Here is a 72,089-nt window from a genome sequence, read left to right on the forward strand (position 1 = left end):
TTCCTTTCATTCCTTGTTGTTATTCTATGCAGTCAGATTGCGTACTAATACTAGTCAGGGCCAACCGTTTACGAGACTTTGTAGTCGGACATACAGCGACTAAAATTAAAATTATTTGCATTCTACTTAATTAAGCCCCCATGCAATCATTCAGAAAGGCACATGATACACATCCTGACCATGGGAGTATGCATGCATGTAGTCACCAGCTGCAGAAACGAAAGCTGAGTATCCGAAAGGGGTTCCATCAACCTCAGACAAAGAATACGACGTGCACATATGATGCATGCCAAAGTATCTCTTCAAAGCTAGTCAACCATCAATTTCACAAGGATGTATGGAGCAGGACAGGCTTCTGAAGTGCATAGAGATTGGGTACCATTTGTGTCAGTGTATATAGATGTAAGAATACCCTCCTACAAATATGTCTGTCATTCCCATTGCTAAATAAATACCAAGCTGTGTGCTCCAACCAACACTCCAGAAGCTGCAACCTTTACGACATCCATGACGTCACCACACTGTCTAGTGAAGCGCCCAAGAACTGCTGTCGCACTCTATAATTAATTTCTCCCCCACCTAAAAAGTCAGTGACCTCAACCTGCCGCATAGTTCTGAGTGCTTATGGGCAGTGCATTACATGAGATTTTTGGGTGATGTTTTGGAGTTTTGTGAAAACATATGTTCATACAGTTTGGAAGCAAATAATTAAAAACTACAGGCAGACAGCTTGTAGTTTATAATCTTTTCCTCTATACTGTATAACTCTGTTGGTGCACAGAAGGGGTTGGTTGTACATAAAACTAGTATGTGTTTATTATGCTAGCTGTGGTTGTGATGCTGCTTTCAGAATACCACATCCTCTGTGGTAACTACTGCAACATAAGCGTATGAAAATATGCGAAGTAGACTACTTTTCGTGTTGAAGTGTCACTTATTTCAGATACTCTTCTAATGGTAAATAAAGGAGCATTTAGTTTCTGAACAAGATCCTGGACATGGGCTTTCCACAACAGCTTACTATCTATCCGAATGCCTAGGAACTTGAACTGTTCCGTCTCGCTTATAATATGCCTATTCTGTCTGATCAAAATATCGGTTCTTGTTGAATTGTGAGTTAGAAACTGTAAAAACTGAGTCTTACTGTGATTTAGCATCAAATTATTTTCCACAAGCCATGAACTTTTTTCATGAACTACGTTATTTGTTACTGTTTCAATATTACACACAAGATCCTTCACTATCAAGCTGGTGTCATCAGCAAACAGAAATATTTTTGAATCACCTGTAATACTAGAAGGCATATCATTTGTATGAATAAGAAACAGCAGTGGCCCCAGCACTGACCCTTGGGGAATGCCCCACTTAACAGTGCCCCATTGGGACTGAACATCACTACCACTCTCAATAATGCAGAGAATTACCCTCTGCTTTCTGTTCTTAAAGTAAGAGGCGAACCAATTGTAAGTTACTCCCCTTACTCCATAATGGTCCAACTTCTGCAGTAATATTTTGTGGTCAACACAGTCAAAAGCCTTCGTTAAATCAAAGAAAACACCTAGCGTTCGCAACCTTTTATTTAATCCGTCCAAAACCTCACAGAGAAAAGAGAATATAGCATTTTCAGTTGTTAAACCATTTCTGAAACCAAACTGAACATTTGACAGCAAATTATGTGAATTTAAATGCTCCAGCAACCTTGTATATACAACCTTCTCGATAACTTTAGCAAACGCCGATGGCATAGAAATAGGTCTAAAATTGTCAACATTATCAATGTCTCCCTTTTTATAAAGTGGCTTCACTACCGAGTACTTTAATCGGTCAGGAAACCGACCACTCCTAAAGGAAAAGTTACAGATATGGCTGAGGACTGGGCTAACATACATAGACCAATACTTCAGTATTCTGCTAGATACCCCGTCATATCCATGAGGGTTCTTGGTCTTTAGTGATTTAATTATTAACTTAATCTCCCTCTTGTCAGTATTATGGAGTAGCATTTCAGGTAACAGTCTCAGAACACTTTCTTCTAAGAGTGCTATGTGATTCCCTGTTGGGACTAGGTTTCTATTTAGTTCAAAAATGGTTCAAATGGCTCTGAGCACTATGTGACTCAACATCTTGGGTCATAAGTCCCCTAGAACTTAGAACTACTTAAACCTAACTAACCTAAGGACATCACATACACCCATGCCCAAGGCAGGATTCGAACCTGCGACCGTAGCAGTCCCGCGGTTCCGGACTGCAGCGCCAGAACCGCACGGCCACCGCGGTCGGCTCTATTTAGTTCACCTGCTATATTCAGAAAGTGATTATTAAATACTGTACATATATGCGACTTGTCAGTAACACGGACATTCCCACTACGCACTGATTCTATATCCTCGACCTGTCTCTGCAGACCAGCAACTTCCTTTATGACTGACCATATGGTTTTAATTTTATTTTATCCTGAGACTTAGCTATTCTATCTGCATACTACATACTTTTTGCCTTCCTAATAACATTTTTAAGCACCTTACAATACTGTTTGTAATGGGCTGCTGCATTTAGATTTTGACTGTTTCTAACGTTTTGATATAATTGCCGCTTTGTTCTACAAGATATTCTTATCCCTCTAGTCAGCCAGCCAGGCTGCCTGTTTGTGCTAGTACCCTGTTTTAATCGTTCTAACGGAAAGCAACTTTCAAAGAGCATGAGAAAAGTCTTGAGAAAAGCATTATATTTATCGTCTACTGTAGCAGCGCTACAAGCATCTTGCCACTCTTGTTCCTTTATAAGGTTTACAAAGGTCTCTACAGCAACTGGATCAGCTTTCCTGAACAGCTGATGACTATATTTAACACGTGTTGCGGCACAAAAATCTTTTAAAGTTAAAATTTGTGCATCATGATCTGACAGGGCCATTCACCTTTTTGCTAACAGAATGCCCTTCTAGTAATGAGGAATCAACAAAAATGTTGTCTATGGTTGTTCTACTGTTCCCTTGCACTCTTGTTGGAAAGAATACGATTTGCATAAGATTATACGAATTAAAGAGGTCTACCAGCATCCTCTTCCTTGCACAATCACTTATACAATTAATATTGAAGTCACCACATATAACTAACTTTTTGTATTTCCTATAAAGTGAACCAAGAACCTCCTCTAGCTTTAGCAAAAATGTTGTGAAATCGGAGTCTGGGGATCTATAAATAACAACAGTTAGAAGTTTAGCTCCGTTAAATTTAACCACACCTGCACAACATTCAAACACCCTTTCAATGCAGTACTTTGAAACATCAATTGACTCAAATGGGATGCCGTTTTTCACATACATGGCTACTCCCCCACACCGCAAAGAGCTCCTCGAAAAGCTGCCAGCCAACCTGTATCCTGGTAAAGGAAGCCTCTGAATTATCTCCTTATTTAAGAAGTGTTCAGATATACCAATAATTTCAGTCAACATCTATAAGCAGTTCACTAACTTTATCTCTAATACCTTGTATATTTTGATGAAATATACTAATTCCCTCATTACTCGGATACACAAGCTTTGTCAAAAGTGATTCCCTTGTTAGAGAGACTTCCCTTAGGCAGGAATACCTATCAGCTGACTTCAATCTAAAAAAGGTGCAGCTCTAACACCCACTACTGCAGCAATTTTTCCATGAGTGATCCCACCAACCCCACCTACGCTGTCACCTATAAGCTTTGCCAACCTCCCCTTCCCATACCTGTTGAGGTGCAGGCCATGTCTAGTGAAACCCGTCCTGCTGATAGACTCCACCGACACCACTGAAATGTGACCCATGCTTTCTGTCATCAGCGCACCCCCAAGTCTCATGTTATTATGCCTGACGGCTGTATTAAGATGAGGCCGATCGTGACGCTGAAACAGTTCCATGAAATGCACATTCGTGTTGCCAGTCTGAGTGGCTATCTTTTCCAGGTCACCATCTATGTTATACTCCCCATCCCTATAAATACTATTACCAGCCCCACCCACAATCACTACCTGATCCTCTTTAGTAAAATCCCTACATAACCCCCCTATGTTAACAGTCGCCTGAGCCAACCCTGCATTAGGCTTCACAATGCTGGTGACCTGGTACTCACTCCCCAGCACTTCCTGCAACTGCTGGCCTACACCTCTGCCATGAGAACTACCTAACAGCAGAACCTTCTACTTCCTCTTCGACTTTGCAACTGTTCTAGGAACAGTAACTACTGAGGTCTGCTGCATACTTCCTACATCTACAGCTACTAGAGATTCCTCTCCACTAGACTCTGACAGTTTGTCATACCTATTGTAAACACCAATAGTAAAACTATCTGAAAATCTTCTTCTCCTAGCAGATCTCTTGCCAACAGCCAGCTCCCATTCCCCAACCCCGTTCTCCCTCCTCATCCTATCTAGCTCCTCCTGTGAATGCAAGTATTCTCACGAAAAAATATAATAAAATAAGTGATGGGAAAATTAGACACATATTGTAACTTTCAAAACAATAGCATAATTTATTAAATTATTTCATGTAACCAGAGTTTTAATACATGCTCATTTTTCTCTCCTCTTTCATCAAAACTGTTTGGCATACGAAAATATTCGTGAAATACCTGTTTTTTGTATATCGTACTTTAAATTCTGTATGTGCATAATCTTGCCCAATGCCAACGAATACATTCTGCACACTTACTTGATGTACCTGATCAACACCAAAACACATGATATCATGTAATTTCCAGATGTTTCCCATGCACTTTTTAAGGGGACAATGTATATTCTATGCCGCCAATGTTAAATTATCGAATTTTGTGATTCATTATCTTGGAAACTTTTGAAGTCACCAACTTACAATTTTACATAATTACTTAATGCACCTTTCTAGATGCACTAAACTAGAATTATTTCTAAAATTGTATTGAGGGGCATGTTATTTTTTTTTGTCAAACACTCAATTTTGTGACAGAATTTTGTAAATAAATGAACATAAAAAGAAAGCAATTCAGGATATTTTAATTATTCTAGTTCCATATGTGTTGAAGCTCACACTTGGCATACTATGAAAATTTCATGCCTCTACCATCATCACTTTTTTAGAAAATGGGTCATTTATTTAAAAAAAATGTAGTTCAGAGATACTGAGGTTGAAAACCTTTTCTTTTTTTTGCAAAATCTTATACAGTCTTACATTTCTGTGTCTTTTATGCTCTAGAATTGCTCTGGCCCATAGTCTGTGTCTTCTTCAGTGTCATAACACGCCAATTCTTCTTTTGTCGTTTGCTGAGCAGCTAACTCTGCTTCATGTACACGAAGCTCATCCAGTTCCTGCAGCTCTTTAGCTGTGCTTTGTCCAAATCTTACCCATAACTTCTCCAGAACCTTAAGTCTTTCATAGTTATCACCATTAACAGTTATTACAGGATCAGACACTGCTAGCTTTAGAGTCACAAGACCAACAACTACATTTTTAGGCACATGGCACCACACAACATTGTTGAAGGACTCATTCACATTCTGGGTCTTCCCATGTAAACACTTCTTTAATAGCTCAGGATTTTCCAAATCCCTGTAAATAGGTTTGATTGTCTCCATTACTGCCAAAGGAAGAGAATGTTTATGTGTAAATTCATGCAGGGTGCCAGAAAATTCAGCTTGCCTACATTTACACCAAGTGTTTGGTGGCGGTGGACAGAAAGCAAGACATGACTTTTCGTCGGTTGATATTTGATGAAAGAAAGTGCTCCACACAGCTCTTTTCATCTTGCATTTCTTGAAGTTACTTTTACGCTTAGTCATTTTGTTTTCATATAAAAAGCAATAGAATTTAGCTTATTAAAAAATAGCTGATAATCACAGTACTTTCAAGAAAAACAAGTATCAGAAACAAAAGACTGATTTGTTAATTCGTAATGCCAACTTCTGAGACGTAGCAGTAGGCACAAAAGAAAGCAGTTCGCAGTCTTCTAGACTGTATAGTTCCCAAGATATGACTGCTCAACTCTGGCAGTATATGCGTGGCCGCGAAATTTGACAGTCACATATCATCATTAAAAATAATATTTGAAGGTCTCACAATTGTCTGATTTTAGTGTATTACATACCAAAATGTTCAGGAAAGTCCAAAGCATATTATGGAATAGAAAACAGAAAATGTCAAATTTCAACGAATTTCACGTGCAGTGTCCCCTTCTGTACTATGAACTGTCTCCTGATCTGATAGTTTACGTGCTGTGCCACCGAAAATGCTTACTATTGAGGCGCTAAAACGATTGCTACTGGTGTTATCGTTGCACTTACTGGAAGAAACACTGGTGTTGATTTGGCCCAAAATGAACTCAATGATCAGTTGGTGCTTGATGTACGATAGTCTATCGCTCAAGTGATACCATTGTACGTGCAAGAGCTGAAAATTTCTAGGATGCACTTCACTACATCCTCTATCTCAACTACCACCTCAAATTTAAAGTTTGATGAAATACCAGCATTGACACATTATGAGCCACAAATAAAACATACATGTGGACAGAAATATGGCACTGACAACTTGATGAACTGTCAACACCCAAGTTGCTACCAACAAGTTATGATAGGCTGGATTGATGGGGAGGGTCATCGAATTGCAAATCACACATTACGGGAACTTGAATATTTATTCTTTAGTCATGTCTTCCACTACGGCTTGTGTTTGTGTAGAGATGGGTGTCTTCTGTCTCCTATATCTAGCAGTTACGTAAAACATGCTACAACTTCTGATTATGCCTTCAGTACAATGCTTTCCTACGGCATCAACTTACCCAACTTCCCTAACACAGCATAGGAGTGGTGGAGAAATGCGTACATCTGTGGTAGGTTGAAGCCGACAGACATCTGGGGCCATGAGGGACGTATTATCGTGCTGATGGTGGCATTGTTTAAAGAATACTGTTAACTCATTGTTGTCTTATTCTGCCACATATGGGGGGGGGGGCACGCAGTTTTATATCTCTCGCCATGTCACTGTCTTACCCTGCCATGTGCATGGGTGGTGCATCAGAAGATCTGTCACTGTAGGTGGCTGCATAAGACTCTCCACTATCATGTGTGAGCCAAAACAGCATGTGCTGGCAGGGCCTACGAGAAGGGTTGCGCACACCAGCAATAATAAGGACTGTCACACAAAGCTGTATCTGTCTAAGCTCAATTCACCACTCATAATAAAAAAAATGCTGGGCCCTCAACATAGGTGCTGATGGAGTCTATCAGTTTGACCCCACATATAAACAACAGTAAGCATACCATAAAGAAGCTTATTTCTCTTTGCTCCATCGTCAGTTCCTACAAAAAGTGCGGGCTTCTGAACAAGCATTCAACAAGTTTTTATATAATAGATACTTCCTACACCTTGACAGTAACCACTGCCCACTACCAGGTGTCGAACCTTGGTTGCATTTCACTCTGTCTTCAGCGACACTTGAGAGATGGCGTCTATTTGTGGAGGTGAGTAATACAGCATTATGCTCAGCCCTGTATCGTAAATACGGTTTGTTGGATGACTCTTCATTAATACATAGAGTAACTGTAGATACCATGGTTCCTCTATTTGTTTCTAGACGACAGTAGTTCCCCTTTTCCTTTTTGCTGCGTAGCAGTGATGAAATAAATGTCACTTCTTAAATGCTATTTGTTGACTTCCATTCCTTTAGTATAAAGAGTAATTTTAAATGCCCTATATCCTCATTTTTGCTCCGAAAACTATTTTCAATGCAACCATTTTTATTGTTATTTTACAGCACGAGACAATGAGATAGGAATCGCTCCTTCTCCAACGCCAGAGTTTCCTGGAGGTAAGTAAATTGATTCTACTAGTAATTGTAGGCTAGACTGATACTTATATATACGATGGCTATTCATAAACTAACTTCTCTTTTCATATAGTGTGCGAAATAGTAGGGGTAGTTGCTGTGAGTGCCATCAAACGTACTGCCAGTAGTGAAGTACGTCTTTAACAAGGTTTTCTGTGGCAAAGAAAATTGTAACGGTAGTAGCAGAAATCACAGTAGTGTGAAAAGTAGCATCAAAATTGTTGATCACGTAGTAGATGAAGTTAAGGAATTCTGCTTCCTTGGAAGTAAAATAACCCATGATTGACGAAGCAAGGAGGACTTAATACACAGACTAACACAAGCAAAAATGTCATTCCACGCCAAGAGAAATGTGTAGGTATCAAACAAAGGCTTTAATTTGAGGAAGGTGTTTCTGAGGATATACGTTTGCACATTTGGAAGACAGCTTTCTAAGGTTGTGAAGAGTGGACAATGGGAAAAATAGAACAGAAAAGAATCGAAGCTTTTGAGATGTGGTGTTGCAGAAGAATGTTGAAAATTAGGTTGACGGATAAAATAAGGGATGAAGAGTTTCTCTGCAGAATTGGCGATGAAGTAAATATATGGAATTAACAAGAAGAAGGTAATTGAGGGTGTATGGTGCAAGAGCTATTTCTGAGATGAGGGCTGATGACTACAAAAAAAAGGGGGGGGGGGGGAATAGTGCAGTGCAATTCATTGCGATATTGTGAAGTTCATAAGTCAAACACAATCAATGAAGTAGGAGCCAATGATCCTGTACTATAAAAAAAAGAACGGAACGAATGTCCATTACGAAGCACTCCAGTACTTTGATTCGGCATCTCAGAGCTTCGTGTTCATTTTCCACCGATTAGACGTACACCTCAGTACAAAATGGTTACCGAAGATTTGGCCTATACCAAATGCGTGCCTGAACTTCTTTCTGAGGAACAAACCGCTCAGCACCGTCGTTTCTTGTTTTTTAGAGAAGGTAATGCTTTTCTCGACCAGAATATAACAGGAGATGAGATGTGTGTGAGGTGTCTGAACGCAGAAACAAATCTCAAAGTCAATGGAGTCATATTGGGTCACTAGAAAAACGCACAAAATGTCGTCAAACACCTTCCAGAATGAAAATCATGTCTCCTCTCTTCTGGGGCAGAAGGGGAATTTTGCTAGAGGAGTTCTTGGAGATAAGTACCATAATTGACTCTGAAAGTTAATGTACTAGATTCACAAAATGAGGAAGGGCCATTCGAAGTAAACGTCGTGACATGTTGAGCTCTGTTGTGATTTTCCCGCATGACAACGCCCGCTCGCATGCCCAGCGACCAACAGATAGAGTTCAAATAGGAAGTATTCCATCACCCTCCCGACACCACTGTTTTAGAGACTAACGATTATCATCACTTCATGCACATTAGCATTAGTGGCTAGAAGTGCTTTGGCTGTGACGAAGAGCTGAAAGCCAATGTCGTAAGTTAGCTTTACTGCCAGGCACCAGAATTCTATCACTGCGGAATTTCAAAGCTCGTCAAACACTACGATAGTTATCTCAATGTGGCTGGAAACTATGTGGAGAAATAAACTAGTGTGTGTACTTTCATAGCATTGCAAAACGCGTTGTGTAACTTCGATCACATTAAACAAAAAAGTGAACCTAGGTTACTTTATGTATATCCCTTGTATATTTAATATCTTAACATACAACTTGCAATAGCAGCCGGCCGGAGTGGCTGAGCGGTTGTAAGCGCTACAGTCTGGAGCCGCGCGACCGCTACGGTCGCAGGTTCTAATCCTGCCTCGGGCATGGTTGTGTGTGATGTCCTTAGGTTAGTTAGGTTTAAGTATTTCTAAGTTCTAGGGGACTGATGACCTTAGAAGTTCAGTCCCATAGTGCTCAGAGCTATTTTTTTGCAATAGCTATATGTCATAATTATAGCTACAACATGACATGCAAATGATGTAAATACTGGTGTAATGTTGATAGCTGGTCAGTACACCATTCTCAGTCACCACACTCACCAACAGAAATATCTGCACTTGTACCAATTACAATATACACTGATGAGCCAAAGAAACTGGTACACCTGCCTAAGATCGTGTAGACCCCCGCGAGCACCTAGCTGCCACGACGTAGCATCGACTTGACTGATGTCTGTAGTAGTGCTGGAGGGAACTGACACCATGAATCCCACAGGGCTGTCTACAAACCCATAAGAGTACGAGGGGGTAGAGACCCCTTTTGAACAGCAAGTAGCAAGGCATCCCAGACATGCTCCATAATGTTCATATCTGGGGAGTCTGGTGGCCAGCGGAAGTATTTGAACCCTGAAGAGTGTTTGTGGAGTCACTCTGTAGCAATTCTGGATGTGTGGAGTCACATTGTCCTCTTGGAATTGCCAAAGTCCATCGCAATGTACAATGGACATGAATGGATACATGTGAACAGACAGGATACTTACATGTCACCTGTCAGAGACGCATTTAGACTATCAGGGGTCCCATATCTCTCCAACTGCACCAGCCCCACACTATTACAGAGCCTCCACCAGCTTGAACAGTTCCCTGCTGACAGCAGGGTCCATGGATTCAAGAGGTTGTCTCCATAACCTTACACATACATCCACTCTATATAATTTGAAACGAGACTCGTCCGGCCAGCCAACACCTTTCCAGTCATCAACACTCCAATATCAGTTTTGACGGGCCCAGGCGATGCCTAAGGTTTGTGCCGTGCAGACATCAAGGGAGCACGAGTGGACCTCCGGCTCCGAAAGCCTATATCGATCATGTTTCGCTGAATGGTTCGCACGCTGACATTTGTTGATGACCCATCATTGAAATCCGCAGCAATTCGCGAAAGGATTGCACTTGTGTCACACTGCAAATTCTCTTCAGTCGTCGTTGGTCCCTTTCTTTGCAGGCTCTTGGCAATAAGTAAAACGCATCTAGTAGCCGAAATTTTTCCACTCTGCAGCGGAGTGTGTGGTGATATGAAACTTACTGCCAGACGAAAACTGTGTGCCGGACGGAGAATATAACTAGTGAAGCGTCCCGTTATTGAAGAATTATACAAGACTGTGCTTTAACTGACACACAATATTTTTTAGCGCAACGCAATCTGACTTTCAATAATCCCTACAAAAGAATGGCCCTGTCTAATATTAACGTACACGTTTCACAAATCACTTACCTCACAAAAATCTTCGTTATTCGAACTACTGCAATACAGCGAGCGCCACTACTGCCAGCTAAATAAAAGATTCAAACTAAGGAAGGCACTAACTACTGATAGGCATAGTTAGCAAATGAAAGATTTTAATAGAGAACAAACACTGTATTTACCTTAATAGTCATATTATATATAGCAGTTCATGACAGTCTTACAAATTTCAAAACTCCGCCATCTCTCTCCCCACATCCATCACTGCTGGCGGCTCACCTCCAACTTCGCAACGCTACGCGGTGTTAACATCCAGCTGCCGCTGCCCAACACTACAATGGCAGACAACAATGCAAACTAGCCACAGACTGCACACAGCACAGCCAGTGATTTTCATACAGAGCGCTACGTAACGTTGCCAATAAGAAAACATAAACAGCCTACTTACATAGCCCCCATGCTCCCCACAAAAAATTTTACAAATTGTTTTGGGCAGTGGCCAATAATGATTTGATAAAATTTTTCATAATTACAATAACAAACACATCAAATGCACACACTTATTGATACACTGTTGGTCAAAAGCTAAAATTTTCTCACAGTCCATAAAGACAGTCCTGATCGTTCATCACAGTAAAATAGCAGTGTTTTTCTCAAAGTCTGAGCAGTAAAAGAAAATAAGAAAACATAAACAGCCTATTTACACTAGTAACCTCTGGTTTTCGCCAGCAAGTGCGCTACTGACTGAGCTACCCAAACACGACTCACGACTTATCCTAACAGCTTTACTTCCGCCAGTTCCACGTCTCCTACCTTCCTAAATTCACAGCTCTCATGTGAAACGTGCACTTGCACTTGCACTTTCACCCAGTCGGTAGAACACTTGCTCACGAAAGGCAAAGGTCCTGAATTCGTGTCTCGGTCCGGCACAGAGTTCCAATCTGCCAGGCAGTTTCATCTAGTAGCATGTTTACGTCACATTCTACCATATATACAAAAACTGTAACAGTAAACATGTGTGTGAGTTTGTGTGTGTGTATGTGTGTATGTGCGAGAGTGTATGTGTGCTCACTCGCTCGCGAATGGTGTGTCATCAATAGCAACTTTTTTTATACTACAAGACCTAGATGTGATATGATGCTCAATAGAGATAGTAATGATGATCCCAGGTGGTGGTGTGCATGGCAGTGAGTAATGTTAATGACACTCTCGTAGAATTAATTTCACAACACTATTGATAAAATATGGTGCTCCAAAGACCTTTTTTACTTATGATGTTCTTTAATATCAGAAAGATGTGTTAGCACATGTTTCTATAAGTTACTTGCTTTCATCATCTAATGGCGCTGTCTCGCAGAACATAGCGTCCTGCCAACAACGAGATTAAGCTCAGGGAAGAAAATCGCCAGTGCGATTTACAAGGGCCGCGAAAATCCTATATCTGAATGACTCGACGGACACCTGAAACTTATTCTTGTCGAATGTGATTCCCAGTGATCGCTTGAGACCTTACCTTATAATCTCTTAAAGATGGTGAATGCATCGATATCATTAATGGTTCTCTTTTAATTAGTATAAAAGAAGAAAGAATTCGGGCTTCAGGGACACTACATTCTGACCATGATGTTATTGAGAGAGTAATGTATTACTGAGAATATTGCAGCACAATGCGTTTTTAATGTTTACATTTTGTGGAACTGAGCATGTTGTCACAGTTTGTACAGTCATATTATAAATTGAGAGGACAACAGTCACAGAATTGCGATAAACACATCTACGGATGATGGTAGTATCGCATACACAAGGGCGGTGCATTTGTAGAGCTGTCATTTGTACTGAGCTGATTCAAGTGAATACGTGCCCGACATGATGATGGCCCCAAGACAGGAATTAACAGACTTCGAACAGAGAATGTTAGTTGGAGCTGGACGCATCGACAGGGAATGCAGTATTTCCAGATCCACAGTGCCAAGAGCGCGCCGAGAATACGAACTCCAGGCATTACCACTCACCGCGGACAACGCAGTGGCCGACGGTCTTCGCTTAACGACAGACAGTAGCGGCGTTTGCTTAGTGTTTCCAGTGCTAACAGATAAGCAACACTGCGTGAAATAACCGCAGAAATCAATGTGGGACGTACGACATACGTATGCGTTAAGACAGTGCTGTGAAATGTGGCGTTAATGACGTTTGGTAGCCTTTGCTAACAGCACGACATCGCATGCACCGCCTGTCCTGGGCTCGTGACCATATCGGTCGGACCTTAGACTACTGCAAAATCGTGGACTGGTCAGATGAGCCCAGATTTCAGTTGGTAAGAGCTTCCAAATGTCGTGAACTTCTCCTTTTTTATAGTACTGAACTGTGCAGTGTGTATTAAACGTTTCGAGTATATACCGTGTATAATAAAGCCAAGGTTACGAATGGAAAGCGTGTAGCAAGTAAAGTTGATTACAATCACTTTCCGGCAGATTTGTCCGCCAATATTTAACATACCAACGACAGAGTTAAAGATGGAGCGAAAATATAGAAACATTAAGATGGAGTTGATCTTGGACATACGTTTTGGAGAAATATCACTTGGTAATCATAACATGATTACCAAGATACTACTGAAAGTTATCTTACCATATTCTGCGAGGTGATAGTGAGAACCATAACAAGGAAAAACAGTTGTGTAGTAAACAAGGGCTCTAAAACGCATACTTTAAGAGTTATGAACTCTAGTTCAGTAGAACAGATGTGTTTCACAGTACCGAAGTTCAACAAGTGCTCATATCCATTAAGGTAAGCTGTTTAGAGCCCTTATTTACGCGACCTATTTTCCTTGGTGCTACCACCTCTAAAAATATCGAAACGAAAACAAAACATTTGTTTCAAAAATGAAGAAATGCTCGTGGCTCTGGCGTTATGCGCTTAGAAACTATTTTTCCTGAGTTTACTGGACATTGTTGCTTCAAATGATCGCTCCTGTCATATCCCCGAATATTGAAAATTCCGCCTGGGACATATATACATATGCAGGGAGTGCATATAAGTCCTAAGTCGTGCTTGGGCAACGCAGTCAATAGAGCACTTGCCGGCGAAAAATATACACTGAAGCGCCAAAGAAACTGGCATAGGCATTCATATTCAAATACAGAGATATTTAAACAGGTAGAATACGGCGAACTATCAGTTTAATAAGTCACAGTTGCAAAGTATTAACGCGAATTCTTTACAGACGAATAGAAAAACTGATAGAAGCCGACCTCGGGGAAGATCAGTTTGGATTCCGTAGAAATGTTGGAACACGTGAGGCAATACTGACCCTATGACTTATCTTAGAAGAAAGATTAAGGAAAGGCAAACCTACATTTCTAGCATTTGTAGACTTAGAGAAAGCTTTTGACAATGTTGATTGGAATACTCTCTTTCAAATTCTGAAGGTGGCAGCGGCAAAATACAGAGAGCGAAAGGCTATTTACAATTTGTACAGAAAGCAGATTGTAGTTATAAGAGTCGAGGGGTATGAAAGGGAAGCAGTGGTTGGGAAGAGAGTGAGACAGGATTGTAGCCTATCCCCGATGTTATTCAATCTGTATATTGAGAAAGCAGTAAAGGAAACAAAAGAAAAATTTGGAGTAGGAATTAAAATCCATGGAGAACAAATAAAAACTTTGCGGTTCGCCGATGACATTGTAATTCTGTCAGAGACAGCAAAGGTCCTGGTAGAGCAGTTGAACGGAATTAGATTAGGAAATGAGACACTTAAAGTAGTAATGGAGTTTTGCTATTTGGGGAGCAAAATAACTGATGATGGTCGAAGTAGAGAGGATATAAAATGTAGACTGGCAATGGCAAGGAAAGCGTTTATGAAGAAGAGAAATTTGTTAACATCGAGTATAGATTTAAATGTCAGGAAGTCGTTTCGGAAAGTATTTTTATGGAGTGTAGCCATGTATGGAAGTGAAACGTGGACGATAAATAGTTCAGACAAGAAGAGAATAGAAGCTTTCGAAATTTGGTGCTACAGAAGAATGCTGAAGATTAGATAGGTAGATCACATAACTAATGAGGAGGTATTGAATAGAACTGGGGAGAAGAGGAGCTTGGGGCACAACTTGATGAGAAGAAGGTATCGGTTGGTAGGACATGTTCTGAGACATCGAGGGATCACCAATTTAGTATTGGAGGGCAGCGTGGAGGGTAATAATCGTAGAGGGAGACCAAGAGATGAATACACTAAGCAGATTCAGAAGGATGTAGGCTGCAGTAGGTACTGGGAGATGAAGAAGCTTCCACAGGATAGAGTAGCATGGAGAGCTGCATCAAACCAGTCGCAGGACTGAAGGCCACAACAACAACAATCACGTTATGCAACGAATCATTAGATTGCAGCTAAAAACTGGTAAATTAAAACTGTCCTTATTTCTTTCAGCAGAAGTACTTGTAAGTAATGAGAAAATAGTCTTACGCTTGTATGTACAAGCACCAGCATGACGAAATTGATGTGAGCCTACGTCTGCAATAGTATCTATACAAAATACAGACAATCCATGAAGAGTCTGAACTTAATGGACACTGCCGGTCGTATGCTGATTATTTTGTTATTCTGTCCATTAACTAACCAATACACGTTATGTATCTCTAAGAATTCAGTCTGTGAACAACGCAGAGTTCTCAAATACTTTCTATTTGTACATTATGAACTTGATTTAAGTCATATCATATCAAAGCTAGCAACACGATTACCCCCATAAAAAGTCGACGCTAATAGAAAACTTGAACTTGACATATTCTCAAAGTATTGAACAATTTGCGAAGGTCTTACAGCAATATGTATATTACCGATTCACATTTCTCCTTTCAGCGCGTTAAGATTCTTGTTCTTGGCCTTCCGAAGTGGTGGTACTAGCGGTTCTGTGACTTTATAGTCTACAGAAAACCGATTTACATAATTTACAATTTGTCTGCTATTAAATATCTTTCGACTGTTAACAGTGAATTTTTGATGGCGGGTAATCCGTTTCCCAAATGTTGCTCGAAGTGGAAAACAAGACGTACATGTTCCACATTTCTAATACAGGATCCGGTGTCTCAAACTGCAGCAAAATGCTCGTCTTGGACAAAGTGAGTAAAACAAAGGTTAGTCACTTCTCCCACCACATCACCTAGCGTGCGGAAAACGCCGCAACGAAACAGGTTCGTTACGTACCCTTCTTTTTATGTCCACGGCTTATACGGTAACGCAAAATTTGCGCCACAGCTCCTGGGGTTTACCCAACTAAAGTGATGCGTCTCGCCTCGGGTCTCCACATGTTTTGAACTTATACTTCAAGTATAAAAGGAAAAAGAAACACGCCCATCATTCGTTGATGCGTTTCTACGGTTGCTGAAGTTTCTGCTTGAAGGTCAACCTCTATATCACTTTCCGGTGTATATATACGGCGAAAGGTTGGACTGGAAACAGAGAACAGGCATCAGCGACGCAGGATCTGCCCCGACATGTTTAAGTTACTGGTAAGCGACTTCACCTCAACCTCATTGCTTGAGAATTTTTGTTTATTGTATTACATACTTTCTAAATGTCTTACACGTATTTGGTGCTAATTCATAACTGAAATATCCCAAGTGTTAAACGACATTTTCGAAACAGAAAACTGGAATCATTAAGCGAGTGAAACGGACAGCACAACACGTCAAATAACATGTCAGCGCAGTCCCCAAATTTCCCGTACATCATCGTTTTGCTTTAATTCTCAGTTAACGTAACGACTTTGAATTCAGTTTCAGTCGTTTCGGACTTTATCGGTTCGCTTCTACCAATACTTCCGAAGCCTGTGTAGGGTGTTTTGCTAACGACGAAAAGTTCTTTGAGTTCAGTGTATTCTTTAGCAAGAAATTTTTGTTCTTAGTAAGTTAGTGTATTACGTAATCCCGCTTCTGACACGTTTTATTTTATGTCAGTAGAATTCGTGGTAGAAATGAAACATTTTGCGTTCTGCAGTTTCCCTGTTGTTGTTTTCAGAATCTATGGTAACAGGTCTTGTCTAGAGGACTCTACAGTGTCAATGGACATGGAGAGATCTGGAATTTCAATCACTGCACTTCTCGTAACAAAGAACTGGATCTTTACTTGTATAACCTTAATTGATTCTTTCGTCACTGCTTCGTGTAACAGCTACATCATCTGGAATTTCAATCACTGCACTTCTCGTAACAAAGAACTGGATCTTTACTTGTATAACCTTAATTGATTCTTTCGTCGCTGCTTCGTGTAACAGCTACATCATCATAAATGAATAGCTTACCCATAATTTCTCACATTTCGTTTATAATTTTTTGCAATCATATAATAATATGGTCGGGTTAAATGGACCACATTTTAGAAGCGACAGTTAATCATCCTTTTCAGAGAAGAACTAAAACTTTTTGCGGGTCTCCATATACGTGTTGTTATTAGCCAAGATTCTTCGTTGTTTTAACCACTAAGAATCGTTGGCAATACGAAATGTAACACATGTTTCAACAGCTCTGTAGGGAACCAAGTTTATCAACGAGTAAGAAATTTACTATAGATTCAGTTTAGCCAAAACAAATGAACTTCATTATGGCGTTTTTTCTTTATTCAGTGATAGGAAAACAATAATGGGTTCGGTTAATAGAAAACCAGATTTATTAACGTTCTTCATCTTTATTCCTCATATTTATTTCTCCTTGGCGACGAACACATTTCTTCCAACGAGAGACCATCTTGGTAATACAAAATCGTTAAGGGTTTCCAGGTCACTTGTTGACAAACTGCCGATTGGCTTCTGTCTCGGGTTCTTTGGTCGACATTCGTCTGATGATTTTTCTGACGTTTCGCCACCACGAGTGGCTGGCATAGTCAAAGCTTCACCGTCCCTAGCTGGTGGTGAACCGGAGCCGAGCTCGCGGCCGCTGACTACGTGTACCTGGCACGCCAACGTCCGAGGGCTTCTCCGCGGTCATTTCCGCTGCGGTTCTCCTCTTGCTACCTGCGACGGTCGTTCGCTGCAGTACGGGTAGCCAGGATCCGTTTACCTTGAGGCTTTCTTCTTTCTTGTTGAAGCTATTCCCGTGTTTTTGTATTTCTACAGCTTGTCTGAACAAGCGGGTGTGATAGTGCTTCTCTACAGCCAGAACTTCCGTGTCGGCGAATTTTACTACGTGGTCGGACTCACTCAGTGCGTGCTCTGCCACGGCCTGTTCCTCCACCTGCCCCAACCTGCAATATCGCTTGTGTTCCTGGTGTTGATAGATCGTCCAGTCATTCCGACAAAAGCTTTTCCACATGTGAATGGTACGCAGTATATTCCCGACATTGGAAATGGGTCCCTTTTCTCCCTTGCCGATCTGAGACACTCTTTGATCATATTTTTCGGTTTGTAAATCTTCTTCACGCGGTGTTTACGCAATATACGGCCGATTCTGTCCGTCACTCTGGGAATATAAGGCAGAAAGGCCGTATCCGAGATTTCTTTTTCTGATCTGTCACTTCGCCGAGTGTTTGGCTCTGTTGCACTTCTAATATAGCTTGTGGAGTAACCATTTCTCCTCAGAACACTTCCCAGATGTTGCGTTTCGTGTCTGCGGTTGATACTGTCACAGCAGAACTATGATTTTGCTGGTGGTGAACTGGATCCGGTTTATCACTATAAAAGTGAAGTCCTCGAATGTTCCTTAAACTTTTCAAACATAAGGTCAATTCGGGACCCTTTGTAGAGTGACCAATGACTTCCAAGGCGTTGGATAGCTGCAGGTGTCGCAAAGTTCATGTGTGGTCTGGTGTTATTATGCTGAAGAAGAAGGTGCTCAATCTGTTGATGAAATCTTCGAACTCGAAACACGATTACAGCACGCTATTTCTCACATGCCACCATGTTACATGCTACTATTCGGAGCCCTCTAACGGCAGAGGGCTGCACATTCGTAGACATGAAGAATAAAGATGTGGAGCGCTAATAACGTTTGTTTCATTCAAAAATCTTTAAGAGTTTTCGCGTAAAACAATTCGGAGGCCTTACTTTTCAGCACGCTCTCTTATTTTCAGTGCTGGTCATGCCCTCTTTGATTGCTGACATACCATGATTAACGAATAATACTTCATAGTGGAGCGACAATTTCTGAAGTCAACAAGGAACAGACATGGTTCTAAACCGTGATTTTAGAAGGTTACCGTTTGCATCATAAGACACAAATATACTGCAAATAGAGAACACGTGGTTGTACATTATTGTGGAATTTGTTTATTTTCGTTACCCCTATCCCAGAAAAAGGGTAGCTAGATCATCCTTTCAGTTATTAAATGTATTAATTCGTTTGTCCTGTTCTGTAGAGCCCATCAAGAATAAGAACATTGAGTTACGTGAAACTAGTTAAAATATCTATCAACAAATGACAAAAGACGAAAAACTCTTAGAAGCTTAATCTGAATACGGTATTAAAAGCAAATTTTAAATCTGTCAAGCCTGTGAAATTTGCAGTTGATCGAGTTAGAAAGACAGCTGCTTCTATGGAATAACCTGTTGCCTTCTTCGTTATATTACACTCATAATGTTTAACCGCTTTTAATGGCCTAATACAATACTGGCCATTAAAATTGCTACACCACGAAAATGACGTGCTACAGACGCGAAACTTAACTGACAGGAAGAAGATGCTGTTATATGCAAATGATTAGCTTTTCAGAGCATTCACACAAGGTTGGCGCCAGTGGCGACACCTACAACGTGCTGACATGAGGAAAGTTTCCAACCGATTTCTCATACACAAACAGCAGTTGACCGGCGTTGCCTGGTGAAACGTTGTTGTGATGCCTCGTGAAAGGAGGAGAAATGCGTACCATCACGTTTCCGACTTTGATAAAGGTCGGATTGTAGCCTATCGCGATTGCAGTTTATCGTATCGCGACATTGCTGCTAGCGTTGGTCGAGATCCAAAGACATTTAGCAGAATATGGACTCGGTGGGTTCAGGAGGGTAATACAGAACGCCGTGCTCGACCCCAACGGCCTCGTATCACTAGCAATCGAGATGACAGTCATCTTATCCCCATGGCTGTAACGGATCGTGCAGCCATGTCTCGATCCCTGAGTCAACAGATGGGGACGTTTGCAAGACAACAACCATCTGCACGAACAGTTAGACGACGTTTGCAGCAGCATGGACTATCAATTCGGATATCATGGCTGCGGTTACCTTGACGATACTTCATAGACAGAAGCGCCTTCGATGGTGTACTCAACGACGAACCTGGGTGCACGAATGGCAAAACGTCATTTTTTCGGATGAATGTAGGTTCTGATTACAGCATCTTGATGGTCGCATCCGTGTTTGGCGACATGGCGGTGAACGCACATTGGAACCGTGTATTCGTCATCGCCATACTGGCGTATCACCCGTTGTGATGGTATGGGGTGCCACTGGCTACACGTCTCGGTCACCTGTTGTTCCCATGGACGGCACTTTGAACTGTGGACGTTACATTTCAGATGTGTTACGACCGTGGCTCTACCCTTCATTCGATCCCTGCGAAACCCTACATTTCAGCAGGATAATGCACGACCGCATGTTGCAGGTCCTGTATGGGCCTTTCTGGATACAGAAAATGTTCGACTGCTGCCCTGGCCAGCACATTCTCCAGATCTCTCACCAACTGAAAACGTCTGGTCAATTGTGGCCGAGCAACTGGCTCGTCACAATACACCAGTCACTACTCTTGATGATCTGTGGTATCGTGTTGAAGCTGCATGGGCAGCTGTACCTGTACACGCCATCCAAGCTCTGTTTGACTCAATGCCCAGACATACCAAGGCCGTTATTACGGACAGAGGTGGTTATTCTGGTACTGATTTCTCAGGATCTATGCACCCAAATTGCGTGAAAATGCAATCACATATCAGTTCTAGTATAATATATTTGTCCAATGAATACCCGTTTATCATCTACATTTCTCCTTGCTGTAGCAATTTTAATGGCCAGTAGTGTATTCCCTTGATTTTCTTTGTCGTCTGTCTTTCGACTGGTTTGATGGGGACCTGACACGAATTCCTTTCATGTGCCAGTGTAGCAAATGGAAACTACATTCTCAATTATTAGCTTGATGTGTTCCGATCTCTGCCTTCTCCTACAATTTTACACTCTACAGCTCCCTTAATACATGTCCTGAAATGTAGGCCCAGGATGGGTTGCCTTGGAGCAACAAAACGGCACGTAGAATATCGTCGACCAACTGCTGTGCTGTAAGGGTTCCACATATGACAACCAAAGGGGTCTGTTATGAAATGAAATGGAACTCCAGACCATCACTTCTGGAATGTTGGTATCCCACCGCAGTCCAGAGCGTCTCCAGACACGTCTTCGCTGGTTATCGGGGCTCAATTCGAAGGGGGACTCATCACTGAAGACATTTCTACTCCAGTCAGTGAGATTCCAGGCCGGTATCTGGAGTTGGCCCGACAGTGGTGGGATACAAACCTAACTGCCGCTCACTATACGGCCCGACAACCAGCAAGACCCTTTTGGATGTTATCGGCGGCACCATTACAGCAAAGAGGTACGTCGACGATATTCTGCACCCTGTTTTGTTGCCCTTCGTGGCAAGCCATCTTGGGCTTAAATTTCAGCAATACAATGCCCACCCGCACATGGTGCGAGCTTCTACTACTTTTCGTGCTTGCCAAACCCTACACTGGGCAGCGAGGTCAATGATTATATGTAGGGCCCTCTAACCAGCTCGGGTTTTTGACGATTTAATTGGAAACAGTTTGGCACGATAGCCCTCAGAAGGCACACAACAATCAATACCAAGCCGAATAACTGGTTATACAAGGTCCAGAGATGGATCAACGCGTTATTGATTTGCTCAATTTGTGAATCTCTTTCTCTTGAATAAATCATCTTATGTTTCTAAAATAGTTATCATTTGTCTGTCTGTACATGTACTTCACATCTAACGGTTTCCATCCTGTTGAGATAATTCCTTCGTGGCACAGCAGAGGAATTCGTGGCAGACCGCTTTGAACCAGTCACGAGACTAATGACAAAAAAACTTCATATTACGGACTGCCGCAGAGTTTTATTTTCGTATTTTCTTCTACTATGGTCTGCCGATTGTTATTACGAACGTGTACGACAGTATTGTCAATAGAGATCATTTGTTTTATATTGTTAACAAAACTTGCCCACAAATCGTTTAACAATATGACCTCATGTCAAATAACGTAGGCCGCTCCGAGAAACATTCGGACAACCTGAATACTGTCAAAATCTGACAGTCGTTTGTTTGAATTAAGACTGATAATAATTTGTTTCACGAGTATATGTCCACGTAATTGTTAAACGAGTGACGTGGAAGCTTATTCAATATATGGCTTAAAAATTTTAAATGGCGATTGTAATGGGTTTGGGACAATGGCTGCAGAATCTGGTATTGATTGATTGCTGGTTCAGTAAAGGAGCACTGTGAAACATGACACAAAAATTGCTTCCTCTCTGTTTTCTTTTGAATATACGTGCATCGGTGTGCGTTTGGTCTAAATGAGACGTTTGGTAAGAGCGTAACTAAGGAGGGAATTCTTATCCACCCCACCAGTGCATGGGAGAGTAGGATAACCACATGAAGACAGCATGAAGTCAAATCGAGACAGCAATGTAACATTACTGTTCTCAGAGCACGTCCGACCTGTGAGCGCAGTGAGTTGCCCTTCGTATACGATTTTCTCCTAACTGCCCATTCCACTGACAGAGGAAGATCATCGGTTGACACTCCCTTTCTTCCCTGACCACCTGCATCTTGTACTTCGTGCAACAACATTTTGCTGTCAGTCGCAACAGTTAAGTTATGTGGGGTGCATGCAATAAGGCGGAACCCCTCAGCATGAAGAAATCGAATGACAGCACGCACTTCACGCTTGTAAGGAGACTATAGTGATCCAGGCATCTTGACGCGTTCACTGCGTGCTCAGAACTGAAAAATGCGTTGTGATGCGATAATGGGCATACTAGAGACACTGTACAACACATCTGCGGATTTTCGCCGCGACCGATCAGACCTCGTAAAAGAAAAAAAAATAATCCTCGTAATTACTGCCATCCAACAGCAATAGTTTTCTCAACACAACAGCACTGTCAACGAAATAATTTTACATTCTTAACCATCCAAACTGATAAATCGTTTATTTATGCTGAATACCTTAGAGGTCGTATTACGCTACGTGTCGGCACTACCTGAATCCACTTTCTTTTCTGGTGAACATTCAACATCCAGTATCGTGCACTGGCTTCTGTTAGTAAAATTTTCATAGAGATAGACTCCATAGGATCAGGTCGTGGTCATTAGTCGGCGATGTGGCACATTGTCGGAAATCTATCTGCCCACTTGCATCTTCTGTTTGCAAGTTATCGTGTATGAATAAGGCAACCAATGTTTCGAAAACCTGGTTTTGACGCGAAAACGTCTCTACGCAGGATTCAGTGATCGACGGTCGAACTTCCTAGTGTGATAAAATGCGTTCAGTTTTAAATCGGCTACGAGACTAACAATGCGTAACAATGGGCGCGCTCAGAGCACGTATTCGTCGCGCACTACTTGTTTTGTCTGTGACGTCATCGAACCAGTCTATGCATGTGATTGCTACGAATGAGCTTCCTGTAAAGTTATTAGCTTATTTGGAGCGGAAACGCGGTTTAACAATGACACTAATTTGTGTATTACTTTGAAGACGTTGCGGAGGGCTATTAGGATTCGAAGTGAGACAAGCATTCCATGGAATATGAGTGGTCGCGAAATGGAAATCTCAGTGAAACAAAAATTTTTGAATTGCAACAGTTAGTTACAACTTCCAGCTACTTCTCCACATAGTCGCCGCTATACTGAGACATTTGTCGTAGCATTGTATCAAATGTAAATCTGTTAAAGGGACATTGTATGTCTTATACCACATATGTTAAATTATCGAATTTTGTGACCCATTATCTTGGAAACTTTTTAAGACACCAATTTACAACTTCCATAATTATTGAATGTGCCTTTCTAGATACACTGAACTAGAATATTTATTAAAATTGTATTGTGGGGCATATTTTTTTTTTTTTCAAACACTCAATTTTTGACAGAATTTTGTAAATAAATTAACATAAAACAACTCAGGATATTTTAAATATTCTAGTTCCATATGTGTTGAATCTCACACTTAGCATGCTGTGAAAATTTCATGTTTCTACCTTCAGTCCTGTTTTAGAAAAAGGGTCATTTATGGCAAAAAATGTAGTTGAGATTATTGAGGGTTAAAACTTTTTTATTACAAAATCGTATACAGACTAGCATTTCTGCGTCTTTTGTGCGCTAGAATTGCACTGGTTTATAGTCTTTGTCTTTTTCAGTGTCACAACAGCCCAGTGCTCCCCTCCTCCTTTTCTTTCTTGCTTCTTTTGTCATTTGCTGAGCACCTAAATCTGCTTCACGTACACGAAGCTCATCCAGTTCCGGCAGTCCTTTAGCTGTGCTTTGTCCAAATCTTACCCCTAACTTGTCCAGAACCTTAGGTCTTTCATAGTTCCCACCAATAAAAGTTATTACAGCATCAGACGCGGCTGACTTTAGAGTCACAAGGCCAACAACTGCATACAAGGCACCACACAACATTATTGAAGGACTCATTCACATTCTGGGTCTTCCCATGTAAACACTTCTTTAATAGCTCAGGATTTGCCAAATATCTGTAAATACGTTTGATTGCCTCCATTACTGCCAAAGGAAGAGAATGTTTATGTGCAAATTCATGCACAGTGACAAAACACTCGTTCGACCTATACTTGAGTATTGCTCATCAGTGTGGGATCCGTACCAGATCGGTCTGACGGAGGAGATAGAGAAGATCCTAAGAAGAGCGGCGCGTTTCGTCACAGGGTTATTTGGTAACCGTGATAGCGTTACGGAGATGTTTAATAAACTCAAGTGGCAGACTCTGCAAGAGAGGCGCTCTGCATCGCGGTGTAGCTTGCTCGCCAGGTTTCGAGAGGGTGCGTTTCTGGATGAGGTATCGAATATATTGCTTCCCCCTACTTATACCTCCCGAGGAGATCACGAATGTAAAATTAGAGAGATTAGAGCGCGCACGGAGGCTTTCAGACAGTCGTTCTTCCCGCGAACCATACGCGACTGGAACAGGAAAGGGAGGTAATGACAGTGGCACGTAAAGTGCCCTCCGCCACACACCGTTGGGTGGCTTGCGGAGTATAAATGTAGATGTAGATAATTCAGCTTGCCTATATTTACACCAAGTGTTTGGTGGAGGTGGACACAAAGTATGACATGGCTTTTTATCGGTTGATATTCGATGAGCGTATGTGCTCCACACAGCTCTTTTCATCTTCTCTAAATTGTCACAGTTATCTCTACTGGTCTTCCCATAATATTCCTCTAATTCATCAATTACTTTGTCCGTTAGTCTTCCAGCACATTTTATTGTCTTGCCATCGGACAGACCACCACAAGGACAGCAAGAGAGAGTTTCAGAAAGAACTTGTGCAAGGATTTGCAGATTCGTAATGACGTTGTCCATAATATCATTACTTTTACCACTGTCACCCGTTTCTAAAGTTACTTTCCTTTCCGATGCACTAGGGGGCGTGGTCACTTCAGAAACTTTATCTTGGTTTCCTTCACTGCTAGCACACGTGTTTTCATGTACTTCAGAAGAAAATGCAGGTCTCACATATCTGTTACCCGCAAATTTGCGTTTCTTGAAGCTACTTTTACGCTTAGTCACTTTATTTGTCGTATAAAAAGCAATAGAAGTTAGCTTACTACAGAAATAGCCGATAATCACACTACTTTCAACGAAAACTATTATCATAAACAAAGGACTGATTTGTTTATTCGTAATGCCAACTTCTGGGACGTAGCAGTAGTCACAAAACAAAGCAATTCGCAGCCTTCTACACTTTGCAGTTCCCGAGGTATGACTGCTCAACCGTGGCAGTATATGTGTAGCCACGAAATTTGACAGTCACACGTCAACATTCAAAATATTATTTGAAGGTCTCACAATTGTCTGATTTTAATGTATTATATACCAAAATGTTCAGGAAAGTCCAAAATACATTATGGAGTAGGAAACAGAAAATGTCAAATTTCAACGAATTTCACGTACAATGTCCCCTTAACAGAGTCTAAATTAAAATAGTGGAATAAAAGCTTGTGTTATTGTTGTTGTTGTTGTTGTTGTATCTCTACACAAGCCTATACGCAAAGTAGAGGAACACGTTTCCTATGTGACACCTGTCAACCCATTTTAGGCCTTCATAGTATTGGCTACAAAACGTAATGGTCCTACAACATTCACTTGGGGCGTACCTGAAGCTGATTTTACATCTGAAGATTTCTGTGTGTCAAATAAATAACACTTTTTACATGTGGAACAATTGTCTGTGGATGCTGTGTTATACGAGAATCCCAATCTAGTGTAGCTATAGGACCAAAGTTCAGGTTGCGTATAGGGATGTGCTTTGTGAGGCCACAACTTGCGTGCTTTCTAAGATAGTGACTTGTGTTGCAGCTTGTGATGTTGCTACTGGCAGCTGTGGTGACCGTCGCTGTCGCCCAGTTTGGAAGGGGCGGCTATGGTGGCGGAAGAGGCGGCTACGGAAGAGGCGGCTATGGAGGTGGAAGAGGCGGCTATGGAGGTGGAAGAGGCGGCTATGGAGGTTATGGAAGAGGTGGCAGAGGCGGCTACTACAGAGGATAACAGGCCGCTCAAACTCTTTTCCTGTACACAGCGTCTGTTCTCCTTCATTAAACGTCTTCTTCATCCTCTGTGACTGTATAATATGTGGAGCACTAAATATTACCAAGTCCTGCTATCCTGTCTAACTCATCAGAACTCATAAGGGTCCATCGACAGTGATACTGCCCGAATACCTCTGGAAAATCATGAATGGATTTTTTTGTGTTTGTTTGTTTACAGCCTTGTGATACTCTATTTTGGTTTATATTGGTTACCCAGTGACGTCCCATAGACACCACTGACTACTTTTAGTTGATGGAACATTAAGAGAAAAAAACTAGTACTCTACATGATCCTAAAATAATTGTGCAGAACATCGTACTTTACTTTACTGGTAGCGCACATATCAAAGCTATTATAGTAACTATTATTACTTCTGTACTAGGACGGTATCCATTTGAGGTTAACAGAGGGTTTTGGACGAAATTTCCCAGCATATTTGATGCTATCGTGTCAAGATACTAGCCAGTTGCACAAAGGAAAAAAACCCTCTTTTCACTTCAATAAAGAAAATATGGGAAATAAATATATTTTCTACCACAAAATTCACAGTGAGTCGATGAATATAGCTGCAAATTTAATGGCAAGTTGATTTATCTCTAATGCTCAGTCATTGTCTCCATTCACTCCGTCGCTTAGTGTACAAACTGAATTATATAGCTGTCATCCGTGAAGAATTCAATTGTAGAAGGGCGTCATGTTCCATATTTTCTGGAACATATCGTTACTAGCCGTCAGACTGCAGCCCAATACTTCTACAGCCAATGAGATACACTAATTAGGTAAAGAAACGTTCAGAACTGTAACAGCTTCTATGTGTCACCATTACACATTTACACTTTACCAACGATTCTCCAAACAAGTAATTCTTGTTATGGCTTATCATTATTACTTATACGTATACATATTTCAGTACTCGTTTATCACGATGTAAAAGTTATGACACAACGATGATTGTAGATATAGAACGTATAGCGTTTAACGTGTTTCTGTAAATACACGCTTATTGAACGCATGAATGTGGCACACTGGTAATGCTGTTACGACAAAAACTGTTTATTTACATATATTTCACCTACATTCCCCGAATAACTTGAATCCAGTTACCCTACCGTTACGTTTCTCTCAAGAACAAGCAAAAGACAAGTAGAGATGAAACAACAACAGAGAGTGTAGCAAAACTATGTCCACAAACTTCGAAGGGTTGTAGAGGGTGTCTTGAGAAATCAGCTGAGGAGTCCATGTCCGGTAACTTAATCCAACGAATCTACAGGGCGTTGAAGTTATAAGAAGCAACAACTCACACTAGCGCACCACTTTGGTTGTGTATGTGAGTTTTTACTCTAACGGACAAGCAGAAATTATCGTAGTTGGCCTGGTCATATTGAGTCATTATATGCGTTAACTACTGTCCAACAACACATGCTTGCGGTCTGTCAGTGTACAAACTTTCGTTTGCTGCCGATGGGGTTGCCAAGCAGTAGGCGTTGTCCTGGCGTCATTGCATACCATTTCCGGTTTGGGGTTTCTATGCTCAGTGCATTCTTAGAGACACCGCCTACAGCCTCCCGAAGTTTTCCGGCATCGTTTTGTCTCTAAATTCTGGATATGAGGTAGTTTTCTGTGGAAGGAGAATAAGTTTAAAAACGGAAAAGTAATGAAACCTTCTAATCAGTGACCTAGTACACTACACCTCGCAGCATAGCATCCGGAACATGATGTTCTACGAGAAGCCTTAAAACACTACGATTTCGAATCGATTAAAGATGTCTCCAGTTTCAGCAGCTAAGGAATTACGAAATTTTTAAACCCCAATGTTTCGTTTTGAAGACGGATTACCTGATAAAGTACGTCGTTGAACTGTAACACTCTCTCGTGTACAAATTTAACACACATCAATTTATATGCGAACACTGTGAGACTACAACAATTAGCTATTATGATCTAGAGCAGTAAATACTTACTCCGCGGAAATCTATTACAATGGGAAATGCAAATACACACCTCACCAAAAGTTTCGAATATCGCCGAGTTCACCATAACGACTTCTTATAATAAACTCACAGTGGTTTGTACAATCACTTGTTAACAAAATAAACATAATTCATTCTGAAAGCCAAAACGATTTGAGTTAGTTACAAAAAATCATTACAAAACAAAACAGGTTCTCTTCTAAGTGTACATCTTGAAAATAAAAACTACGAAATATCTTTATCTCATGATGATGATTATCAGTCTTTAGCAGTGAGTGCGTCCTCCCCACACACGGATTACTTCTTCCACTTCGCAAGGCATGCTCTGTATGAGGAGATCGAGTTTGTCTTCGGGTATCAGGTCCCACTCTTCAATGGCAGTTCAGTAAGCCGTGCAATATCCACGTTCAACAGGCCCCATGCATGCTCAATTGCATTCATGTCTGGGGACAGTGCTGGCATTGCATTTGGTTGATGTTGTATGTTTGAAGATAACGAGACACTACTAGAGAACGGTGCGGTCTTGCCTTGCCATCGACTAGGATGAAGTTATCACAGACTTCACGTCTGTGGGGTCTTACAATCGTCTGTAGGACTCCTTGGAGGTATCGGGAACCAATCAAATTGCCGTAGACGGGAACCAGAGTGGTCTGCCGTCGCACCATTATGTTATTTTCATACAGAGCGCTACGTGGCGTTACCAATAAGAAAACCTAAACAGCCTACAAAAAAATTTTACAAATTGTTTTGGGCAGTGGCCAATAACGATTTGATAAAATTTTTCATAATTACAATTACAAAGAAATCAAATGCACACACTTATGGATACAATGTTGGTCAAAAGCTAAAATTTTCTCACAGTCCATAAAGACAGTCCTGATCGTTCATCACAGTAAAATAGCAGTGTTTTTCGCAGAGTCTGAGTAGTAAAAGAAAATGCACACGGAAGTAGTGAATTTCCATGCAGTGTTGAAGAAGTAGTGTTGTCCTTCCAATGGAAAGACAGTGCTGACTCTTGACATGCAGACAGGTAATGGGCCACAACAGAGCAAACCCACTGCAGAGTCAGTCGAAGTTTTGAAGAATATTGGTAGGTAGGTCATCACAGAACAGACCACTATAGTCTTGTTAGAGATTACGGTATTGGTGGGCCACCAGAGGTGCAGACCCACTGCAGTCCTTGTAGAAAGAATGGTATTGGTGGGCCATCAAAGATGCAGACCCACTGTAGTCCTTCTAGAGATAATGGTATTCGTGGGCCATCAGAGATGCAGATCCACTGTAGTCCTTGTACAGATGGCCAGCAGCCATCTGTTGCGACAGTGCAGGTGCACAATCACTACCAAGAGTCTTGCGCAAAATATAGCAAGTCCATAAACCACCACTTGTGCACTCACAAAGTTTCTGGAATTGTCTTTAGAACCAGCAATGCTGTTAATCAGTCCCTTGCTGAATTATCAACACACGTGGGAGCACTAACAGTCCTCTTTTTTTCACATATTGTGCATATACTATGACCAACAGAAATGTGTGCAGTGAAATAAATGCTTACAAGTTACTTAATTTGATGAACTGGTGTCAATTACAATTTTATAACATAAAAATACAATAACAAAGGTACAAAATACATCATTAAAGAACATAACAATATAGATAACATTTGTAGTAAAACAGGCTTTACAAAAGAATAGAAATAAACATATACATCAGTGTTACAGGAATTATGAAATAAGTAAATATATAAAATAATGAGAATAGTTTTCGAAACGTTCATTTCACACATGAGCATTGAAACAAAACAGAATAAATAATGTCTAAACTTCTTTACAAAGTAAATAACATATTATCAGAAAAATTCTACAACATAACCCTTATTAGATAAACATATAAAGACAGGAAAAACACAAATTCACACAGTGTAATAACACAAAGATACAGGACAGGGTTTGTTTTCAGTGTGACATTTGGTACTGCAGTCCAACCCAAAACTTCATTCTGTAGATCTTTCCTCTTATTTCAACATTTGTTTCCACCAAAAGAAATCCTATCCAAGCATGCTTTCTGTATTCTTTTCACATCCTGTTTCAAAAATAGTTTTTCTCCACTGTACACTACTTTTTTGGCCAAACCATTTTCTTATAGCTTCTCAATGCATTTCTTCCAATTCATCATAACTCATTCTTTTATATAGTCTATCCCCTCTTAAGCTAACTTCAATCTACTGCACTCAGATGCTAAACTAAGGGACGAGGCAATGCAGCAGCACAAAACAATTAACACAAACAGCAATGACAAAAAAATGCAAATTGGCAACGCTAGCAGCAGTAAATGTAATAACTTATATCTAAACATGACAAACCCACAAGCAGAAAAACTAGTACACTAAAGACAACAATGCAGATAAGGGAAGTGTATATTCACATCTTAATGTCTATGTAATTAAAGTGGTGCACCACAAAAACTTATTCTACAAATAATTACCAAGTACTTGAAGAGAAAATTATGTATGCAGGTCCTGTGAAGGGAAATGTCTTTTTGTGCTCCCTCATTTTTTTGGAAGTATATCACAAAATTATTATTTACTGGATCTGTAGACAGAAAATATTTATATTAGTACATCTATAAAATTTTATTTTAACCAATGCTGCAGTGCAGCTAGAAACTAGATATTAAACAAAATGAGCAATCTCTCAACTACAAAGATAATAGATATAAAAGGTTTATCATGTCGTTAGGCATTTTAGTAAATATCATAAATTACGAGCTCCACAGTGTAATCATATGTTTTCAAGTTTGAGCATGTCGTATTTGCGATGCTTTCTACAAAGAAATGTCAATAGCGAGGATATTGGTCTCCTTTTTTCTCCAGCAGTGCCTCTGAAAGGCACACACTAATGGCTGTTTTCCAGGCAACTGTCGTGCAGCTGGGTGCCCACGACACATTACGTCACGGTCACTTACCTTTCTTACCAAAATATTTACGACACCAGTTTGCACTACAGTGACAGTTTGATACAAATAAAATTTCACAGGTCGAAAAATTTGCGTTACAAATCTGTAGAAACAAAATCCTATAAAAGTAACAGTGTCCAAAAAATTTTCGCCGGCATTGTGATACATTCACGCATTTACACACATTTCATAACTCTTAAAGTATGATTCTTGGTTTCCAACATCCATTTTCACAAGTCAGAGTCCCTAACCACTACTCATTATTCCTTACCTTATTACACATATACATATTCGTCGACACTTCTTCAATATTTCATCATAACAGATACGTAGCATAATCAAATTCCTCATATAGCATCAGCATATTGATCATAAACATACCTCAGCAGCATACTACACATCGTCATCCTAATAATAACATCATAACACCACAGTCAAATCTCAAAATCGATGTAGCTTCCTCCAATAATTTCAAAACCTAAAAAAATTCTCTGCTCATTTAAATAGTGTCATCTACCTCAAACATACTTTAAAAATCATGATCGCATACGAAATACATCATTCAAAGCTCTCATAGTATCACAATGGCTCTGAAAAAATATGAACAGTTCACACAGTACGGACAAAATACAGTTTGATAAGTGTGGAGTTATCCAACTGTGTAATTGTGTAAACATGTGTCACTGATGTAGTAAAAAAAATGTTTATCTCTCAGTTAAATGATCAGATACCTGTGTAATTTGTGTGTTAGAGAAATATGGTACCGATGTGTAAAGTTGTATAAGCAAATACCACATTAGCTAGGGCTCCTTGTACTTGCCAAACACATGGTACAGAAAGTAGGCATGTACCCCCTTGAGGATTAATGTAATTATACCCTCAGGTGTTACAGATTACAGCAATGGAATGAAATGTATCATGGAAAACTTTCTTTGTAATTCAAAATCTTGAAAAATAAATGGTTTAAGTGCAAAATTAATCACTCAAATGCGTGTCCTGTAGCGCTAAATGGGCGTCTTGCTGTAAGATAAATCTGTGGAAGTGTCGTAGTTATCGTCCTCTGTAAGCAAAGTTCTGCTGAAGTCAATGTACTCACCTCATCATAAACGAAAGTGAAATGCTTTGCGTATAGATATCGTAGTTATTACATACCTTACCGTGATCAAGAAAGTACTATAATGTAACGTATTGTTGTGCTATGAAAAAGGCCTCATTGTAGCTATACCACAAAAGTTACTACTAAAACATGTTTTACTTTCTAGAAGAATTCAGAAAAACTGTGCAGATATAAAACAGAAACATCGCAAAAGCAACATTGTAAATGGTCACTCATTAGTAGCGTCGTGATAAAATCGTGTAGCTGTCACATAAACTAACCACTGTGTCATCTGGTATCTCACAGAAAGTACTTTAAATCCAGAATGTATTTTCAAGTAAACCAAAATGTTGCATTAAAATCTCATTAGCAGTTCCAGTATATGTTCTAAGTATGTAAGCCTTATAATCGTTATGTAATCGTGCAACTAACAAGCAAGAATGTACACACACAATAACACTGTGATGTCTGTTCACTATAACAATGCATTCGTAATTTCTGTTTAAAAATGTTCCCTAGGTTCTAGGCTGGATAGTTAACTTCAAAACATTGTTGCATGTTAACAGTTTCTCAGTGTGACAAATTGTACTAGTAGGGTGAAGTGAAAAGTTTTATGGCAAAGACTAAGTTAAAAAACAGATTATCTTTCAATCAACGGTTCTACATGTGAAATGTGGTGTAAACCTTTACTCTTCCTTTTACGCAGAGTTTCAACGCAATTATCGTATGGTATACGTCGGATTCTGTAAGGTCCATTGCAAACTAGAAAGAATTTGTGACTCAAGTGTTTCTTCTTATGTGACAATGAATGAGCTTTAATGAGAACTTTATGATCAATTTATAATTTCTTTGCATTTGCTTTACCGTGTAGTTTTGTCCTTTTGTCTGCTGCAGATTTTATAATTTTAATAGCCAAATCAATTATGTCTTTGTGTCGAAGTTTACGTGTATTCGGAAAAGGTACAAGCTCTCTGATACTGTTCGGTGGTTCTCCATTCTTTAGTACAAGAATAGGTGGTAAACCACTGGAGTCATAAGGCATTTCATTCAGCACGTTTTGAAATAAGTGTAAATATCTGTCCCAATGCTGATGCTTTCTGTGACAATAAAGTCTGCAAAGCTTATTGATTTCTTTCATAATCCGTTCAGACGGGTTACAATGTGGTGAGTACAATGAAATAAAAACAGGTTTGATTTTATGGTTCCGAAGCATGCATGACCAAACAGCAGATCTGAATTGCGGTCCGTTATCTGAAATGACTTTACTAACGTGTCCAACTTCACGTAAGAAATTTTTAACAAAGGCGTTGGATACAGACCGTCCAGTGGCTTTACGTAACGAAGTGAAAGAAACAAATTTTGAAGTAAGTTCAACAGCGACTAGAACGTACGAAAATCTGACAAGGGGTCCCAAGAGATCAACAGCAACAAATTCTTTTAATTTAGAAGGAATGATAGGAAACAACGGAGCACGATGTGAGACAGTAGATGGTTTAGCCTTTTGACAAAGTTTAAAAATAGTCAAGACTCTTCGAATTCTCTTTTCTATATTGTTAAAATAACAAGTCGTCCGAAGAATACGATAACATTTTCGTGAACCTAAATGTGCATAGCTTAAATGAATGTACCAAATGAGCTTATTAACAAAATCGTCAGGAATGCAAAGTACCCATAGCTTGTCATCAACAGTGCAGCGTTTGAACAGTATGTCGTTTCTAACCAGATAATAATGCCGAATCTGTGTGCGTGTCTTTTCATGCCATTTACTTTTGATGTCTTTCCAAATCGGATCTTTATCTTGTCCATGAGCAATGTCCTTTAAAGATGTGGTGATGAAGTTTTCAAAGGCGACTTTCTGAATGTAAAAAATTCTGAAATTTTTCTCGAGGTTGCCTTCTGTGTTACCTTTCTCAAGCCCAGTCGGTGCGCGTGACAGTGCGTCCGCAACAATGTTCTCCTTGCCGGGAATGTAGACTATTGTGAAGTGGAATTATTGCAGAAACAATGCCCAACGTTTTAACCTTTCATGATTTAATATTGAAGACATAAGAAATTGTAATGCACGATGATCACTGTATACTTTTACGTGCTTACCAGAAAGAAAGAAACGGAATTTGTTAAATGCCCAAACGATAGCTAAAGCTTCTCATTCAGTAACGGAGTAATTTTCTTCAGATTTTGTTAGCACTCGGCTAGCAAAATCAATGGTATTCTGAACAGAAGTGTCATTTTCTATGGCTTCTTGAAATAAATGGGCACCAAGACCGACTTTAGAAGAATCGGTGCTAAGGCAGAAATCTTGTGACAGATCTGGATGAGCTAGTATTGGCGCGTTAAGTAACGCTTCTTTCAAAGAACTGAATTCCAACTGTGCTTGTTCGTCCCAGTTCCAAATAGTATTTTTTCCAGTGAGAGAACAAAATTTTGGTGTAACTAAAATTTGCATATTCAGAAAACGATGGTAAAAATTTACGAGACCTAGAAAACGGCGGACTTGTTTTTTTGTGGATGGAACTGGAATGGCTCTGATTGCTTCTAACTTTTCAGCATCCGGCTGAATGCTTCCAGAAGAAGTAATATGTCCCAAAAACTTCACCTGTGTCCTACCGAATTCAGACTTTTCCAAGTAAACTGTAATTCCAGATTCTGCAAAAATATGTAACATGCTGTTGAGGATGCGATTGTGTTGTTCCCATGAGGCTTCTGCTATCAGAATATCGTCCACATATAAGGTGATGTGACGTTTTAAGAACTCAGGTAATATGGAATTTAGCCCGCCAGTGAATGCTGCCGAAGAAATGTTCAAACCAAAAGGAAGTTTCCGAAACTGATAACAAAAACAGAAACAAAGGAAAGCTGTGTACTTTCTACATTCTGGATGAAGTTCGATCTGATAAAAGCTGGATCTGAGATCAATAGAAGACAACACTTTTACACCATTAAAATTTTGAAGAAGTTCTTCCAACGTTTGCGGCCTGTCTGTTTCAGAAATGATGATAGTATTGGTTTGTCTCGAATCTAAGACAAGCCTAATCGATCCATTTTTCTTCTCAACAACATGTAATGGATTGTTGTATGAGCTTACTGCAGGCTCAATAATGCCCTCGTCATGCATACATTGTATTTCTGTTCTAACACGGTCCCTATAATGTGCCGGAATTACGTATGGTCTAACACAAAATTTAGTACGCTCGCGAACACGAAATTGGTATTGAAATCCGTTGATTGTTCCTGTTTTGTGAGTAAAAACTGTGGAATGTGCTTGTAAAATCTCAAAAAGGTGTTGCCTATCAGTGTCATTACAATTCTCAATTGTTTGAATTTTATTCTGAATTAACTCATTAGTATCAAATGCGCCGTCGATATCATCCCCATCAGTACTTGCAGAGTGATTGTTAGTGTCAAGTTCCGTCGAAAATTCCGAACTGTTGTCTAACAGGAGGTAAAGCCGATAAATTTCTTCGTCATGGTTTGAGAGCCAATCTTCAAATTTCAACGCTATTGACTTACCTTCTCTCTCTAAACTTATTTCAGCATCGTGAAAGTTTAAGATTGCTTTGTATTCATTCAAAAAGTCTACTCCCAATATAATTTCCGTCGACAATAATGGAACTGTAAGAAAGTTCATAGAGAAGCTGTGGCTTTGACAAAAGAATTCTAAGTTGGTTTGTTGGCGTACATCTACACTTTTTCCAAAGATTGCACTTCGTAATTTAATCTTACCTAACGGAAGTGTGGGGCAATCGTTCGATTTGTTGCATTTGCTAAAGGCTGTTTCACTAGTTACTGAAATGGGACTGCCAGAGTCAACTACTGCCGTAAATTTTACGTCATTTACAGTAATGTGAATCACAGGATATGCAATGTTGTTATGTTTTACGTCGTGTTCATGGAGTAAGATGTCCCTAATGTCTTCCATTGTTACGTAATTACTAGCTATGACAGCTGCGTCGTCAGTTTCATAAGTACATATTGTGGCTGCCAGCGGTATGAGTCATTGCCTATTGTCTCTTTTTTGGCGGGCGTCGTTATTGGGATTTGGAGACCTAAATTCTACAAATTCACCTTGTCGAGAGGGCCCTGCCCTGTTTGAATCCCGCCAATTCTGATGAAATTCAGGTCTGTCGTTACGATCATATCGTCTGTCGTCATGTCTGTAGATTCCATAGTTTCTTTCTTGTCGGTCACGTGGTGGAGAATTTCTCCCGGAATCGTAACTGCGCGCTGGACCATTGTGTCTGAAATTATTCTGTCTCCCTTGATAATAATTATTTTGGTTCCCATATTGTCTGTTTCTCTGATTGTCTCTGTGATAGTCATTACTGCAGAGAGGTGATCTTTCCCTGTAATTATTACAACTCTGCCAACGGTTGTCATATGGGTAGTGTCTGTTTTGGTCACAATTTACGTTGTAAGAATAGCCTTGTCGTGTCCATTTATTATTTCTGTCATCGTGTAATTGTGATGGATGTGACCTGTAATTGTTGTGCTCCTGTTTTCGCGTTTCGCGATTGTCAGTGTCAATTTCCAATTCTTGTAACAGTTCGTGAAAAGCTTCAATGTCGTCTTTGCAACGGACTGCCAAAATAATATGTCGTAAATGTTCAGATAATTTGATTAAGCAAATGCGGATGAGTTCTGAGGGGCTGTATGGGTTTGACAGATAGTGATTCTTGTGCAACATGTCTTCAAAATATTTCACAAGACTGGAAAATTCAGATTGCTCGAAATGTTTCATCATTATGATGCTATGTTTTACTCGGTCTTGTGTAGCTTGAGACCAATGTGCGGAGAGGAAGAGATGATAAAATTCTCCTTCACTGTGACGATTGTGAATGACCGATTGCATTCTTTCAGCTCGTTCATTCTCTAAGTACCCACACATAAATTCTAATCTGTGCTCTAATGACCAGTTGGGAGGAAAACAATGAGAGAATTGATGGAGCCAGGCTTGTGGATGAATGTCGTTGCCAGAATTCTTAAATGTTTTGAATTTACATGTAGTAATGAACAGCTTATAGTCAAATTTATCGTGTCGGCGATTAGCATATCGGTCATTGTTACGTCGTGTCGGCGGTTCCATCTCAAAATTCGGTGCACCTTGCCAATTTATTTCCGAAATGCCGTGTGTTATTATTTTGTGGCTTTTCCGTATTTCTAAGTCCCTCTTCCCGTGTTGGAGCGCGAGTGACCTCTGAGATATGTAATTTTTGTATTACTTGTGCCAACTGATCTTGTACTTCCCGGATTTCTCTTTTGTGTTGCATATTAATTTGATTCTGATTTTGTTTGAATATCTTAATTTGTTCATACTCTTCTGTGTCAGTGATGGCTACAGGTCTTGTGTCATTCAGATCATCATCTACCTTTGCAGATAAGTTAGTGAACTGATCCGAAAGTTCGGCTACTTTCTCCGATAGTGTACTTATTTCCTCAGTGTGTTTTTCTGAACCAAATTTCAGAGTGTCCATTTGTGTTGAAATCGTATCTACTGTATCCTTTAAGTTTTCCTGAGTTTTTGCAAGTTGCGTAACCGAATCGGTAGATGCAACTGAGTCAATTTTAGCTTGCAAGGTCTCATGATTTTCAGGAACAATAGTTTGTAGTCCTTTTATGGCTAATTCGTGATTTTGTAATGTATTTTCATGCCGCGAAAATATAGGTTGTAAATGCTCACAAATTTGTGTTTTTACTTCATTAAAGACTTTTTGACATTTCGATTCGATTTTATGTAACTCAGTAGTTAAATCTTCACGTGTTTGTTCAACCGTATGTTCCACTGAGTCTAACTTTTGAAACTTTTGTTCCATTGTGTCTAACTTTTGAAGCTTTTGCTGCGTTTGTCTGATTTTGTTCCATTGTGTCTAACTGTTGCTGTGTTTGTCTCTGATTTTGTTTCAGTTGTTGCATTAATTGCAATAATAATTTATTAGTGTCTGGAATCTGTTCCTCTATGCTTTTTGGCAGTGCATTTGCACCGGCAACATTCACATTTTGACAAGCAGAAAATGTGTCTTGACTTATTTGAGAAAACGGTGAGGACGCAAAACCTGAATCTACAGCATTTGCAAGATTGTGTCCTGTCATTTCGGATTCCTGAGGCGAGCTGTTGCCGACCGATCGATCGATAATGCTTCCCTGTTCACTAATTGTTTCATTGCCTACACCATTATTTGCAGCCCGCTCCATTTCCCTATGCACAATTACCAAATTACTACTTTGAACATTAGTTAATTCATTACTCGGCGACGCTAACACACTGTGTTTGTCTTCACTGTCATTTCTCAGTTTACTTTGGAGCCTAGTATTACGTTTTTCACACGCAATTATTGTCACAATATTTCACACGACAACACAGAAAACCACAATTTGAAGAGCAAAATAAGAAAACACATTAACATAGCATTGAAAATAATATCTCGTTAATTGCAAGCGCAGCTGCGAATTACTTGGTGCAAATATACATGCATGCCACAACTGTTTTACTGTACAAGAATGAAAATCTACAACTACAAAGGAAATTCTCTCTACAATAGCAATAAACAAAGGCTGCACTAATTACAAAAACTACAAGAAAAAATCAGAAGATTCCAGTCAGGTATCCTGGCAGGGTCGCCATATGAAACGTCCCCTTAGAAAAATTATACATGACTGTGCTTAAACTGACACACAATGTTTTTTTTTGCGCAACACAATCTGACTTTCAGTAATCCCTACAAGAGAATGGCCCTGACTAAATTAATCTATATGTTTCACAAATCACTTACCTCACATCCACCACTGCTGGTGGCTCGCCTCCAACTGCGCAACGCTATGCGCTGTTAACATCTAGCTGGCCAACACTACAATGGCAGACAACAATGCAAACTAGCCACAGACTGCACACAGCACAGCCAGTGATTTTCATACAGAGCGCTATGTGGCGTTACCAATAAGAAAACCTAAACAACCTACTTACAACGTATTTGCAGATTACACGGCAAATGCTGCTGAGTTTACAGTATACAATATTAATATACACGTGAATCGAATGATCGAAGGTTCCTTTCACTTGGAAATTGCGAATGTAAAGTAGAAATTTATAAATGAAAGATTGCAATAAATAAAATCTGCAAGTACTATCTTAACGACTTTAAATGACGAGTATGATAGTGGAAGTACTTTTGAGAATGTGGTATATTTCTGCAAAACACTTATTGGTGTTGATGGTCCAGCAATTAAATACAATATAAGTTGAATAACAGGGAAACAATAGATTCCTACTGCACGTAATGAGTTATGGACGACAACATAGCTCGCGAGATATTCACTTCTAAATGCACACTACGTCTTCACTGTAGAAACCTCGGAAATCTCACAAGTTAACAAGTTCGCACTGTGAAGTATTTCTATCTCTCACGACCACGCGCAAACCACTCCACACTCCAAGTCTCTCCCGTGACTGTCCAGCACTCTTCTCCCCCCCTCCAACCAGTCACCCCATTCACGAGCGCTGTGATCGGCTAGAGCGCTCACGCCATGTGTTCAAGCCAACGACCCACACAAACATAATGAAACACATCCGAAACATTGGATTTACAATTAAATAATTTGAACTTAAATAAATATTCCTACAGCTGGACCATAAACACGCTCCAACACACATCATTAGATACATAAACAAATTAAATAAACATTTATCAAAGGAATAGAAGAAAATGTAGGAGAGTAGCCTAATGTCTCTGTGCTTTCTAAAACACAGTAAATATTTAACCAAATTTCTTCATGAATAGTACGAGGGCGGTTCAGAAAGTAACCTCCGATTGGTCACAGTGCGGGTTGTGGGGGGAGTAGCGACGCCATCTGTGCGTTCACGCACTCAACAGGTCAGTTGGCATCAAGCCATGGTCGAGTGAACGTCGTACCTGCGCTAGTTTAGTTTTTGTGGCAGTTTGAAATGTGTGCTGCAATAGAAAACCCCGCCAAATATGAAGTGCGTGCTGTCATAAGGTTTTTTACAGCCAAAGGATATTCTGCAGCAGCTATTCATCATGAGCTTTGTGCCGTGTACGGACCAAGAGTTATGAGTGAAGGAGTTGTCCGTGAATGGGTACGTTTATTTAAAAGTGGACGAGAAAACGTTCATGATGAAGAGAGGAGTGGTAGACCATCATTGGTGACTGACGAACTCGTTCAGACAGTTGATGCAAAAGTTCGTGAAAATTGACGTTTCTCAATTCCGGAGTTGTCTACCGGTTTTCCACAGATTTCTAAGACTCTCTTGTACGAGATAGTGACAGCAAGATTGGGTTACCGTAAGTTCTGTGCACGATGGGTGCCCAAAATTCTTACCGACCACCACAAAACTCAAAGAATGGCCTCTGCATTAGACTTTCTGTCACGTTATGAGGACGAAGGAGAACCATTGTTAAACAGAATCGTGACCGGTGACGAAACCTGGATTAAGTACGTGAACCCTGAGACAAAAGAACAATCAAAGATGTGGGCACATTCAAATTCGCCTACCAAACCAAGAAAAGCCTCGCAAGATTTTTCTGCCAGAAAACTGATGGCAACGGTGTTTTGGGATGCCAAAGGGGTGTTGTTGGTTGAATTCATGGAACATGGTACGACCATTAATCAAGACGTGTACTGTGAAACAATAAAAAAGTTACGACGGGCTATACAGAACAAACGCCGTGGTATGCTGACTTCCGGTATCGTTTTTTTGCACGATAACGCCCGTCCTCACTCTGCTCGCAGAACAACGGCCCTTCTTGAGTCCTTCAAGTGGGACGTTATCAACCATACACCTTACAGCCCAGACCTGGCGCCAAGTGATTATCACCTCTTCATGCATTTGAAGAAATGGCTCGGGTCACAGCGGTTTGATGACGACGAAGAGCTCAAAGATGCGGTCACAGGCTGGCTCCAGGCACAAGCGGGTGATTTTTATGCAGAAGGAATTTCAGAGCTTGTGAAGAGATACGATAAGTGCCTCAATCGCTATGGAGACTACGTAGAAAAATAGTGCAAAGATGTAGTTGTAAGATGTATATATTAAAATATTTTTATTTAACTTGGTGTATTTTTTTAAATCAACCGGAGGTTACTTTCTGAACGGCCCTCGTATATATCGGATATAAACAAAGACATAAACGAATAAATATATTTATAAGCATACTGCCTCCGTATTTTCGTGTAACTGTGGAGTACTTATGAGCTGATACGATCGATAGTAATTGGTCAATTTTACCTCCATTAACTCATGTACTATTGACGTTACATGCCTGTAATTGATACCAATTTAGTTTTACAATTATAGCTTTCTAAAGACACATCGATCGAGAAAATCGAGTGAACCATCTAGATTTTGGAAATTCGTTGCTCGGTGTTCCTTGTATAATTTACAGTCATATACTAATCTTTAAACTAATAAAGATATTGAAAATATGATTGCACCATCAGAATAGTCGTGCAAATAATCGTAACGTACATGCTTCTTTTTGAGGTATCATGATTCATCTGGCTACTGTTAATCTCTATACGAACTGTGAAATGTCTGCCGGCACAAAGTGGTAGCTGCCGGGCCGCGACCCGCTGGCAAGCCCCAGCGCGGCCACGCCAACTCCGAACTTGGAATATTTTCAGGGCGCCACGGCTCGCCCATTACCTCACAGCACGATTCACAAACACTCTTGTCGTTGGACACAGATACGTGAAGTGAAATAGTCACCCTTGATCGGATGAGAACTGCATCTCTGTCAGTTCTGTGAAACTCCGCTAGTTATCCTCTGTTCTACAAAACTGTACATAGACAGAAGGTTGGTTAATTTGTGGGGAGGGGACCAAACAGCGAGGTTATCGGCCCCATCGGATTAGGGAAGAATGGGGAAGGAAGTCGGCTGTGCCCTTTCAAGGGAAGCATCCCGCCATTAGCCTGAAACGATTTAGAGAAACCAAGGTAAACCTAAATCAGGATGGCCGGACGTGGGTTTGAACCGCCGTCCTCCCGAATGCGACTCCAATACACACACCACCGCGCCACCACGCTCGGTTATACAGAAGGTGAGTAACGTTCACTGTGAGTGCTGAAGCAAGCCATGCAGCAACAACGTCACTTGAATTTCCTTACACTCCTCAGATCAATGTTTACAAAATCATATTTCGAAAATCGACATCCTCTGCATTTGCATCTCTGTGCTCGTCTATTCTTCTGCTCAGCAGTGAGACCAACACCCGACTCTCACTTCTCACTGTAACCTACACTGGCAACAACAGTGCTACTGACAACCAAAGATAATCTTCATTATACTCGGATTCTTCGTGGCATAACGAGTCGAGTGTTGAAGACATCTGTATGAAAAATATCCAGTGCACAAATACGAAGCATGACACATCGCATAAAAAGAGAGTTCACATCACTTTCACTGAATACCAAAAGTAAGCTAGTAACGTTTCCTTAGAACCCATTTAGCAACAAGAATTTGACAGGATGTTTCTTGCAAACAGCAGGCAATATACAACAAACTCTCACACATAAATTCTTAGAAAAGGGACAAAAGGAAAGTTTACAATGAAACTCTGAAGAAAAATATGAGCAAACTACAGTAGATTACCTTAATATGCAGTAACCTCTTCGATCAGCTGCGAAAATGATTTTGAATAGCAAGTAAAAACTGCATTTGAAATGCATAATGCAGTTGTAATCATAGCTAACACTTGGTTCAAGAATCATGAAAGAAGGTTGTGCGCATGGAAGAAGCCTGGAGATACTAGAAGATATCAGATAGATTATATAATGGTAATACAGAGATTCAGGAACCAGGTTTTAAATTGTAAGACATTTCCAGGGGCAGATGTGGACTCTGACCACAATCTATTGGTTATAAACTGTAGATTAAAACTGAAGAAACTGCAAAAAGGTGGCAATTTAAGGAGATGGGAACTGGAAAAACTGAAAGAACCAGAGGTTGTACAGACTTTCAGGGAGAGCATAAGGGAACAATTGACAGGAATGGGGGAAAGAAATACAGTAGAAGAAGAATGCATGAATATCAAGAGCTCAGATGGCAACCCATTTCTAAGCAAAGGGAAAGCAGAAAGGTTGAAGGAGTATATAGGGGGTCTATACAAGGGCGATGTTCTTGAGAACAATATTATGGAAATGGAAGAGGAAGTAGATGAAAATGAAAGACCTACGTCGAAACAAGGTCCCGGGAGTAGACAACATTCCATTAGAACTACTGACAGCCTTGGGAGAGCTAGTCCTGACAAAACTACCATCTGGTGAGCAAGATGTATGAGACAGGCGAAATTCCCTCAGACTTCAAGAAGAATATAGTAATTCCAATCCAAAGGAAAGCAGGTGTTGACACATGTGAAAATTACCGAACTATCAGTTTAATAAGCCACGGCTGCAAAATAGTAACACGAATTCTTTACAGACAAATGGAAAAATTGGTAGAAGCCGACCTCGGGGAAGATCGGTTTGGATTCTGTAGAAATATTGGAATACGTGAGGCAATACTGACCTTACGTCTTATCTGAGAAAATAGATTAAGGAAACACAAACCTACGTTTCTAGCATTTGTAGACTTAGAGAAAGCTTTTGACAATGTTGACTGGAATACTCTCAAATTCTGAGGGTGGCTTGGGTAAAACACTGCGACCGAAAGGCTATTTACAATTTGTACAGAAACCAGATGGCAGTTATAAGAGTCTAGGGGCATGAAAGGAAAGCAGTGGTTGGGAAGGGAGTGAGACAGGGTTGTAGCCTATCCCCGATATTATTCAGTCTGTGTATTGAGCAAGCAGTAAAGGAAACAAAAGAAAGATTCGGAGTAGTAATTAAAGTCCATGGAGTGTCATAGGACCGTTGCTATTCACAATATACACTCCTGGAAATTGAAATAAGAACACCGTGAATTCATTGTCCCAGGAAGGGGAAACTTTATTGACACATTCCTGGGGTCAGATACATCACATGATCACACTGACAGAACCACAGGCACATAGACACAGGCAACAGAACATGCACAATGTCGGCACTAGTACAGTGTATATCCACCTTTCGCAGCAATGCAGGCTGCTATTCTCCCATGGAGACGATCGTAGAGATGCTGGATGTAGTCCTGTGGAACGGCTTGCCATGCCATTTCCACCTGGCGCCTCAGTTGGACCAGCGTTCGTGCTGGACGTGCAGACCGCGTGAGACGACGCTTCATCCAGTCCCAAACATGCTCAGTGGGGGACAGATCCGGAGATCTTGCTGGCCAGGGTAGTTGACTTACACCTTCTAAAGCACGTTGGGTGGCACGGGATACATGCGGACGTGCATTGTCCTGTTGGAACAGCAAGTTCCCTTGCCGGTCTAGGAACGGTAGAACGATGGGTTCGATGACGGTTTGGATGTACCGTGCACTATTCAGTGTCCCCTCGACGACCACCAGTGGTGTACGGCCAGTGTAGGAGATCGCTCCCCACGCCATGATGCCGGGTGTTGGCCCTGTGTGCCTCGGTCGTATGCAGTCCTGATTGTGGCGCTCACCTGCACGGCGCCAAACACGCATACGACCATCATTGGCACCAAGGCAGAAGCGACTCTCATCGCTGAAGACGACACGTCTCCATTCGTCCCTCCATTCACGCCTGTCGCGACACCACTGGAGGCGGGCTGCACGATGTTGGGGCGTGAGCGGAAGACGGCCTAACGGTGTGCGGGACCGTAGCCCAGCTTCATGGAGACGGTTGCGAATGGTCCTCGCCGATACCCCAGGAGCAACAGTGTCCCTAATTTGCTGCGAAGTGGCGGTGCGGTCCCCTACGGCACTGCGTAGGATCCTACGGTCTTGGCGTGCATCCGTGCGTCGCTGCGGTCCGGCCCCTGGTCGACGGGCACGTGCACCTTCCGCCGACCACTGGCGGCAACATCGATGTACTGTGTTGAGCAATTCGGCGGTACGTCCACCCGGCCTCCCGCATGCCCACTATACGCCCTCGCTCAAAGTCCGTCAACTGCACATACGGTTCACGTCCACGCTGTCGCGGCATGCTACCAGTGTTAAAGACTGCGATGGAGCTCCGTATGCCACGGCAAACTGGCTGACACTGACGGCGGCGGTGCACAAATGCTGCGCAGCTAGCGCCATTCGACGGCCAACACCGCGGTCCCTGGTGTGTCCGCTGTGCCGTGCGTGTGATCATTGCTTGTACAGCCCTCTCGCAGTGTACGGAGCAAGTATGATGGGTCTGACACACCGGTGTCAATGTGTTCTTTTTTCCATTTCCAGGAGTGTACATAAATGACCTGGTGGATGGCATCGGAAGTTTACTGAGGCTTTTTGCAGATGATGCTGTGGTGTATCGAGAGGTTGTAACAATGGAAAATTGTACTGAAATGCAGGAGGATCTGCAGCGAATTGACGCATGGTGCAGGGAATGGCAATTGAATCTCAATGTAGACAAGTGTAATGTGCTGCGAATACACAGAAAGATAGATCCTTTATCATTTAGCTACAAAATAGCAGGTCACCAACTGGAAGCAGTTAATACCATAAATTATCTGGGAGTACGCATTAGGAGTGATTTAAAATGGAATGATCATATAATGTTGATCGTCGGTAAAGCAGATGTCAGACTGAGATTCATTGGAAGAATCCTAAGGAAATGCAATCCGAAAACAAAGGAAGTAGGTTACAGTATGGTTGTTCGCCCACTGCTTGTGGGGGATCCGTACCAGATAGGGTTGACAGAAGATAAAGAGAAGATCCAACGGAGAGCAGCGCGCTTCGTTACAGGATCATTTAGTAATCGCGAAAGCGTTATGGAGATGATAGATAAACTCCAGTGGAAGACTCTGCAGGAGAGACGCTCCGTAGCTCGGTACGGGCTTTTGTCAAAGTTTCGAGAACATACCTTCACCGAAGAGTCAAGCCGTATATTGCTCCCTCCTACGTATATCTCGCGAAGAGACCATGAGGATAAAATCAGAGAGATTAGAGCCCACACAGAAGCATACGGACAATCCTTCTTTCCACGAACAGGCCTGCCGCGGTGGTCTAGCAGTTCTAGGTGCGCAGTCGGGAACCGCGCGACTGCTACGGTCGCAGGTTCGAATCCTGCCTCGGGCATGGATGTGTGTGATGTCCTTAAGTTAGTTAGGTTTAAGTAGTTCTAAGTTCTAGGGGACTGATGAGCACAGATGTTAAGTCCCATAGTGATCAGAGCCATTTGAACTATTTTTTTTTTCCACGAACAATACGAGACTGGAATAGAAGGGAGAACCGATAGAGGTACTCAAGGTACCCTCCGCCACATACTGTCAGGTGGCTTGGGGAGTATGGATGTAGATGTAGATGTAGATGTAGAGAAGAAATAAAAAAATTCGAGGTTCGCTGATGACATTGTAATTCTGTCAGAGACAGCAAAGGACCTGGAAGAGCAGTTGAATGGAATGGACAGTGTCTTGAAAGGAGGATATAAGATGAACATCAACAAAACCAAAACGAGGATAACGGAATTCAGTCGAATTAAATCGGATGGTGCTGCGGGAATTACATCATGAAATAAAACACTTACAGTAGGAAAGGAGTTTTGCTATTTGGGGAGAAAAATAACTGATGATGGTCGAAGTAGAGAGGAAATAAAATGTAGACTGGCAATGGCAAGGAAAGCGTTTATGAAGAAGAGAAATTTGTTAACATCGAGTATAGATTTAAGAAGTCGTTTCTGAAAGTATTTGTATGGAGTGTAACCATGTATGGAAGTGATAAATGGACGATAAATAGTTTAGACAAGAAGACAATAGAAGCTTTCGAAATGTGGTGCTACAGAAGAATGCTGAAGATTAGATGGGTAGATCACATAACTAATGAGGAGGTATTGATTAGAATTGAAGAGAAATTTGTGGCACAACTTGACTATAAGAAGGGATCGGCTGGTAGGGCATATTCTGAGGCATCAAGGGATAACCAATTTAGTATTGGAGGGCAGTGTGGAGGGTAAAAATCGTAGAAGGAGACCAAGAGATGAATACACTAAACAGATTCAGAAGGATGTAGGTTGCAGTAGGTACTGGGAGATGAAAAAGGTTGCACAGGATAGAGTAGCATGGAGAGCTGTACCAAACCAGTCTCTGGACTGAAGACCACAACAATAACAACAACACTTTTGATTATGTGATTTACGTGTACGTAAGTTACGATCTAACCAGTCAACATTTGAGTAAATCAAAAGACGCAGCATAATATAAAATCTGTTCAACAAGGGAAATAAGACGCTGCTCTGTTCAAGAAGAAAGGTAAAAGTGTGTTTCACAGTTCTGCAAAGCTACAATCTCCGGGGTTCACCAGCGAGACTGAAATCGGTATTAGGTTATGAAATAGTACGTATGTGGGAACTAGAGGCAGGCTTAGAAGGGCAATTATGTGACACATCCTCCGCTGACAACCCATCTACCATCCCTTTCAAAACTGTAGTGATTGACACATCACGTAGTGGAAGTTAACATTGGTGGAACAAGACAGATGGATTGAGTTCGTTAGTGACAAACCACAAATCGGTTACTCGTAGTACCGATACATCTGCTGATGGCTCATTTGTACCACCAGACCAGTATTTTAGTTTGTAATGTCATTAATGTCCATTTCCTTACTGGTGACAGCATAGATCATCGCATTTGAATATTGGATAGCACATTGCCCAATCCATTTGTCCTTTTGCAGTGGCAACAAAATCGTATTAGCTTATTGAATGTCCATCTCTTTTAGAGCAATTGCGAATGTGCTTTGGTGATAATGATTATCTCCCTGGTAAATCCAACGAGGCTAACATGAAACATAACAGAACATGCTTTGCAATCTATAACTGAATAACCCACATAAGGCGAAATAAAATTGTTTGGAACATGAGAAGTGACATTTATGGTGACATACGTTGTGTCTAACCAGTTATAACAAATTTTCTCATAAAAGCTTAATACAAATACAAAAGTTGAACATAATAATCACCGATAAAGTACTAAAGTAAAATTGCACGTGCATTGTAATCTTTACAGAAGAAACGAGCAAAAGTATTATTTCTAGCAATTGTAAAGCTAATATTTGTTTAGTGTTGCAGAACAACTGGCAAAACAAAACATGCTTAACAATAACTGTCAAAATATTACATGTTAGTAATTAATGGCAAGAAAGAAGGAAAAATAAATACAATTTTGTTTGTATACACACTTATGATATGTCTAATTTTACCCCACTACACACAGAACACAAACCACTACTAACCACTACAAATACATATAGGAACAGGGAACCAATCAATTAAAACACAGATGAGGACAGGAAACAAACATGGTTGGACTAATTAAAGAAAAGGTTATTTAATGCATACAGAGTATTATCTGTAAGGAAAATCCTTTTAGAAAGTCGTTTGTGAAGAGTCACTCACAAGAAGAAATCCTGAAATATCATCCTAACCGCGAGGAGTGGCCGCGCTGTTTGAGGCACCATGTCACGGATTGTGCAGCCCCTCCCGCAGAAGGTTCGCCTCCCCCTCGGGTATGGGTGTGTGTGTTGTTCTTAGCATAAGTTAGTTTAAGTAGTTTGTAAGTCTAGGGACCGATGACCTCAACAGTTTGATCCCTTAGGAATGCACACACATTTGAAAATTTTGAACACATATCATCTTATACTAACAAAGAAAATGGAAAGACATAAATATTTAAATGGTACTCAAAGGTAAACTGAATGTATTGCTCAAATAAAGTTATAAATGACCTGTTTCGTTGCTTCACCTTCAGAATTTTTGTTAAAATGAAATCAGAACAAATGAAGGAAACATGGCCTGGCTAAAGCTAGCAGTAAAAAACAGACGCAAGTGAAGTAACCAATATTTCCTCTAAGTGCACTGAACCTTTATAAATTCTCATTTTCTTCAAGCTTTATCACAGTTTTCTTCGTTATAAACTTATTAATATTATATCAACATTTATTAGTTTATTCATAAATTTTTACGTTCTCACACATATTTCGAGACTGCAAAAGAACTTTCTTATTTTATTACCACATTCCTCTAATTCATCAGCCTCTATAAATTTCATCTTACATCTTCAAAACCGCTAATATCACAAAAATTGCTAGAAAAACCTAAGTAAAAGTCATACAATCAAATAACAAAAAAGTTAAATTCCTCAGGCACATTAAGGAGAACGAAAATTCATTCTCGTCTTACCTGATCTTTCATCAGCTTTAGAGCTTCACTTCGGCTCATATCTTTGCTTACCTAGATTCATTATATCACTGAATTTCATTTTCATAAAATGTTGTGTCCTAAGAGAGAATGTTACATAATCTGAGAATAATATTTACACAAGCAAATGTATCCAAATAAGATCATCTCATAACATAATAGGTCAAGCTATAATGCCTTGCAGGAAAAATTAAATTTAAAAGAAAAAGTCTAATTTACCGCTGATATTACAAGGAAAAAGAAAAAAGAATTATGTACATTCTTCATTTCTGTCTTCATCCCTCATTCAAGTCTTAAAATTTTTTGTCACTTATTTCCATCAGCTGAGTAACAATTACTTCCTTCTTCGTAACATTCCTTAAAATACACCTTCCACTGTAACTTTCTTTTCAGTCACAAATCCCTTAAACATACAGAAGGACATATCATTACATAGCAAAGTACTATCTGCAAAACAGAATATATCCTTCACATTACGATGCAGAGAGAAATACGACTTTAAAACTATGTCAATGCTTATTCCCTATTCAAACAGTTTTCACTTGGGTACAAGATTTTAGCTATGTGCAAATATCTGAAATGAAAAATTTCATCAACTGTTAACAACTCTTTTTTTAAAAAAAAAAAAATTAGAAACCCTTTAAATTTTAAGTTTCCTAACAGTCGGGAAACGATTTTAACTGAAACTCTCATTCTTCGATGTCCTCGAATCCTATTTGTTGCGCCACCTTGGTTGTCCACTATCTTGTCTGCGAGAGAAATTTTGTTCCTGAGAACGTTCGTCTAAACGCCATAAGTCTGCATGTTCATCTAAATTATCTGCATGGGAGCGACCAGAATCACTAGCATAGCCACTTCGATTAAGTTTTGTTTCGATTTGTGTGAGCTGATAACGCATCGTATCTAATTCCCGTTCCTGTTGCCCACTGATTTTCATTTGAATATTTGTAAACCGTTTCAAAACTTGGTACTGTCTTGTTCCCGAAAAATGAATCCGTAAAATATTGTCAGAATCCCTATCTGCGTTGGTTGACGAATTTGTCACTTTTGCAGTAGGTTCATCAACTTTCTAAGAAATAGTGTCGAATTGTTCTTATTCTGTCTTCTCTGTAATTTCAATGCTTCATTTTGTTGACTTGTTTAGCGAATAGTAAAATCGAGTTACTCATTCTTTTCACTTGCTTGAGTGATAACAGCACTCAGCAATACACTACTAATTCTTCCCTGTTCTGACATTGATTCTTTTCAATGTTTGAAATCCTCTCACGAAAATTGTTATCTCTTTCTGACATGTTTCGTTTTGTGGACGCTGTTCTGTCTCAGTATTACGGAGCCTGGTCTCAATACTGCTTATTACTGACTGAAAGTCATCCTTATCTCTTGCCTAATTTGAACTGATAAATTCTGTATCTGTGGTTCTATTTCTTCCTGTGACCTAATATTTTCTTACTGTGATTTTTCCTGTTTCCTAATATTGTCCTCTAGTTTCCTGTTATTTTCTTCCAGTGACTTCTTAACTCTTCCTGAGAGTTATTATGCTTTTCTTGCGACTTTTATTTCTTTCTATGACCTATTAGTTTCCGGAACCTCATTTCTCATCATTAGGAACAGTTCTACAATATAGACATCACCAGATTCGACACTAATGACAACAGAAGGCGACGCGAGTACAGTTTGCGCTAAAGAAATTGACAAGAAACTGGAATCTAAAGTTTCTGCCCGATTTTTTTGTGTGATTTCAGTAAACTGTGGTGTCTATCTCCCAATGATTTCCTCAAAGCCTAAGCTTCCACTCACAATCATTTGTCCTGTACTTTGATTCGGTACTGAATTAGTGTGAGCCTTCATGTCTATGATGTTTTATCAACATTCACTCGCGTTACCAATTTGTAATTAATGTTCGTCAAAGTTAATTTACCCCGGTGCTGTGTTCTCGTTTTGAATTTCCCTCATTCCTCCCACATGACGACTGTATTTAGAATTGATTTTTCGTGACCAAAACTAAATACAACACAAAGATTTCTGTTACCAACAAAAATAAGACTTTCAATCATATAATATCCACAAAAAGGTAAAGAGTCTCTCATAGTAAATAACCAATAAATACCCTGCATATATCAAATGGTAACACTTAAAATCTTACCTACACTGGCAGTCTGCACAATTACTTTTCACTAGATCACAAAAAGGCATTCAAAAAATCCAGAAAAATTTATAAACTAGCACGGATTGTGAAAATACAAATGATGATAAAAGTAAAAATGTATAACATTCTAATACAGTATTGGAAGCAAAGTTGCGCGTGTGCAGGTTGTTGTAAAAAGTGATTGTTGTAACTCCACTACCGCGAGTGCCGTGACTTCACTATCGAGACAGTACCTTCATCTGATTACTAAAATCACAGAAAATTCATAAAGCCTGTCATCTCAGGCAGACGGTTCACCAAGTGTACCTGTTTTATTTATCTTTTGGTTTATGGAAACTGGTTCCTTATTCTTTCTTTTGTGTGTGTCTCTGTTGTAAGTTGAACATGAACAATGCAAGTGGCGTACTTTTCTAAATGTTATCTCATAAAAAGAGTCGCCAACTCTTTCAAAAACTGTGTAAGTATATTGCTATTATTTTTTACCAAAAATAATAACAAAACCTAAAGCTGTATGCTAAATAAGCTATCTTGTGAAAGTCTGTATTTTGCAGCGAACAGAGCTACAATGCATGACGTCACGGTACGTGTCTTGCATTTCCAACACACGAAACTAACAGAGTAAGAATTTTGCATAAAATTACAAGCTGAACATTAAAAGAAAAACTGTCGAAAATGCTTCTATTGTAATTCCCTGTAAATTTTCGTACTCAAAGTGAGTAAATAAACTTATAAATATTACGTGATATACACCTGAATGTAACACTGCACTGTAAGAGTAAGACAGTCAGCATAAGAAATGAAATCTGAACTGAACTTTACCTAAACTGACCCTGAAGATAATTTGAACGGCAAAACTTAGCTGTGAATGACCTTACTGTGTCTTGACTGTAATGTTAAATTAGTCCTAGGAAATTCTGATGACTTATGTTGTTGCGACAAACTCGGTTCTGCTCGAAAATGGTGAAAATAAAAATGCAGCGCAGCTGCAAACCTGCTGAGGAAAAGAGAATGCCTCGCCCAAATGCAATGCAAGGAAAAGAAGTTATGCGTAGTACATCATACTATGCGGCAAAACATAATTATAAAATAAAACTTTAATTAGGGGATGCCGGTAGAAACTTAATTTACTGGATGATGTCGAAGAAACTAGCATTCAACAACTGTATTGTGAATTATGAAACTCGTTTCTTAACAATTACAAAAATCTTTACAAAATTTAGTTAATGTTAAAAAGATAGTACTGTGCCGTATAATACGTTACTGAACAAGTAAAGGAGTGGTGAAAACATAACTCTCAGTGCAAGCAATGTGAGCAGATAATTTTGCTTAATCTCGTCTCAACAATCAAACTAACTGACCCGAACCAATAAAGAAAAATCATGCTACAAATTTGCCTCTTTTAAACTCATAATTTACACGCAAGTAAGCACTGCAGCGAGAACATCACTCGAATATCTTCAAACTTCTCAAATCAGTCTTTACAAAATCATATTTCAAGACCAACATCCTCTGCTTTTGTATCTCTGTATTCTGCTAGTTATTTCCAGACCGCCAAGCAGCGTGACCAACACCTGACTGCCTCACTTACTTGGCACTGAAAGCTACACAGACAACGACAATGCCACTGACAACCAAGGAAACACCGCTTGCACTCAGAAACTCCGTCGTGTAACGTAACGACTATTGAAGACTTCTGTTTAAAAAATATCCAGTGTACAAATAGAAAGGGACCTCACATTACTTCCACTGAATACCAAAAATAAGCCAGTAGCCTTACAGCATGTACGACAGTTGCAACATGTGTTTTACAATGTGTCTATTGAAAAAAAATGCATATTTTTAACACATTGACCTCTTAGCATTATCGTACACGTCACATCACAGCTGCTATTGTACAATATTTTGAGATTATGTTGTGTTTCTTGTCTGAGTGCCTCTGCATGTTCCCTAACGAAGGCAGCAGCGTCCACGATGCGACCAAGCATTTCATCTAGCGTATTCATCTGTCGTTTGTACATCTCAGACTTCATCCGGTCCTAGAAACAAAAATCTAATGGTGTAAGGTCTGGCGATCTTGGTGACCAATTAATTATGCTACCACAACCAATCCAGTGATTAGTGTAATTGCGGTTGTGATGTTGCCTCACGCATTTGGTAAACTCTGGAGCGGCTCCGTCGTGCTCGAAGCACAGTTCAGTCGGTGTGGCCAAAGGAACGTCCTCAAGGTGCTCAACATACGAATTTTCCAAAAATTGCAAGTAACCCTGCCCCATCACTTTCTCTTCCAAAATGACTAGCCCTATCAATACGTTACCGGTCATTATCCACGATACACTGGTCTAAAAACGAACTTGGCCATTGGTGTCCGCTATAGCGTGTGAACTTTCCTGCTACCGCCAGTGATTGTGACATATGTTGCCACTTCCATTCTGTGTGAATGTGGCTTCATCAGTGAACAGTATTAATGCACGCAAATGACGATTGTCATTCAACCAGTGATACAATTCAAATCGTGTATGGAGCAGTCCTTACGGTTTCTGATTGTGTGTCACACAGACTTCCCGTCAGATTACACACAGTATTACTCATGACACCACTTTCTACTTGGTGTTCAGACAGCATTGCTCAAAAGATGTGGGAGGAGCTTTCTTGAAGACAGCAAAAACTACAACTCTCGCGCGTACCCTGGAAAAGTGAATTACTGGCCAATGTTTCTGTCCCAGAAGCTCCAACGAAAAACTGATTCATACAGGTAATCGCAACTTCTACTGATTCCATCTGGTTTCTGTGCTAATTTGGTGCCAGATTATCAGCCTACATTTATGATAACGGACTAATAGCAAATGCGTGCACTACGTCTGAATTGAGGGGAATTTTTTTCACTGCTAAAGTTTAAGTTCCTGGTCTGTGGTTTGGAAGGTGGGGATGGGGAGTGAGAGAGGAAGAGAGACCGCATGATTACGTTATGCACCATAATTTTTCGATGTGAACTCTTTGACTAGGTGTGCTAGATTGCAGGTAACCCACCTACTGCTGTCTATGTCGACGTGTTATAGATATGTTAATTTGCTTTCTCTCTGTGACTGGTAGAAGTAATGAACACTGGTTGGCTTGTTAACATGCCTGACAATTACCGTGCAAAGACCAAAGAAGATAGGACTGCCGCGCGGAGTGGCCTCACGGTTTGTGGCGTAATGTTGCGGACTGCGCGGCCCCTCCCGCCGGAGGTTCGAGTCCTCCCTCGGGCATGGGTGTGAGTGTTGTTCTTGGCATAAGTTTAAGTAGTGTGTAAGTCTAGGGACCGATGACCTACGCAGTTTGGTCAAAAAAATGGTTCAAATGGCTCTAAGCACTATGAGACTTAACATTTGAGGTTATCAGCCCCTAGACTTAGAACTACTTAAACCTAACTAACCTGAGGACATCACACACATCCATGCCCGAGGCTGGATTTGAACCTGTGACCGTAGCAGCAGCGCGGTTCCCGACGGAAGCGCCTAGAACCACGTGGCCACAGCGGCCGGCTCAGTTTGGTCTCTTAGGAATTCACACGCACACAAGTCAGGACTGAGAAACAAAATTACAGATTGTTTGAAAAAATGCTAATTACAGCAAAAGTTTATGGTTTAAAAAGTATTGACAAAAAGGAATTGTATATAGCTAGATATATACAAAGAAAGTATACAGCCGTCTGCAAAATTATTGAATGAGTGTCTATCACGAGACTGATTAAAATCCATTCAAAAATCCTTTAGGCAACTAGCAAAATCTACAATGACCGTGAATGGAAAATTCAGCCTACTGAATAATCTACTAATTACAAGAAGTTTGAATTATACTTCGCATTAGATAACGACCTACAATGATTCAGTTGCTTTCGTTGAAAACTGTTTAGAACAGATGGTAACAAAAAGGAATGAATGTAGGTGTTAAATCTCACCTACTCGACAAGGACGGTGTTAGGTATGCAACACAGACTTGCGCTGGACGCAGTTGTGACGAAAACCTGCAGTGGTCTACTCAGCTATTTACGGAAACCACAGTAAATATTAGTTTCTCCCTGTACAGAGGGTGCTGTATATGTGTAAGCTTCAGTTTTCATCACCCATTAGGTAAAAAATTTATGTCATGTTATATATCAAAACGGCAGTTTCAGATTCACTTACAGATGGCCTGATTGTAAAGGCCGAATGCGGCTATGACTTAATAAACTACTATTAGCAACTCAAGCAGTTCCTCGTTAAATAGTGCACCTGGATGGCCAGAGAGCGATATGAAACTTACTTTTCCCGAATGCGACTGCATTGCCAGACAATGATATAAGTGCAGCTTAAATCCCAGAACTGTTTACCTGTATTATTTATTGCAGTTGCAGAAGCCTGTCCCACAGGTAAGACTGTCCATGCAAGCGAAAACTAAAATTCTGTAATAACACTGTAATATCACACACTGACAGGTAAAACATTATGACCACTTGTCATCGTGGAGTGATACTCATTAAGATCACGTAGAGTGCATGAGGAGCTACGCAAACCATATATGTAATGGTAACTGCCTATGACAGCTACCAGAGATAGTAAATTTCGCTTGTAGTAGACAGCGCGCTTCTGTTTTAAGCTACCTTCTCTTATGCCCCATGAGTGTTATACAGTACATAATATCATGTACAAGGCACATGATGAGGGACACAACTCACATACATAAAAGTTACTACCTATGACAGCTACCGAAAACACTGAATTTCGCTTGTACTAAATTGTGTGCTACTGATTTAAGCGACCTCAGATATGTGCCGGGCTGTTATATGTAAGGTCGTACACAAAGTACAATATAAGGTATACAGCTCACGTATGTTACAATTACTACCTATGACAGCTAATAGGGAGTTTGCTGGACATAATGCTACTGTTTTAAGCGACTTTCTCGTATGTCGCATGTTACAGATCAGATCATGTAAAGAGAACAGTAAATCATACGGTGCACAACTCTTTTACATAACAGTTACAGGCTGTAGCAGCTATCGGGATTATTGATTTTCGCTTGCACGTGGTGGTGTGCTGTTGTTTTATGTGACGTACACCTACGACCCGTGATTTTTCTTTACAAGATCACGTACAAAGTACATGATTATTGATTTTCACTTGTACGTGGTTGTGTGCTGTTGTTTTATGTGACATACACCTACGTCCCACGATGTTTATTTAAAAGATCACGTACATAGTACATGATGAGGTCCACAAATCACATAAGTAACAGTTACTACCTATGACAGGTACTGGGGAGTTTGATTTCAATTGTAACAGATTTACTGCAGTTAAACGATGTGCACTTATGACCCATGGCTGTTATAAGAAAGAACGTGTACGGAATACGTGACGAGGTACACAACTCATTTATGTAACAGCTTCTACTTATGACAGATACCTGTGATACTGAGTTTCATTTGTACTAAAAAGTGCGATGTTGTTTTAAGTGACCTACATATATCGCCCGTGGCTGTTATCTGAGTGACGAACAAACGAAAATCCTCTCCATTTCTTACCGTTATTTTATTAGTGGTCTAACGAAAGATTGTGGATGCTGGTGGGAACAGATAGTAAACAGTCAGATGACAGGCACTAAATTTCGCGCTGGTGGTGCACTCGAACTGTAAAGGAAAGTAGGCGGAAATCTGTGGTGCAGCTAACACTACAGTATATGTGGATATGTTTCGGAACTCACCGTTTACAGATTATTGGAAATGGGCTTCCGCAATTAAGAGGCACATGAGTTTTTCTTGTCCCAACGACATCGGATGGTACGAATGCAGTGGCCGAGAATACGTAACGAACAATGCCAACCAGTTACCTGGTCAGATGAATCATTCTCCTGTTACGTCATGGCACCTGTTGCGCCAGAATACTCTGGGAGAATTCTTGCTTGTACATAGTTGAGGCTGTATCATAAAGGCTGAAACCAACGTCACTACAGTTGCTGCTTATTTGGCAGTGTAGGACATAAAATTGTGGCACAGAAAAACTGACAATATTGGCGTTCCTTACCAGCAAGGAGAGAAAAAGTATAGATCTCATCAAGTTCCGCTAAGGGTTTCCGAAGCTGGCCGGAGTGGCCGTGCTATTCTAGGCGCTACATTCTGGAACCGAGCGACCGCTACGGTCGCAGGTTCGAATCCTGCCTCGGGTATGGATGTGTGTGATGTCCATAGGTTAGTTAGGTTTAATCAGTTCTAAGTTCTAGGCGACTGATGACCTCAGAAGTTAAGTCGCATAGTGCTCAGAGCCATTTCAACCATTTTTTTGATTTCCGAAACTTTGCTTACATCACTTTGCTTACGGTAAGATGCTAGAAATCTCCGAAAGGTTTGGAAGTGGCGACGTAATCTGCTGGAGAAACTATGCGAAATGATGGGAACACTACTGTGAGAAATTTTCTTTATGTCTTCCACTATATCCAGTTTTTATCCATCCATCTTACCTTAACACGTTTGCAGTTTTCAAATGTAGCTTCATCATTGGCTGTACAGTGAAACACAAGGACATACACAGGGCGTCTATCCCAAGAGTCGTCAGGCGCATTTTCTCTGGTGTTTTGGTATGTACACTGAAGCGCCAAAGAAACTGGTGTAGGCATACGTATTCAAATGGTTCAAATGGATATGAGCACTATGGGACTTAACATCTGAGGTCATCAGTCCCCTAGACTTAGAACTACTTAAACCTAACTAACCTAAGGACATCGCACACATCCATGCCCGAGGCAGGATTCGAACCTGGGATCGTAGCAGCAGCGCGGTTCTGGACTGAAGCGCCTAGAACCGCTCGGCCACAGCCGCCGGCCGTATTCAAATACAAAAGATATGCAAACAGGCAGAATACAGTACTGCGGTCGGCAACGCCTATACAAGGCGACAAGTGTCTGGCGCAGTTGTTAGATCGGTTACTGCTGCTGCAGTGGCATGTTATCAAAATTTATGCGAGTTTGAAAGCGGTATTATAGTCAGCACATGAGCGATGGGACACAGCATCTCTGAGGTAACAATGAAGTGGGGAATTTCGCGTACAATTACTTCGCGAGAGTACCGTGAATATCAGAAATCCGGTAAAGCATCAAATCTCCGACATCACTGAGGCCTGAAAAAGAAACTGCAAGAACGGGACCAACGACGACTGAATAGAATCGTTTAACGTGACGAAAGTGCAACGCTTCCGTAAACTGCTGCAGGTTTCGATGCTGGGACATCAACAAGTGTCAGAGTGCGAACCGTTCAACAGAAGATCATGGATATGGGCTTTTGGAGCCGAAGGCGCACACATGTATCTTTCATGACTGCACGACACAAAGCTTTACGCCTCGCCTGGAACCGACAACAGCGACATTGAACAGTTGATGACTGGAAACATGTTGTCAGGTCGGTCGAGCCTCGTTTCAGATTGTACCGAGCGAATGGACGTATACGGATATGGAGACAACCTCATGAATCGATGGACCCTGCATGTCAGCAGGGGACAGTTCAAGCTGGTGGAGGCTCTGCAGTGGTGTGGGACGTGTGCAGTTGAAGTAATATGGGACCCCTTATACGTCTAGATACCACTCTGACACGCCTGTCTGATCACCTGCATCCTTTCATGTCCATTGTGCATTCCCACGGACTTGGTCAATTCCAGCAGGACAATGTGACACCTCACACGTCCGGAATTGGTACAGAGTGGCTCCAGGAACACAATCCTCAGTTTAAACACTTACGCTGGCCACCAGACTCCCCAGACATGAACATTATTGAGCATATCTGGGATGCCTTGCAACTTGCTGTTCAGAAGGGATCTGCACCCTCTCGTACTCTTACGGATTTATGGACTGCAGGATTCATGGTGTCAGTTCCCTCAAGTACTACTTCAGACATTAGTCGAGCCCATGCCACGTCGTGATGCGGCACTTCTGCGTGCTCGCAGAGGCCCCACACGATATTAGGCACGTGTACCAGTTTGTTTGGCTCTTCAATGTATTTTCAAGTTCTTCTTTGGAACATGGAGATGGAGTCAAACAAATACTGCTTATCACGTCTTCCATGCGACGCCCAGCGTCGATGGAAACGTCGGTTTGTTTCCCATTACAAACAAAATGACCTTTAAAGTAGAATTGTAAGTGCCCATTCCACAGAGCGATGCCAAATTAATGTACTGTGATAATCCTTTTGTCGATGTGTATTAACAGGAACAGTGAAACACGAAGAATAATCAGTACTGCAGCAGCAACAGTAACGCCGAAGTTCGCGCTGACTTGCTACCGTCATTCATGGTCAGTCGCTGCTGCAGTACTGGTTATTCTTCGTGTTTTACTGTTCCTGTTAGAAATGGAAATGCTAGGGCCTCCCGTCGGGTAGACTGTTCGCCTGGTGCAAGTCTTTCGAGTTGACGCCACTTCGGCGACTTGCGTGTCGATGGGGATGAAATGATGATGAAAGACACACAACACCTAGTCATCACGAGGCAGGAAAATCCCTGGTCCCGCCGGGAATCGAACACGGGACCCCGTGCGCGGGAAGCGAGAACGCTACCGCAAGACCACTGTTCCTGTTAATACATACTGATACAGCGAGTAACGCAGTGGACTAATTTGGGACCGCTCTCTCTAATGCGCGCTTATAACTTTATTTTAAAAATTATTTTGTTTTGTAGTGGAAACAAACGGATGCTTTCCGTCGATATTGGATGTCGTATGAAAGACGAGATGAGCTGGATTTCCTTTATGCTGACTGTGGCTATGCACTGCATAAACGAAATTGCAAACATCTGCCTAAACGCCAGGAAAAGTCCACCGACACATAGGAAAGACATCCGGTATACACATATACATAGTGCCCATGATCAAAATTCCAGTTTCTGTAGAAAGCGAACCACTACTCAGAATGGCGTCAAATGTTAACAGCATATTGTTCACTCAGGGGAAACTTCATGGAGCGAAAAAAATTTAAACCGAATTTGACCAATAGATGGCTTTGTAAGCGTCAGAATATACACACCAACAAATGCACGGCACACGGTTTTTCCTTAGTTTGCTTCCGAGGCGCCCAAGATGACTGAATCCAAGAAGGATCGCGTGCTACTGGTAGGCTCTTCTCCAAGAAAGATGACTGTGTGCCTGTAGCCCTGCAGAAGTCAAGTGCATGAAAATGGGCATTGTTCTGATGTCTGTCTAGGATCTGGAGAAAATGATTACAAATTTAGAAAATACAGGTTCTTCTGAAGTGCAATGTGGCCGAGGCAGAAAAGCAGCTCATTCGGCTTCTGTGTTAAATCTTCAATGTGAGGGTGTGAGGGTTACAGTAAACTAGCAGTGGTACATCGCAGAAAAGCTTCATGACTCCCAGGAAGTGTTCCATACGTCGAACGTAGGCGTATAACTCACTCGGGGAAAAGTCGGCGTGGATCCTTGAGTACTGAATAGCGACGCAATTTCTGTGTTACATTGTCAATGTGAGGGTGTGAGGGTTACAGTCAACTGGCAGTGGTGCATCGGAAAAAAGGTACATGACTCCGAGGAAGTACTCCATACTTCGAACGTAGGCGTGCATCCTTGAGTATTAATTACCGACGCAATTTCTGTGTTAAATGGTCAATGTAAGGATGCGAGGTTTACAGTAAACTGGCAGTGGTGCATCGGAAAAAGCTATTTGACTGCCAGAAAGTGCTACATACGTCGAACGTAGGCGTGTAACTCGCTCGGGGAAAAGTCAGCATGGATACTTGAGTATTGAATAGCGACGCAATTCCTGTGTTAAATTGACAATTTGAGGGTGTGAGGATTACAGTAAACTGGCAATGGTGCATCGGAAGTTACATGACTGCCAGGAAGTGTTACATACGTCGAATGTAGGCGCGTTACTCACTCAGGGAAAAGGCGGCATGGATCCTTGAGTATTTTGGCCGCAGCATTACAGGAGGGCAGGAAAGGCTCGAGCGTTGGTGTGCAGACATCCAGTGCACGTGGAACGCTGGACATGTCTGCGGGTACGGTGCATAAAATCCTACGAAATATCCTGCATTACAATCCATACAAAGTCATCCATCTTCAGGAGTTGCTTCCTGCTGACGTGCCAGCAAGACAGACGTTCGTTCTGAAATATCTTGCGCGCATGGCGATGGAACATTCTGTGCACAGACGAAGCCCATTTTCATCTCCAAGGACAAGCAAATACGCAGTTGGAGGAGATGAGTCCTGTGGGTTCTGCTACCTGTAAAGTCATTGGTAAACGGTACGAGAGTCTTTTGGCACTAACGTCATTCCACCACTTCAACAGCGTGTATGTGTGGGTAGGATCATTTTTATGTACGATGGGGCACCTCCGCACATTGCTAGTGAAGTTGCTGCTTCAGGGACGTTTCGGAAATGTTAGATTTATCAACCGCCGTTTCCCCCTACAGCATGGCCGTCAAGTACACCTGATTTTAATCCGCGTGGCTTCTAGCTGTGGGGTTATCCGAAAGATGTGTTCAGTGCTCCATTTACGAACGTAGCTGAACTGAAGGCACAAACTGCGCATCGCATTTTGAACGTGATCCCCGAGACACTTCGATGTTCTGTGGAACATGCTGCTTTAAGATTTCAGCCTGTGGTAGAAGATGATGGACATGTCACGCGTCAGTCTCACGACAATTAGAAGGCGATGTCATTTTGTTTTTTACGCGGTTTTTGATCTAAGGACAATTAAAAATTGACGTCATTTTTATTTTTATGTGATTTTTTGCTCCAGGACGATTAAAAACCGGTGTCAGCTTGCTTTTTACGGGGTTTTTAGTCAAAGGACAATAAAAAATCTATTCTTCTATCCGACGTGGTACGACGATGTAGTGGTGGATGGGCTTACCTATTTGACACTTCCAGAACTGCTGACTGCCGAACTTATGCAGTCATGCATATTATACAATACCGATGTTGCAATGTGCAACTGAAATCATAGTAGCCATAATGGGATTCATCTGTCATGTGTAGACGACACCATTCTAATCTATTGGAATTTTTTCTGTGGCGTTTCTCCCTGCGTCAAAAATATGCTGTTCAAATTTGACGTCACTCTGAGCAGTGGTTTTCTTTCATAGCGTTTTAACTGGAACTCCATTTCCATCGGTATCTATACTGTGCAAACCACTATCAAGTACTCCGAAAACGATACTTCCCAGTCTCTGTACCAATTACTAAAGCATCTTCTCATTGCACTCGCGTATGGAGAGTGGAAAGAATGTTTGTTTGGACCTCTCTTTGTGCGTTTTAATTATTCCACGTCTTCTCGATCCACAGAAGCAATATGCAGGAGGTTATAGTGCGTTTCAAGACTACTTACCGAAATCCGATTCTTGAAACTTTACGAGTATGTTTTTATGGGACAGTTTGTGTCTATCTTCAAGCGTCTGCCAATTTAGTTTTTTCAACATCTCTGCAACGTTCACCCGTTTCTATTTAGTAATTTTACTTAAATGAAGCTGTTGTTACTGAAGGCTTGCCTTTTAATTGAATTAAGATATGTTTCGTAATTTGGGTTACCTGAAACTCTTATTAATCAAGGTATACCTGTTTTTACTGCACTGTTATTGAGATCTGATGACGTACTCAATTTGTGTAGTAATTCACTGAAATTGTGATTGTCTAACTGTTTCAGAGGTATTTGTGTCAACAAGGTAGCAACAGGAAATGACAAGTGATGGTCCATGGGCCCTAACCTCCGCCTTACATCCCTTTATCCATAATTGTAGGTTTCAACTGATTTACGGGTGGGTGGGGCCCCTGCATAGAAGAAACACGTTATCGCTTCACACAGTTTAAGATATCGTGTTAACAAACAACCAAGGCCAGTATCGACTTAGGAAAAGCTAACGACAGTCTCAGTTCAAGGGACCAACTGGCGGCGAAAGAGATCAGCTAACAGATCGCAATGATCGCAATAGACCTTTAGGTACCAGTAAGAAAATACCAGTTAAGCCCTCAAAACACAGAATTTAACTGAAGTTAACGAAGCGAAGTTGTCGTCGCGCCCTGTGACGAGGGCCTCCCATCGGGTAGACCGTTTGCCGTGTGCAAGTGCATATACAATGACCAACAGAAGTGTGTGCAGTGAAATGAAACTTAATTTGAAGAACTGGTGTCTATACACTTATAAATTTACAACATAAGAATACAATTACAAACGTTCAAAATACATCATTAAAGAACGTAATAGCACAGATAACATTTTTAGTAATACAGGTTTTACAAAATAATAGAAATAAACATATACATCAGTGTTACAGGAATTACGACATAAGTACATACATAAAGATAAGAATAGCTTTTGAAATAATGTCTAAACATCTTTACAAAGTAAATAACACATTATTAATGCAAATTATATTTGAGGATAACAGTATTCCTCATCACAGTGAATGTAGCTTAGTATTAGAAAAATTCTACAACATAAATCTTATTAGCTAAACACATAAAGACAGGAAAAACACAAATACACAAGGGCACACAAACACATAGCAGAATAACACAAAAGGAAAGGACAGAGACCGTTTTCAGTGTAACATTTGGTGCTGCAGTCCAACCCAAATCTTCATTCCACAGATCTTTCCTCTGATTTCAACAATTGTTCCCTCATAAAAACATCCTATCCAAACCTGCTGTCCCTAACGCCTACTGTTTTGTTCATATCCTCTTTCAAAATAATTATTTCTCATTGTACAATACTCATTTTGGCCCAAATCTTTTTCATATAACTTCTCAGAGCATTCTTTTCCTATTCTTCATAACTCAATCTCTTATATAGCCTACCTCCCTCTTAATTTAACTTAAATCTACCGAGCTCAGATATATATATACTAAGGGATGATGTAATGCAGCAGCAAAAGAATTAACACCAACAGCAATGACCAAAAAATGCAAATTGGCAAAGCAAGCAGCAGTATATATAAATTAGCAAAGCAAATTGGCAAAGCAAGCAGCAGTATATATAAATTAAGAACGCAAATGCAATATTTCAACTAATATAAGGCAAAGTGCAGCAAAGAAAAAAATAAATCAGTAGTAAAACTGGCTTAACAGAGTAATACAGCCGGCCGGAGTGGCCGTGCAGTTCTAAGCACTGCAGTCTGGAACCGAGCGACCGCTACAGTTGCAGGTTCGAATCCTGCCTCGGGCATGGATGTGTGTGACGTCCTTAGGTTAGTTAGGTTTAATTAGTTCTAAGTTCTAGGCGACTGATGACCTCAGACGTTAAGTCGCATAGTGCTCAGAGCCATTTGAACCATTTTGAAGAGTAATACAAAGTGAAATTCAGTAGCACTATGCCTATTCACATCTTAATGTCTATGTCTATTTGCACCACAACAACTTTTTCTACAAAAAAAAAAAAAAAAAAAAAAAAAAAAAAAATTACCAAGCACTTAAAAAGAAAATTATGTAAGCAGTTACTGTTATTTGTCCCTTCTTATTGTTCTTTCCTATCCAAGTGCTCCTTTTTTGAAGAATGTGGATCATAAAATTATTATTTAATAGATCTGTTGACAGAAAGTGTTCACATTAGCGAATGCATTTAATTTTATTTTATAAAACCAATGCTGCAACACAGCTGGAAACCAGATATCAAATGCAATAAGCAACTATGTACAAAGCAAATCATAAAAACATCATTCAATAGCCATGTGCCATTTCATAAGTCAGTAGAAATTCTCTCAACTCTCGTAGAAAGACATTTGTCATAATCAGGTGTGCAGATGTAAGAATATTTCCCATCAATTCATAAGCATTTCAGTAAGTAGCACAAAGTACAAGCTCCAAAGTGTAATCATATGTTTCCAAGTAATAGCGTGTCATATTTGTGATGCTTTCTACAAAGGAATGTCAATAACGAGGTAAATGGCCTCTTTTTTCTCCACCTAATGGCTATTTTCCCAGGTGACTGGCGCATCTGGGCGCCCACAACGCATTATGTCAAGGTCATTTAGCTTTGTTACCGAAATTATTTACGACAGCAGTTTGCGTTACAGTGACAGTCTGATATAAAAAAAATTCACTGGTCGAGAATTTGCGTTACAAATGTGTAAAAACAAAATCCTATAAAAATAACAGTGTCCGAAAAATTTTCGCCAGCATTGTGACACATTCACTCATGTACACACATTTCATAACTCGTAAAGTACAATTCTTGGTTTCCAACATCCTTTTTCACAAATCAGAGTCCCTAACCACAACTCATTATTCCTTACCTTATTGCACATATACATATTCGTCGACACTTCTTCAATATTTCATCATAATAAATAGGTAGCATAATCAAATTCCTCATATAGCATCAGCTTATTGATCATAAACATACCTCAACAGCATAATACACATCGTTGTCATAATAATGTCATAAAACCTCAGCCAGGTCTCAAAAACGTTGTACCTTTCTGCAATAATTTCAAAACCTAAAAGAAATTCTCTGCTCATTTCAATTGTGTCATGTACCTGAAACGTACTTTAAAAATAATGATCCCATAGCAAATACATCATTCAAAGCTCTTGTAGTATCAGAATGGTTCCGAATTTGTAATTGTGTAAACATCTGTCACTGACATAGTAGAAAAAATGTTTGCCTCTCTCAGTTAAATGATCGGAAGCTGTGTAATTATGTGTTAGAGAAATATGGTACTGATGTGTAAAGTTGTATAAGCAAATACTATGTCAGCTAGGGCTCCTTGTGCTTGCCACACACATGGTACACAAAGTAAGCGTGTAAACCCCCCCTCCCCCCCCCCCCCCCCCCACCGAGGATTAATGTAATTATGTCCTCTGGTGTTAGAGATTACAGCAATGGAATGAAATGTATCACAGAAACCCTTTGTATCTTTGTAATTCATGAAGCTTTTAAAATAAATGCTTTAAGTACAAAATTAATCACTCAAATACGTGTACTGCAGCGCTAAAATGTGCGTTTTGTTGTAAGATAACATCTGTCATTACTTAAGGGTAAAAATGTGCTAAGAGTCGTAATTATCGTCGTCCGTAAGCAAAGTTCTGTAGAAATCAATGTACTTACCTCGTAATAAACAAAAGCGAAATGCTATGCGTATAGATATCGTAGTTATTACGTACAGTACCGTGATCAAGAAAGTACTATACTGTAACTTATTATTGTGCTACGAAAAAGGCTGTCTCATTGTTGCTATACCACAAAAGTTACTACTAAAGCATGTTTTACTTTCCAGAAGAATTCAGAAAAACTGTGCAGATATAAAACAGATACAGCGCAAAAGCAATAATATAAATTGTGTCACTCATTAGTAGCGTTGTAATATAATCGTGTAGCTGTCAAATAAACTACCCACTGTGTCATCTGGTATCTCTCAGAAAGTACTTTAAATCCAGAATGTATTTTCAAGTAAACCAAAATGTTGCATTAAAATCTTTTCAATAATCCCTACAAAAGAATGGCCGTGACTAACAATAACCTATACCTTTCATGAATCACTTACCTCACAAAAATCTTCGTTACTCGAACTACTGCAACACAGCGAGCGCCAATACTGCCAGCTAAATAAAAGATTCTAACTACTGAAGGCACTAACTACTGATAGGCATAGTTAGCAAATGAAAGATTTTGATAGAGAACAAACAATATATTTACCTTAATAGTATTCAAAAGTCATCATATATATATCTCAGTTCATGATATACAGTATTACAAATTTACTCTTTCTGATGGAAACACGTCCAGATCGTCCGCTCTCAAAATTCTGCCATCTCTCTTCCCACATCCACCACTGCTGGCGGCTCACCGCCAACTGCGCAACGCTACGCACTGTTCGCATCCAACTGCCCAACACTACAGTAGCAAATATTCCAACAATGCAAACCAGCCACAGACTGCACACAGCTCAGTCAGTGATTTTCATACAGAGCGCTACGTGGCGTTACCAACATAAAAACCTAAACACCCTACTTACAAGCTCTACACTGCAAATAGCATGCAAATTCCGAGGACAAAGCCAGAGAAAAGTACAAAACAGCCGTTTCACTTAACTTAAAAGCATGCGTGAGATTTTAAAAAATGCTGTGGGTCTTGTTTAAAATATGCTTCCCATTTCTTTTAATGATTCCGGGTGCATAAGTAGGGTCTCTGGTAGCCGAGACGACTTATTTCTCCAACTTTGGTGTAAGAACATAAAAGGAAATAAATACTTAGGCTCCTATTTCTCAAAGATAGCTAGTTATAAGACATTTAAAATGCTTTTTAGAAGCGCAGGTATTGTTAACGAATCTGCCGACTGGGATGGAAAGATGGAGAGGGGAGGATTATGAGCAAAAGTAAGTTGTGATGGTGACTAAGAACTACTGCAAATTTTACAGGTCTGATGCATCATGACCCCGTGCACATGCTGATGTTAAAATGTCCGTCCGACCACTTTGATTCACTCATGGCGGACACATCCAGAATCTTCAGATAGGACAGCCCAGAGCATAAAAAAGGGGTTGAACTAGCCGTCACCAGAAGATGCAGCAGACGATCCCAGCAGACGGGTTGAAACGTCTGACTTGTAGAAGAAACACGACGCCGCCTAACTGCCTAGGACACTTTACCTTCGATATGATAGCGTAATCGATGTCAGATCGCACAAAAGGTTTGTGTAATGGAACAGACAAACTACGCTCTACGTAGAGCGGGACAGAGACATTTAATATGTTGAGCACCTTCAGCAACTGTGCCCCTCCCATTGCGACAGTCAGGTAAGTTTACGATCAGAAAACTTCACCGAAACGTAAAATATTCCAGTTCTGTTTCTTATTCTAAAGTCAGTCATAAAGATTGTTTATCATTAGTTTATAGCTGATCTCCGCATCACTACAAAAATATCAAAAATCAGGGAAATCATCTACGAATAAAAATGCACTGAAGCTACGCTGCAAGCTTCGCTGTTTCCTGAATCTAAGTGTGATCTGGCTTTCCCCAGCAGGCCGCATCATCAATACGTAGTCTGGGAAGCTCAGGTTGTCAAGTTGTAACAACTACCCACAGCTCCGCAGACGGAGCAAGCAGAGGGTCGAATGATGGCGCTCCAGCGGCGTTCTGCGCTTGAATAATGGCTCGCGATCACATACAGCCACTTGCCTGTCGTCACTGAGGGTATTTGGACAGCACTATTTGATACTGAGTTTGAGTACTGATTTTTGTACGGTTTTCTCTCTGATACTTACTCTGGACTGGTATTCTAAACATGTATTTTGGACTCTAACCAACTGTTCATTGTTTCGTTCCAACTGCTTGGAATGCCATTTTTTTCCGTCAGTCATCAAATCACTAAGTGTGAGATGATACTGAACTTTTGCTACCTACCCCAAATAAGATAGCAAAATGACGACGAGGCTGTCATCAGCTCTAAACTACACTGCCTGCCAAAAAAAATTAAGCACATACAAGAGGAGGAGAAAACAAAAATGAAACGTAATGGGTTTAAAAAGGATATGTTATTTTATTTCAGAGATTACAAAACGGCGACAAATTTACGAGGTGCGTGGTAGTTAGAGTCGATTTATCAGGTCGTCGTTTCCTCTCCTGTGGGCAACAACAGTTGTATGTGCTTCTAACTGGAACTGATGTCCGAGCTGTATTCCGAGGACAGATTTGGGGTCTTACTGGTTGCGTGACTACCTCAGCATCACCAATACAGTTCATGGAGACATGTGCCATGTCAGCATTGTCCTGTTGAAAAACGGCACTTTGGGACTGTCACATGATAGGGAACACACGAGGACGCAGGGCGTCCGTGACGTATCGTTGCACCGTCAGAGCACCCTCAAATACTATTGCGAACTTAAGTCACACCATATCGCCCCACACTCTGACATACCAGGAGGAGGACGTTAATGTCCCGTCAACAGCCAGGTCATTAGAGACGGGTTGGGGAAGGGCGGGGAAGGAAATCGGCCGCGTCCTTTCAAGGGAACCATCCCGACATTTGTCTAAAGCGATTTAGGGAAATCACGAGAAACCTAAATCCGGATGGTCGGACGCGGGTTAGAACCGCAGTCCTCCAGAATGAGAGTCCAGTTTTCTAACCACTGCGCCACCTCACTCGGTCTGACACACCAGGACTAAAACCACTGTGCCTCTTCGAAACACTGGAAGAATGGGACCTTTCCCAAAGTTGCCACTACACTCTCCGACGACGGTCGTCGGGGATGATGGAGAATTGCGATTAAACGATTAATACAGTGGTGACGCCTCCAATTAGCAGTCCATACATCCTAGTTACGGTACCACTCCAGTCTTGACCGTCTATGTTATTGTGCTACAGGCCGCCCATGCAAGGGACAGAAATTCCCTAGTTCGGCTGCTGCAGGAAGTTCATTACATGCGATGGCAGGCTCGGATGCCAAGGGGTTACGATGTGCTTAGTGCACAATATGGCGATACCCGCCTCTTCCCTGCCCTGCGGTAGTCAGGCGCGTTCAATGGCGCGTTACTATCCTATAGAAATTTAATTATTACTTGAATTGAACATAAAGTTTTTCAATGTGACAATTAGTTTAATTTATCAGAAACTTACAAAAATAAAATCCTTCAACAGTTACGCAGATATCACCAGAAAGAGGGGGAGCGACGCATCATTCAGATGGTGGGCATGTGGCCTTAATGACTGCATGGTATGAACTCGTCAGATGCTCAGCAATAGTTGTAGAAGTGTTACTTTCAAATACCTGAGCTATTGTGACCCATCACCCCTCAGTATTACTTAGCGCAGCCTGCATCTGACGAGATCGAAGCCCAACAGATTCATTGGTCAGAAATGAATGAATGAATCATTCGCTCTTGGAAAAGACAAGCGATAAAACCACGGAGGTATAATAAGAGTTTTGATGACGCCATAAACTTGAAGCCAACGTCTGCCATGTTCGTATGGCCAAACATTAGCTTCTGGTGGAAGGGTTTCGATAGAAAATGCTTGCTTGCATTATTGAGAGGTGCAAAAGCCGTTCTTATTATAGTATAAAGTGTAGAGGAATCAAATTCCATACCAAAGTAGACTTTTCTTTTATATGCACGAATTTTAGTTGCGCTGCTTACTTTTACTCTAGTGGTTTTCTTTTTGACATTTAACTTTAGATTTCCTATCAGTCCAACTCGAAAATCGCTCTTGCGAACACGGTGTGAAGGAAAGTCCCAAACCAACCAAACATGGCAAAACATATTTTCAGCGTTTTCTGGAAGATGATACGGACCGAACATCAGTTTCGTCTGTCCGTGTTAAGCAAAATGCTGCATTGTGATAGCAGCCTTTTTATATCACATAATTCTTTTCTTGATTATTGGAAACATAACAAAAAATTTGTTCAATTAACGAGAGAAAATGCGTTGTGTTACTGGATCAAGTAGGCACTTAAGACCAGAAGGTCGTCTCAGAATGCCTTCCTCATGCTGTATTACTCACAACAGCATTTACTATTTGAAACAGTTGTTGCGTGCACACGAGGGAAATTAAGAACAAGAAGCAATCGTCTGCTAATGCTTTGGGAAAATTATCATGGCGGCACCGGCTTCAACCAACATACAGTGTAATGCTGTAGCGCCACTCCCCTTATTACACCTTATATCATCATGAAAAAAAAGTGTTATGTTTCAGCCACAGGCTTATTTTATATCACTGATGACGTTGGACTTACTTTTACATTTTGTGGTTCTTGAGTATAGAGAGACTTATAAAAAAGAAAAAATCCTCATGTATTCAAATAAAATAAAGCGCACATAGGCACGATAAACTAAAAACAAAAAGAAACGTAACTCCTTTATTAAAAGTAACAGTTCATCCCCAGAACTTGGGCGATGAGTATATTTGTCCTCCCGCTCCTATGCAGTGGGACACCGTACCAGTATCACTTCTTAATGCCCCACAAATCTGCATATTGCATGATTCGAT

At 40.6% G+C, this 72,089-nt stretch overlaps 1 long non-coding RNA gene across 1 annotated transcript; it reads left to right on the forward strand.

The window, feature by feature from the left end:
* The first annotated feature begins 16,204 nt into the window (after positions 1-16,204).
* On the forward strand, positions 16,205-26,797 carry LOC124795401. Its single transcript, XR_007016686.1, has 2 exons — positions 16,205-16,477; positions 26,541-26,797. It is a non-coding gene; the product is annotated as an uncharacterized LOC124795401 (long non-coding RNA).
* Positions 26,798-72,089: the final 45,292 nt, after the last annotated feature.

The sequence above is a fragment of the Schistocerca piceifrons genome, chromosome 4, assembly GCF_021461385.2.
Source record: "Schistocerca piceifrons isolate TAMUIC-IGC-003096 chromosome 4, iqSchPice1.1, whole genome shotgun sequence".
NCBI lineage: Eukaryota > Metazoa > Arthropoda > Insecta > Orthoptera > Acrididae > Schistocerca > Schistocerca piceifrons.